At 56.2% G+C, this 60948-nt stretch overlaps 1 protein-coding gene and 2 long non-coding RNA genes across 10 annotated transcripts; 2 read left to right on the top strand and 1 right to left on the bottom strand.

Moving 5' to 3' along the window:
* Positions 1-5272: 5272 nt before the first annotated feature.
* FOXP4 (forkhead box P4) lies at positions 5273-55964 on the bottom strand. 6 transcript variants are annotated; one of them, XM_061398133.1, is made up of 17 exons: positions 55862-55964; positions 38443-38677; positions 26261-26356; positions 19618-19740; positions 18997-19083; positions 17289-17436; positions 16943-17156; positions 16595-16699; positions 15759-15846; positions 14591-14674; positions 14287-14494; positions 14120-14196; positions 13275-13376; positions 9554-9675; positions 8096-8162; positions 7563-7732; positions 5273-7144 (listed from the first exon to the last, which is right to left on the bottom strand). In XM_061398133.1, exons 2-17 carry the CDS (start codon positions 38659-38661, stop codon positions 6997-6999), a joined length of 2058 nt encoding a protein of 685 aa, XP_061254117.1. In that variant the 5' UTR covers positions 38662-38677; positions 55862-55964; the 3' UTR covers positions 5273-6996. The 6 variants fall into 6 exon arrangements, with proteins under 6 accessions (XP_061254117.1, XP_061254119.1, XP_061254122.1 ...); XM_061398135.1 differs by having other exon boundaries at positions 16943-17153; XM_061398138.1 differs by having other exon boundaries at positions 14287-14458; positions 16943-17153.
* On the top strand, positions 17401-27828 carry LOC133236247 (uncharacterized). Of its 2 annotated transcripts, XR_009732810.1 has the most exons (5): positions 17401-18013; positions 21129-21266; positions 22277-22357; positions 24230-24284; positions 27574-27828. It is a non-coding gene; the product is annotated as an uncharacterized LOC133236247 (long non-coding RNA). The 2 variants fall into 2 exon arrangements; XR_009732809.1 differs by lacking the exon at positions 17401-18013 and having other exon boundaries at positions 20330-21266.
* Positions 34652-38448, top strand: LOC133236245 (uncharacterized). Of its 2 annotated transcripts, XR_009732808.1 has the most exons (4): positions 34652-35049; positions 35225-35350; positions 35725-36108; positions 37275-38448. It is a non-coding gene; the product is annotated as an uncharacterized LOC133236245 (long non-coding RNA). The 2 variants fall into 2 exon arrangements; XR_009732807.1 differs by having other exon boundaries at positions 35725-38448.
* Positions 55965-60948: the final 4984 nt, after the last annotated feature.

Genomic DNA, 60948 nt, shown 5'->3' with positions numbered 1-60948 from the left:
AGTCTGACACGACTGAGCGACTTCACTTTCACTAAGCTCACTTGCGGCTGTAGTCCACGGGGTCACAGAGAGCTGGACACGACTTGGTGACTGAACGATGATCACAATAAAGCTCACCTGAAGAATCAGACTGTCCCCTCTGATGCAAACTCAGTGACATGGGTCACAACTCTGAATCTCATCGGCAGTACCAGCAGCATTGCTGCTGATGGGGCATCAGCCAGTATGGGCCCCGTGTGCAGGCTTCGTGAGTTCTCCCCTCGATCTGAGGAGTCAGGGACTCTTTTTTCTCTTTAAATATTTGGAGACAGGGATGTGGATCATTTTTTAAGTTTTCATTGAATTTGTTACAATATTGCTTCTGTTTTTGTTTTTTTTGGCCATGAGGCACGTGGGATTTTAGCTCCCTGATAGGGATCGAACCCATACCCCTGGATTAGAAGGTGAAGTCTTAACCACTGGACCACCAGGAAGTCCCAGAGTCAGGAATTCTTATCATCACTTTATAGATAAGGAGACTGCTCCGAAAGTCACTTGCCTGAGGCCCAGCCTGTGCCAGAGGATGTAAATATCGTTCAGCAGTGACAGTGGTGGGCCAGGCTTCTGTCAGCCCACTGTCTTCCTCACACCTGCCACTCCACACAGACCTTTGTTTTCTGCCACATGAACCTCCCTGAAGCTCCATCTAGGCCCCTCTACAAGTCGAGAAAGTTTTTTTTCTCTCACTGCTCCCTGTCAGTTTTCCCTTCCCAGCTGTGGCCTCTCTTCCAGGAAGTCCTTCAAGAGCACAGGGGGCCCCTGAGCCCCATGGTAATTGGCAGCCAAGATTACATTTCATTAACAGCTAGTATGTGCTGTGGACCTAATGTGCACCTAATATGCATGACACATTTTTATATGTGTATCATTAATCTTTTCAACAAGCCAGTGATGATCACCCTATCCCAATTTACAGATGAGGAAACCAAAGCCCAGAGAGGTCAAGAAGTTTTCCCAAGACCACAGAGCTAGCAAGTAGCAGAGGCAGGATCTGGACCCCTGCAGGGCCTGAGTTTTCTCCCCTGCAGTCCTTGGCACTGATTGCCGTCAGTTTCCCAGCCAGAGAATCAGCTGAGAGCTGAGTCCGGGGCTTCTCTGCTGTCCACCCACCCATTACCACGCTTGGCTACTCTTGACCCCAGGTAGCGGCCGAAGGAGACAGTCTGAGTTCCAATCTGAGAGCAGGAGGGGCCCTGACCCTTAGCAGGGGTGAAAGGGTTCTACACAGGACCAGGAACTCCAGCATGCCCACCCCACCCCGTACCACTCCTGTTAATTCAACCCGTCTTTCAAAGGTCGCCAATGCCCCCTTCCCAGCCCCTCTTGGGTAGGACAGAGGGCCTTTCAGCCTTGGCTGCCACCATGACCACTTTCTTGGGAGGGGTTGTTTTTCTAAACTTCTGAACCTGAGGTGGAGACAGACTGCAGGTGTGCGGGCGACCCAGGCCTGTGTGATGGGATGTCACAGTCACTGCCGTGTGGTTTGTGTCCTTGCCCAGGGTGGCCACAGGATAATTGCAGGTTTTCAGCATGGAAGGGACCTCTTGGTGTAAATGTAGCTGATTAGCATCACGTGTGTGCCCATGTGTCTGTGCACGTGCTCAGGTGTGAGCCTGTGTGTGTGTGCAGTCCTTGTGAATCCTCTCCACCCCTCTCCCCTGCCCAGCGGCCTCTCTGCCCTCACTGCTCAGACTCTATTTCAGCAGAAGCTGCCCCCCGCCACTACCTCCTTCTCCCTGTGTGATTATTTTTAAGGGGCATTTCAGCCTTCTTTCTCAGGCTCCTTCTGTCCCTCAGTGACATTTCAAGCGTCAACTTACCTGATTCTGCCTAGAGCACTCTGAAGCCAGGGCCTGATTCCTAGCTCTAAAGTACTCTGCACTTCAGTTTCCCCTTTTGGAGTCTCCAAGGAGAAGTGGGGAGGAAGCCACAGTGAACAGTGTCACAAGAAAGCTGAGACTAAGCCACCAACCTGCTCTCTTCTCTTCCCCTAGATTCAACCAGATTCCTCATTCTTTTAATGCTTCACCTGTTAGTCTCTGATCCCGAGTCTCAGTTTCCTCATCTGTGAGATGGGGATAATAATAGTATCTAACTCAGAGTTAGGTGGCATCACTCACTCAATGGACAAGTTTGAGCAACCTCTGGAGATAGTGGAGGATAGGGAAGCCTGGAATGCTGCAGTCCATGGGGTCTCAAAGAATCAGACACAATTTAGCGACTGAACAACAAACAGCAGAGCTGCGTAGACAAAATATAAGGCTTCTATAATAGGATGTGGTATGTGGTAAGAGCTCATTAAATGTTAGTAATTACTGTTACCATTAAAAATCTTTACTGAGCCCTTTACCGTGCCCAGTGTACTAGGCTCCAGAGGCGTCTTCTCTCCAGATCACTCTCATCTCTCTTACTTCTTCCGTTTTTGTTCAAGGTGCTTCATAGGTCAAAGTTGGATGGGTCTGCGGCTGCTAAGTCGCTTCAGTCGTGTCCGACTCTGTGCGACCCCATAGACAGCAGCCCACCAGGCTCCGCCATCCCTGGGATTCTCCAGGCAAGAACACTGGAGTGGGTTGCCATTTCCTTCTCCAATACATGAAAGTGAAAAGTGAAAGTGAAGTTGCTCAGTAAGTGTCCGACTCTTCGTGACCCCATGGACTGCCGCCCACCAGGCTCCTCCCGTCCATGGGATTTTCCAGGCAAGAGTACTGGAGTGGGTTGCCATGGATGGCTCTAGAAGCCCCCAAACAGCAGGAGGAACACTTTTCTGCCCTGGGCTAGAGACCGCTCTCTGGGACATGGGGTCACAGGGCTGTAGTTCTCACAGGAGGTTGAGCACTCCCTCCCACATTCCACCTCCAGTCCTTCCCTGGAGGGCAAGTTTGCCCAAAGAGGAGCAGCAGCTCAGCTTTGTCTAAAGCGCCCTCTGCTGGCCGCTGGCAAAGGCCTTGGTCGAGGGTGGCGAGTAGGGGGAAAGGAGCCTCCTGAGTGTGAGGGGAAGGGAATGTCTGCCCAGTGCAGAGTCCACAGAGTCACCAGTGTGTGTGCTCAGTCGTGTCCGATTCTGCGACCACATAGACTGCCGCCCACCAGGCTCCTCTGTGCATGGAACTGTCCAGGCAAGAATACTGGAGCAGGTTGCCATTTCCCACTCCAAGGGATCTTCCCAACCCAGGACCAAACCGGTGTCTCCTGCATTGGCAGGCGGATTCTTTACCCCTGGGCTGCCTGGGAGGCCACTGTGTTGCCTTCTCACCCTCAAAATGTCTGGCTTGGAGTATCCCCCCCGCCTCTTTTTTTTTTTTTTTGGTTGCCAGCCTGAGAACAGCTTCTAACACAGTAAATGCAGAAATATTCAGACCTGGACAAACAGCCAGCCAGAGCTAACAACCTGCTCCCGGTAACAGTAGGGAGAGAGGCTAGACAGCATGCAGAACTTCCTGACAGCAAAACAAGACTGGGGGTGAGGTGGGGGAGGGGATTCTTATTTAAGAGGTAATGAAATCCCGTGGACAGACGAACCAGCCTGGTGGGCTACGGTCCATGCGGTGGCAAAAAGTTGGACACAACAGCATCTGAACACCAAATGATGGGGGGAGGGGGCTACATGGGATATGTCAGAACAGTAAGGACATTAATGATTGAGTCTAACTCAGAAGACGGAGGTCCACAGCAGCCTCCTGTTTCTTGCATTTTAAGACCTTCCTCTCTGCCAATACCTGGGATAGGTCTCACCCCACGTCCAAATGTACCAATCAGACATTTGCCATATCCCTGGGGGAAGGAATAAAAAAGACTAGTTTGAAGGAGGAGAAACTGAAGTTGGACCACTGGAAGGGCTGTCCTGACACTGAGGCTAGGTGTCTTGTTCCTTTAGAGTCTCCCATGTGGGAAGAGTGCTCCTAGGGCCAACCAGGGAACAAACCTCCTGTGGGTGGAGTTGGGAGCTGGCAGCTAACACCTCTGGATTCTCTAGAAGGCTGGTGGGTTCCACGGGAAAGCAGGGGGAAAGGGAAGCGGCCAGAGTGAAATTGAGGGTAACATTTCTACACAGATTACTTGCCGCTAGTCCTACTGTGCAGAACCCTGGCGGCCTCCATGGAGGGTGATGGGGGCAGATTGCAATTTGAGCAGTGCTACTTCATAGTGCCCGGTGGGCAAGTGGGCAGAGCTCCCCTGGCCTGGCCCCTCCTGAGATGCCCTCTCTAGGCAGGGACAGGGGATTCACCCAGGGCTCTGCAGCAGGGTCCGGAGGATTAGGGCAGGGGAAGGAGGCAAGGTAGATGGGGCTGGACAGAAAGTGGAGGAGGACACAGATAATGGTTGAAAGGAGTAGGAAAGGCCTGAGACAGGAAGTCAGTGGAGACTCAACCTCCAGATCCTGCCGGCTCTTTCCCCCGCTACTTCCCTCAAGCTTGGCTTTTGGAAAGTTCCAGCATTTTGATGCTTTGTGGGGTTACTAATGCCAGGTCTGCTTTCTCAACACCTTCCGTCCTCTCTCCACACTTTCCCCAAGCGCACACACTCCTTCCCGGGCTCTGCTGTGAAGTGCCCATGGTGCTGGAAGGGAGCTGGGGTTGAGGTGGGGAGGGCTCCCCTACTGCAGATGGGTAGTGGGTGGGGAGTCAGGATTTGGTGTGGGCCAGTGTTGTGGTACCCCCTACCCTGCTCTGCCCTTAACAGTCTGAACCTCTTCCTTCCCTTCCCCAGCTGTCCGGGGTCCTTTTCCATGGGCTGCAATAACCCCTTTTTTTGACCCGAGTCTACACTTACAAGCGCCTACACGGCACAGTGGTGGACAAACATCTCAATGCCACTCCCTCCCCTACACACACCTATCCAGGTAGCCTCCACCCATGGGTGATGGGCCCAGAGGGCTTCCCAGGCAAGTGCTTCTGCAGCAAGAACCCTCTGGATCCCAGGAGGAAATCTACTGCCCAGTGAAAACGTCCAGGCAGGAAAACTTGGATTTCAAACCCATGAAGGAACCAGGCCCAGTAGTTGTGACTTTGGGAGAAAACATAATGATGGAGACCTGGTTTCAGAGAAAATTCCCCAGATGAAAAGGGAGCCAGGTGGAGCGGAGAGGAGCTGGAACAAAGCTGTCAACGATCATGGAGGCGGAGACGCTGGTGCTGGGGCTCGGTCCACTTCCGCACTTGCAGCAAGCGCCCCTCCAGGAGCCCCCGCTGCCCAGAGCGTCCTCCCCTCCCTTGCTGACACACGCAGGGCCCGGTGAAGAGAGGACGTTTAATATTTCTGTGCTGGTCAAACAGAACACAGGTGGGGAGTACACAGGGGAGGGGGCAGAGGGCCCCCTGCCTCTTGGGAAGGGTGGCTTGTGAAGGGGTGTATGTGGGGGTTTCTTGGGAAATAGTCCACGGAGTCTTCTCAGCAAAGGGGCCTGGCCTGGGGTGTTGTGTAAGCATCAAACACACCCAGTCCTTGGCCTTAAGTTGGGGTCCCCCATAGGGGGTCTGTGGAGAGAGTCTCACTTTTTTTTCCAGCTCCTTCGCTGGAATCCACACTCCCAGTGTGATGCGGAACTTGGTCCTGGAGAGGGGGGTCAGGAGAGCCCCCAGGAAGCAGCCCAGGGTTGGGAGGAGGGCTCCCCGTGCCCATGGCCCAAGGGGATGAGAACCCTGCAGGGGGAGCTGAGGGCGGAAGTCTCCTCCCCTCTGCTGGACTGGAGCAGAGGGGAGGTGCGCAGGGCCGCCAGCTTCTACTGAGTCCCAGGGTCCTCGGGGCAGGGGTGGAGAGAGGGGGTCTTGGCCACCAACAGACACTGTAAACTTTGGTTTAAAACAATAACTTAAATCGGGGAGGGCTTCCAGCCTGGGGCTGGGGTGGGCATGAGGAGCAGGGGATGTGGGAGGCGACAAAGGAAAAAGCCAACAAAAAGTTTTGGTTTTTGCTTCCGGCGTAAGAAAGGTCTTTGGTCATCCGTGTAACTGAGGGGTGCAGGGTGGGGGGTGGGTGAGGGAAGACTGCAATGGGGGACCTGAAGGCTGGGGTGGGAGTGACCGGTTGGGTCACAGCAGCCACCATATTCATCCCGCCCGCCTGCCCACCCGCTTTCAGCCTGGCCTTTTCCCGGGACAGAGGCAGATGCTTTCCTGCAGCCCCGGCAACACCTAGGCCTGACTCCAGCCTCAAAGGTAGCTCGGCTCCACCTCCATGAGTCCACCGGGCACAGGCCTCTTCCTGTGCTTCCTGGCGTGAGGGGCAGCAGCCAGCCAACAGGGATGGAGGCCTGCTTCAGCCTGGAGCCGGGCGCCCTGCTTCCACGGACCCGCCCCCAATCCGGGTTCCCTCCCTCCACCCCAGAACTTGTCCACCCCGCCCCCCCGACTAGCTGTGGCTTCTGAACAGGCAGAGCTGAGGGGGCTGGTTTCTCCTGGGGCTGCTCTGAGATTTAGCTGCTCTGACCCAGGCCAGGGCAGGGGAAGGAGTCGGGATGGAGTAGTTAGTTCTTCACAGTACGGACAAGATGGTGGAAGGGAGCACAGATGGAGGAGGTGAGGGCCTCTGGCCAGACCACACAGCCAGAGCCAGGGGTGCAGTGCCCTGGGTTTGAGAGGGTGGCTTAGCCCCGCCTGCGGGTCTCCAAGGCGCTGAGCAGCCCTGTAGGGGCGAGCTGGTGGGGGAGGAGGGCCCTGATGCTGCTGGTGGTTGGGGGCAAGGGGCGTGAAATTCAGATGTTGGGGGGGGGTCTGAGGAGGGGTCTGGGCCCTCCGTGTCCTCTGCCGGTCCCAGACCAGGGATTCTGTGTCCCCTCGGGGTGCGGGGCGGACCGTCCCTGCCCCCGAGTGTCGTAGGTCAGTCAGGTCACCTTGGGAGTTGCTGGCCCAGCCCCCCCATCTGAGTCCCGGAAGTGCCTTGAGGTTGGGCGGGGCGGGGCGTGGGGGTAAGTGGGGCCTGTTCCCGAAGGCGGGGTCTCACCCCTGCCCCTGGAGGCCCTTAGGACAGTTCTTCTCCCGGCAGCTCCTCCTCCAGGTCCCTGTCTTCTGGAGGCCCCGCGGTGCTGGGGTTGGGGGGCCCCATGGGGGGCCCGGGCCGTCTGTCCTCCTCGGCCTCAGCCGGCTCCTCTTTCACCTGTACCTGGTGGCTGTGATGGGAGGGGTGATGTGGACACCCGGGGGGCCTTCCCCTGCCCGCTCCCACCCCAAATGCATCCAGAATCTGGGTGTCTCCCCCGGACCTCCTCATTTCTGAGCGACTGAGGGCTGACATCAGTCTGGTCTCCCCCAGGGCTCTCTTCAAAGGAAAGGAGGTGTCGGGATGGACAGAGACGGTCCTTGGTTGAGAAGGAGAGAGGAAGGGAGATGAGAAAGGATGGAGGAGGGAAGGAAATAAAAAAGAGGAGGGGGGTGGGGAGTCATGAGGAGAGCGTGGGGCCACCGGTCCTGGGAAGAGCTGGACCAGAGGCGACAAGATGGGGATCCCAGCTGCAGAGGAACAAGATCACACCTTCCCAAGGTTTGGGGGGGCACTGGGGTGGGCTGGGGTCCGCGCCGCAGCCTCACCTGTACTGGGGTGGGGAGAGGCGAGGCGGGCTGCTGCTGCCGTTGCTAGGCAGCGGCTCCACGGGGGCACCCGCGTCGTCGTGGCCGAGGGGCAGGAGGCTGCTGGCGGAGCCAGGGTTCAGCATGCCGGGGCTGTTGAGGAGGGGAAAACTGCTCTCGGCCAGGGCAGCCTGGAGGGTACAGAAGTGGAGGCCCGTCAGTGGGCTCCACCTGGTCAGGTGATGTCCCTTCCCCAGCCGTTGGGAGATCTGCGCCCTGGCAGATCTCCGGTGCTCCTACCTCTGACCCTGACCTGCCTCTCAGCTTTGCGGAGAACCCAGGCTTGACGTATTACCCTCCAGGGAGACAGAGGACCCCCCCCGCAACACAGGGACAAGCCAGGGCAGGAGACTCCATTGCCTATCTATGCCAACCTCCCTGCCCTGTGCCCCATGTCTCTGCCAGAGAGGATGGGGGAGGCTCTCTTCTGAGGCCAGCGAGCTGGAGGAAAGGTGACGGGGCTGGAGGGCACTGGTTGGGGACCAGTCCACTACCTGGTAGCTGGCGTTAAGTGTTCCGTAACTGAGGCCCGAGATCATGTTCTTCACCAAGGTAGGGCTCCTGGAGGAGAGAGAAGGCATGTCTGCTTCATTCATTGGCTTACTCCTCACTCAGGCCTTGACCCTAACTGAGGGCCTGCTCTGTGCCAGGGGAGGTCCCGTTCACTATCCTAGAGGTCATAGTCGGCCGTGCCCATCTTGTTCAGCCCTCCTGCTGACCTGAAGCAGCAGGAACCAAGAGCCGCCTTCACAGGAGAGCTGCCCGGGCTCCTAGGGACCCTGGAACACGCCCAGAGCCTCCGAGCTGATGAGTGGGACAGAGATTCTTCCCTGTCTTTCTCCATGCCAGGCAGCCCAGTAGCTTTTCTCCTCAGTTTAGATTTCCTGCTGTCCGACAAGATCTGAGTGATAGCCTCCACAGACCCCTTTCTGTAAAATCCACTTTCCTGCCATCCTGAATTTGGGGACATCTAGTATGCTGTGTGCTCAGCCTGTCCCCACATGCTCTACACCACAGGCTTTTCTATACAAAAAAGTGCTCCAAGAGTTGGGTCAGGAAAAGCAATGGCTTAAGGCCATCCTTCCACAGTGACTACCCCCAGTTTAGAGTGTCTCAGAGAGGTTAAGAAACTGGCCCAGTGTCACAGAGCTGGGGAGAAATAGAGGTATAATTAGAGCCTAGGTCTTCTGATTCCAGGGTGAAAATGGGACATAAAGATTTCAAGTGTTGGGACTGGCACGTGAGGGCACTCAGAAGGGGTGTGGTTCATTTTTGAATCCCAACCCTGCCCCAGCCCCCACTTCCGCCTGAAGGTAAAGAGGCTCTTGTCTGGGAGAAGAAATCTTTGAGGGGTACAGGCACCCACAGATATATATATCTAACTTGCTTCACACCTCTCTCTGCCTCCCCATAGGCCTCTGGCCCAAGAAGCACAGGCAGGCCCACGTGAGATGTCTGGGGTGGAAGGTGGCGGTGCTGGAAGGGAAGCTGAAAGAGGAAGCTCTGACCCTCTCCCAGGCTCCTCAGTCTCCACTCAGAGCGCTACGTGGGAGAGATCAGAGACCCAGCTCTGCCAGGGATCTGCTGGGCGACTGCCTTCCAGCCCCTTGCTCTCTCTGGGCCTCCTCTCCCTGTAAAAAATGAAGAAGTGGGGCCCAGGGATCTCACAGGTTTGGCTCATCTTGTGACAAGAGTGGCTCTGGGGATGGCAGCCCCTTTGTCAATGGCCACGCTGGTTGCCACCTGCCCACACCCTGATCCCCGGTTCCTCTCAGCTCCTCCCTTGCTCAGAAGCAGAAGACTGAAATGTCCTCTCCCTGAATCACCTGTCACTTCCAGACTCCGGGCTCTCCTGGGCCCCTGTGGCCTCATTTCTCCCCGCCCTCCCCCACGGCAGGAAGGCTCTGGTGCGTGGAGGCGCCCTGGGGAGGTATGGGGGGTGGCCCACGCACCCCGTCATCTTTGGCGGTCTTCGTTTCTGGTACTCCCGCTCGTCCACAGTCCACACGGCACCCTTGACGTTCTCCACGCGCACGAAGCACTTGTGCAGGCTGAGGTTGTGTCGCACTGCATTCTGGGGGTACAGGGACAGGAAGCAGATGCTCAGAGGGGGCCCCTCCTCCATGCGGGGGAGCACAGGCAGGAGGGTTCTCAGGTCGCACCTTCCCCGGCCCAGTGACAAGCGGCAGCGGGTGGGCAGGAGGAGACGACGCAGCCGGAGCGGAGGGAAGGCCCCTTTCCGCCCTTGGAGCTGGGGGTCCCCGGTACCCCTCGCTGCCGCCGGCCCACTGTATCGTCTGTTCCCCACCACATTTTAGAAAACTCTGTCTACCAGGTGACTGACACCTCGTTAGCAATAACCCATTTTCCCACCATCATCAAGCAGATGCATGCAGTCGTTGGGGCTTCTGAAGAACACAAGAGCCCATTCAGGCCCTGGCCCCTCAGTGAGCCTGGGACATCGTAGCTCAGGCACACACACAGTCTCCATTAAGCCTCAAAAGTCTTAGGAATAACTCAGGAAGCCTTGCTGCAACTTCCTCTATCCCCCTGGAGCATGGGAGCCTTGACTCTGGGCTGTGGCTTAGACTGTTATTGTTTAGCCACTCAGTTGTGTGACCCCATGGACTGTTGCCTGCCAGGCTCCTCAGGTTCATGGGATTTTCCAGTTAAGAATACTGGAGTGGGTTGCCATTTCCTTCTCCAGGGGATCTTCCCCACCCAGAGATCGAACATGCATTCTCCTGCATTGGCAGGTGGATCCTTTACCACTGGGGCACCAGAGAAGCCCTCTGGCTCAGAACACATAGCTTATTGAGAGCACGAGGTATACAGTAGGGGCCTACTGCATGCTTGTTAACATAAAGAAGCTGGGAGAAAGGAGCCTCTGAGTTTAGTGGCTGTACAGCAGGAAAAGAAGGGAAAAGAAAAGTCACCTTGGCAGTCCCACATCCTCCCAGCAGGATAACTTCAGGAATTGAGGTCATCTGGTTTGTAGGACACTTGGGTGGGGGCAGGGTGCTTGGCCCAAATCGCCCCCTGGGAGCCTGGTCTAGGGCCCTAATCCATCCGCCAGCACCCGCCACGCCCCTCACTCCTGTCCCCCGCTCTCCTCTTTCAGCCTCACACCCCCAGCCGTCCCTCCCCCTGTTACCTGCCCCCAGCCTCCCCACCTCATCTCCATACTTGTCTCCTCTTTACATTTCTAAACGGGAAGAAAGCAGGCTGGGCGGGCAGCCCGTGCCCCTGGAGATCCCCTCTCCCTCTCTCCCTTCCAACTCTTGCCACTTGCAACTGGCCCGATTTCATTACCAATTTTAATTTGCCTCTAATTAAATCCTGTGTATTTTTCCAACTCGCTTGCTAATCCACGAGGGAGGCGGGCGGCTGGAGTGGAATCTCTTGGAGCGATAATTACAAAGGGCCTAATCACGCCGGGGCTCCTGCCTTGGAATAAATTTGCCCGCATTACGGGGCTCCGATCCTCCGCTTTGCAAATGAGAATGACCCCAATTTCCGAGGATGGCCTCACCGGGGCTTTTTTCCCTCATTTCGAAGCCTGATTCGTGATGAGAGACTAATTCGTTACGCTGAAACATTAACGGCAATTTAAGGGGTCTGGCGGGGGCTGCGTAAACAAAAGGACTGGCCCACAACATGGGCCCTGGGAGGGGACGGACACAGGGGGAGGGCCGGCAAGGACCGTCAGCTTGGCAGATGGCTGCTCTGTCCCCGGATGAACGGCAGCTGGCCTGGCCCACACCGGCTCCCGACCCTTCTGCCCTGGTCTGAGGCGGACAGCATCCCAGGCTGGGGGGCCCGAGAAAGGAAAGGAGGAGGGAGGAGAGGAAGCTGAAATAGTTGAGAAGAGGAGGGACCTCAAGGAGCAGACGAACCGGTGGAAAGGAAACAGATGAGTCGGGTGTGTATGCAGGGTGCATTTCCCAAGTGACATGAGTGGCAGCTTGGCGGCAAAAATCCTGAAAGTCAGAGTGGACCACAAGCTGAGATGGTTTCTGTTGTGCCACAGGGAGGGCACAGGTGCTGCCCTACACGTGGCAGAAGCACCAGCAGAGCACAGCTCAATGGGACTCACTCACTGAGTGGGCTTCTTGCTGGGACCTAAACGAGGCAAGGGGAGGTAGGGGTGAAGACCTCCACGGAGGGAGACACACTGCTGAGACGACAAAGGCTGGGCCACCAGTCAAAGGTGGTTGGTATGAAGGCCCAGGGGGTTGAGCTATGGGAGGGGTGGCTTCCTGATGGTCATCGAGGGGTTTAAGGAGTCACCTAAACCAGCTCCTCCTGACCTCAAGAGGGATTGTAGAGGTGATATAGTTAAGAGAGGACAGGAAAGGAGGATAGGTGGGTGAGAGGCACTTGGCCCCCAAGAAGGAGGCTGTCTGTAGCAGTGAGGCTCCACACTGATTCCCCTAAAGGTAGCGGATTAATATAGTAAAGCAAATGTTACATAACAACTGTAATGATCCCGACATTTGTATAGGACTCTGTCCTTTATGAAACCTGGTATCCAAACCGGCTTGCAGGTTGGAGACTGAACCAGGTGGCCCCCAGAAGGCCCTGCTGGCTCAGAGAGAGGGCAGGACTGTGGTTGGCAGGAAATGACATCACTCACAGCCAATCAGAGCAGCTGTCCCAGCCTCGCTGCATCTTTGGCAAGCATTGGGAATTGGGCATAGAGATACAGAAGGTCACGAAGCAGTCTCTCCTGCTGAACTTAGCACTCTCAAGGAAGAGAAGGCTGGGCTCTGTACAGACCCTACCTGTCCTGATCACTGGTGGGGAGGGGGGTCCCTGTGACACTTGTGGAAACCTGGTGGGCCAGGGGAGGTAGGCTGCTTAACTGTAGCTTCTGCTCTGGCCAGCAGAGGGACTCAAGAGCCAGGGATCTGATTCAGGTCCTGCGACACTGGGCCCTGGTATCCATCCTTTCCCACAGGGCACGGACAGTTCCTTCTTTCCCCTCAGCCGCTCCCACCCTGCTGCACAGAATGTAATACTTTCACCCGTCAGACAGACAGACAGACAGACGCACACCCCCTCATGCTGGCTCTAGAAAAATAAACAGCTTAGTGTCCCAGCTCACATTTCTGCACCCCATTTTTCTAGGGTCCCTCCCTTGCCTCTTTCTGGTCCCCCAGGAAAACTCTACAGCTGAAGGTGTTAAAATGACTAACTGAATGAAGACAATTATCTTCCTGCCACTGATGGCGGAGCTGGGGAGAGTATGAGTGTCTGTGTTTGTGCCCCACAGTACAGCCCAGGATTTCGGTCTACACACACGTCCAGGCCTGCAATCACCCATCCCCCCAACCCCCATACCCATTCTAGGCTTCAGAGTGTGCACTTTGGCAAGGAATCTGGACCTTCAAGGTCTCCTGTGAATGGGACCCAGGCCTCCCTACCAGGTTCGGGCACTACTGACTCCTGGAGGCCCTACTTCAGGGGGCTGGGGTCTTTGGGGCCAAGCGGGGGCCCTCTAGAGAAGTGGAGGTGGGGGTGGAGGGGCCCAGGGCCCAGCCTGGGGCCTGCTGAGTCTTTTGTATAGAACTGCCTCTCCAAGGGGCCTGTTAGCCAGCTTTGGTTTCAAAGGGATGTGGCAATGTGCAAGGTTGCCCAGGGCCCTGGTGAGGAGGAAGGGGCATGCCTTACCTTCCAGGTGGCTGTGTTCCTGCGGAAATAGGCGAACATCCTGGTGAACCAGTTATAGATCTCATTCAAGGTCAGCTGCCTGTCGGGGGTTTCCAGGATGGCCTGTGGACAAGGAAGAAGTACAGGGACCCTCAGTCTGGGCCTCCAAGGGTCACAGGCCTGTGTGCTCTCCCTAGCTCTCCTCTAGGGCCCTTAACTCGTCTGAGGGCAGAAGATACCCACAGAGGAAGCGCATGGACAAGCCTGGGGGTGCTCTCTGGTCCCCTGAGAGGGGCAGGCTGGTTGCAGTCCAACCAGAGGCTAAAGGGGACACAAGTCTCAAGGGCCATGCACTTGTTGGAGGAGCGTGTGAATTTCTGCTGGAGAGAACATGGCTCAAACAGCCCCTGCCCTCAACTGGGAAGGAAAGCAGCATTCTTGAGAGAAAGTAGAGCAGGCCATTTGGAATTTATCCTGGTTTTGGCAAAGGGCACCCCAAGCATGAGATGGAGTGTGTGTATGAGAAAGACAGAAAAGGAGACAGATGAGTGACCGTAAGTCTACTAAAAAGTAGTCTCACGGGAGTAACCTGTATGTGGAAAAGAGAGAATGGATGACACAGTGGGTATGAGCAGCAAAAAACAGCGAGTGTGCTCTCAGAGACAGGTCCACCTGACCAGCATGCTGGATCAGCCGAGGTCCCATGGGAGAGGCCACTGGTTGAGAAAATCGCGGGTGCGAGCGGGACGGGACTCCCGTGATGCTCTCTGCTCCCAGGATCCCCTGGGGGCCGGGACCCTGAGGGAGGTGCGCAGCCAGTGTGCTGCCCTCCACCCACTCCCTGTGCCTCCCCACGGCTGGCTCACCTGGCGGATCAGGGAGGCGTAAGTGAAGGGCGGCCGGACGTCAGCGTTCTTGTAGAACTCATGGTTCTGGGCCAGCTCTGGGGGGAGACAGGCAGGGCATGAGGAGGTAACCGGAAGCGGGGGCTCCGGCTGTGGCGGAAGACGCGCCTCCCCACGGCAGCCCTTACCTGAGGAGATGGGAGAGCAGAACTTGTCGCTGCTCCTCCGCCGGGCGGGGCCCCCGCTGTGCAGGGACGCGGAGCCCAGGCCGGGGGGCCTCAGCGGGGTGACGGGGGCGGCGGCCGAGGTGGGGGGGTGCGCGAGGCCGTCTGGGAACGAGTCAGCTGCGGAGACGGTCACCTTGGAGAATGAGGAGGAGCCGGGGACTGGGTTCAGCTGTGAGCAACGGGGCAGGGTGCTGAGCCGGGGGCCCCCAGTGAGGGGCCGGGGGCGTGCGGTTCTGAGAGCCGCAGGGAGGGGAGAGTCACTCACTGGCTGGCTGAAGGGCTTGGGTTCCGAGGGCCGCATGTGCAGATGGGTCATCATGGCCTGCAGCCGCTCGCTCTCCTTGGCGAGCTGTGGAGAGGCCGGCGGTGAGCGGGGACCTGTGCTAGGGGCAGCCGGGCCCTCTTCCCCTTCCACATCCCAAACCCCCATCTCCAGCACCTCTCATCCCTGCCCCCTGGTGTCTCCCTCCATCTCCTGCTCCGTGAAACCCTCCCCACTTATCCTGACTCTGTGTCCCCGGCCTGGAGCCCAGCACAGCCACTGCCCGTCAGTGCCCACTTCTCCCCAACAGCACACGCCTTTTCTCCCCGTCAAGGGCAGAGGCCGTGGCTGAAGTTCAGCGGCACTTGTGTGTGAGTGCCCTCACACACTGAATGGGGATACAGGAATGGACGGATGATTCATTCACCCCTATTCATAAATTCAACGGATCTTTCACAACCACCCTCTCACGCCAAGGTGCTCTGCTGGGTACTGGAAGGCAGTGGGTAAACATTGGTTGGCTGCTTCAGGGACTGTCCCGAGTAGCCTCCAAAGTATTCCAGGCTGTAGAGCGTGGACTCTGGAGCCAGACTGCTCTGGTTCTAATCCCAGCTCTGCTACCCACTGGCTGAGTGACCAGAGGCTGCACCTCTGTGTGCCTCTGTTTATGTCTGTAAAGTGGGCATAGCATCTTCCCAGGTGGCGCACTGGTAAAGAATCTGCCTGCCAACGCAGCAAACGCAAAGGGACACAGGTTTGATCCGAGTTGGGAAGATGCCCTGGAGTAGGAAATGGCTACCCACTCCACTATTCTTGCCTGGAAAATTCCATGGGCCAGGACTCTGGTGGCCTACAGTCCATGGGGTTGCAGAGAGTTGGTCACGACTGCGCACACACAAAGCGGGCATAATAATGGTACCCACCATATAAGGTTATTCAGAGGATTCCTTGAGTCACCTAGATGTTTAGCATAGCACAAACAGGTGCTGAATATGTTAGCTATTTATTTTTGTTGTTTTTATTAGTATGCATCTCTTTGGGACCTCCCAGCAGAGTGGCCCCCAACCCTGGCTCCCGCCTCAGAATCCAGCTGTGTTCACAGACCTTGAGAGCCTAAGATGACCCTTGCAGGAGCCCCCCCGCGCCCTGCCCCCACAGCCTGGGGCCACACCTGGATCTCCAGCTGCTGCACCACCTGCATCTGCACACGGCACTGGGCCGTGCTCCGGTCGTCCAGAGCGTGTTCTGTGTTGAGGTGTCTTCCGGTGGGGAGGAGGGGGCGGACAAGAGAAAGTTGGCCCTGGTCGCCCTGCTGTCACCACCCTCCCCTCCCCTCCTCTAATCCCGCCCACAGCCTGGAGAGCAGACAGACCATGACATACAAAGAAGGGAGCCAGACAAAAAAAAAAAAAAAACAGGGCCACGGAGGAAGCCGCCTTCTCGTCAGCCTCCTTTGATGTCTTTGCTAAAATCCCAGCTACAGAGAGATCTAATTGCAAATGAACTAATTAAGTAAACCTCTGACGAAGCGTGAAAACAATTTGTTTGACCCTGATGCTGCAAGGGTCTGGGAGACAGCGGAGTTAATCAGTCAGTGACAGAGCCTGGCACGGCTGTGGCAGCTGGCCGCCTGCTGCCAGCCGCCTGTCCGCCAGGCCCGGAGGCCGTCTCTAGGCCGTCACTCTTGGGGCTGGGCCTGGGGGAAGCTGGGGAGGGCGGTGGGAGAAGGTCTCTTCCTCCTCACACCCGCACCCTACTGGCCTTCAGCTGCCTGGCGACTGGGGACTGGGAACAGGGGACAGGGAGGGGAGGCTGCTGGACCAGGAACACAGACTGTGGCGGGGGGGGGGGGGGGGGGGGGGGGGGGTAGGAGCGATGAGGGAGTTGATGGTGCAGAGAAGAACGAGCCCCCCCACCCCCACCCCCGCCCCGGGGTGAGGACACAGGACACTTGGGCAAGTTGGGTGGCAGGCTAGGGGGACAAAGGAGAGGGGTGGTGACACCTACTTGATAAACTGGCCCAGGTCTTCACACAGGGTCTCACAGCCTGGCCACTTGCACTCTCCGTGTCCGTACAGGGGGTGGGAGCCAGGCGTCTCCTCGTGGGAGGAACTGCAAGAACAGGAGGGAGAGAGGGATCAGGGACCCTGAACACCCCAGCAGCCTGGGGTCCTGCGCAGTCCCAGCTCCCTTACGGATGAGGTTTCAGTCCCTAATACAGGTTCCCCACAGGCTGAGCACAGTTTTGTGTGCCCCGGGAGAAGTAAACCCCCAGCCCCCACTATGGCAGCCCTCAGGGTCAAGGCCAGCCCCCAGGCAGGTGTGCAGTGCCTCCTCCCGGCCCGAGCCCCATACCTGTCTCTCCGAGGTGTGAGCACAGTGGGCTGTCCGTTGGGCAGGGTGTGGTGGGAGAGGGGGGGTGAGACTTTGGGGGGGGCGGCGAACGAGGTAGCGGTGGTGGCCGTGCCGGTGAGGTCCAGCCCCTCCTGCTTGACGCTGTCCTCGGCGGGCTGCCCGGGGGCACCCTCGCCCTTCCACAGCTGGGGCAGGTCCGTGGGGCACACAGCTGCTGCGAGGCAGAGAGGGGAGGCTGGTGGGGCCCCAGGAACACAGGCGGCCCCCTGCTGCAGCTGGCTCCTGGGAGCCCTTGGGGGCAAGAGAGGGCGGTGGGGTTGGGGCTGGGTGGGGGCTGGGCACTCACCTTGCGGGAGGGTCTGCAGGGGCCCCGAGGCTTGGCTGGGCTGCAGGCTGACCAGCCCCTGTCTCTGTAGGTTGAGCAGGTGCTGCTGCTGCAACTGTTGCATCTGCAGGAGCTGCTGCTGAAAGGCCAGCTGCTTGTTCCCCAGGGCCTGGTGGGGGGCCCGCGGGGGCGGGCAGAGAGGGGTCCCCTCAGCCTCGGGTGTGCCATCTGGCCCCCATCCCGCAGCCACCCCCTCCCAGGGCCTGTCGGCCCCTGGAGCTGTCGTGGTGGCGTCCGCCGCTGCAGCCTCCCTGCTCCCGGCCCAGCTTCCATAGGGCTGCATGCCGCCTCGCGGTAAACACGCCTGCACGCACGCACGCAGGCGCGCAAACACACACACACAGCCAGACCCAGACACGCAGCACGACGCCCTCCCTGCTCCCGCCTCCCTCCTTCTGCGGCTTCAGCTCCCGCACCACAGCTGTGCTCGCCTTGGGGGGGGCAGGGGGCTCTCATCACAATGATGGATGAGCCTGTCAGACTCGGGGGGCCACTCCTGCTTGGCGGGCACCCTTCCCACATGCCCGGGGTGCCCCCCTTCTGCTCTGAGGAGGGGGCCTTCTCCCCTCCAGCTCCTCTCCTCTCTTGCTTCTTAGATACAGAGAATCCAGGAGTCTGATGGGACTTTAACAGATCAGCATTGACAGGTCACCAGACAGGGGAACAGACACATCGCTACTGCCCAGGTGCCCGGCGCCCGCCCGCACTTGCTCGTTCTGCTCTTGCTGGCTCTCTCTTCCCTGCCCCTGGCCCCTGATCTCCCTACCAGCGCCCCTGCCCCCCGATTCAGTACTTCACGCAAGCATTGGCGAGTCAGTCTGTCAGTAAGTCTTTTCTAAAGCCCCAGGAACCAAGCAAGTCCTGCGTGCTTAGGAGGCAGGGATGGCTGGGCCCACCACCCTGGAGGTGGGAGGATGAGGGCGGGTGGCTTCTCAGTAAACCCACTCTAGAGACAATGCAGAGAATGTAACAAATACAACACCTCCAACGGGGAGGCTGAGGCTGGGAGGGAATGACTGGACGACAGCAAGGCAGCTTCTGGGAAGAGGCAACTCAGAACATGGCTGTATGTGGGTGGCAGAAGCGGGGCATGGGGCAGGGGCAGGGGGTGGGGGGTGGTACAGGGCCTGGTGTGGAAGCTTAGGAGGCACTGTGGCACAGAGAGGGAGAGTGATGGGGGCTGCGGGGTACCCTGGAGAGGCAGCACAGGATGCTACAGGACGTGACAGGAGTTGGAATAGAGCTAAAGGGACTGAAAGATTCTCAGGACCAGGCCTGGAGGGCTGAGGTGCTGGGTCACTGAGATGAGGAGGCGGGAAGAGGGCAGGACCACTAGGCAGCCTGTCCTGAATGAGGACACTCACACATCAACACGTGTGTGCTCAGATACCCCAGGGCTCGGTGCTTCTGCTCTCCTCATCCCACAACACGAGGCAAGGAGATGCGGACTGAATGGGGTTGAGGGGAGATAGAGGAATGTGCCTCCACCCCCCGCCCCCCCACCCATAACCCCCTCCCCAGCCTCTCCTGATTTTTCTACTGTTCCCACAAAGCAATTCTCTCCCAACCACTCTGGGATGCCCAGCCTCCAGCCAGGACGGAATTGAAGTGGCGGGTGAAGGGCAGGCGTCCTTTGAAGGGCATGTCCCGCCCTGCCCAAGCCCCTCACCTCTTTGGGTTGCTGCTTCCCGGCCTGCTGTTGGGTGAGGAGTTGGAGGTGGAGCTGTTCTTGCTGCTTCTTGTAATATTCCTGCAGCTGGGGGTGGATAGCAGGGCGGGAGGGGGTTAGCACTGGCCGGACTGCTGACCCCAAGGCAGCACCAGCCCTCTCAGGACTGGGCTGCTGAGAGACAGATGGCTCAGCAGGGAGGGCTGCCCTGCCCTCCCCGGTCTGCAGTCTGCGTGGAGAGAGGTTCTTCCCTGAATAGAGCCAGGACCAAGAGCGGCAAGGGGAGGTTCCCCCACACTCCGCGCCCTCCCTCTCCCTTAGTAGGTCAGGAAAAGGTGGGGGATGGTCTCTGTCCCTCCCTTGGGGTTTGGAGATACAGGTGGGGCCAGCAGGCTGTGAGGGTGTAGGGTGTGGGGGGTCTGCTGTGGGAGAGGCCTGACCTCTGACCTCTCCCCAGCTGTCCTGGAGGAAGGCAGGTCAGTCTGGCCTGAGCAGTCTCTCTGGTTTCCGCCACTGCTGTGGCTCTTGGTGATGTTGCTAGTAAACAGGGTGGGAGTAGGGAGGCTGGAACACCCCGTCCTCCCCTCCCTGCCCTTCCCTCAGCCCCGGGGGCAGACTCACCTGCTGGATCATGAGCGCTTGCTGCTGCTGGAGCAAGGCCTGCAGCTGGGGGGGAGACAGGATCTGCTGCATCTGCTGGGGGGTGAGCATCTGGGGCGACATCATGGCCACCGACACGGGCACCTGCAGGATGGGCTGGGTCAGACGGCTCACCTCCACCCCTGCCCCACGGAGGCCCCCACCCAGGGCCCCACCCCCAGCAGGGCAGAGTGGGTGCGGAGTGAGCAGCCTTGGGTTCACATTCTGGCTCTGCCACCTGCTAGCCGTGTCTCCGGACAAGTGACTTACCTCCTTCATTCTTGGTTTTTTTCTTAGAAAACAAACATTTTTTGGCCATAGAACCTATGGGATCTTAGTTTCCCCAACCAAGGATAGAATCCCGTGCCCGCTGCAGTGGAACTGCAGAGTCTTAATCACTGAACCACCAGCGAAGTCCCTGTTCTTGGTTTTGTTGTCTCTGAAATAGCGACAGTCTCAGAAGTAGCGACAGTGCCTGCCTCTTAAGGTCATCACAGGGGTTAAGGACCTAATACTTAGAACAGAGCCTGCAGATGCGCTGTGCTTAGTTGCTCAGTTGTGTCCAACTCTTTGCAACCTCCGGGACTGTAGCCCGCCAGGCTCCTCTGTCCATGGGGATTCTCCAGGCAAGAATACTGGAGTGGGTTGCCATGCCCCTCCTCCAGGGGATCTTTCCAACCCAGGGATTGAACCCAGGTCTCCCGCATTGCAAGTGAATTCTTTACCATCTGAGCCACCACCAGGGAAGCTCTTATATGCAGTTCTTGGTGTGGGAAGATTAGAACCTAGTGACACTGGTCAGTAGAATCGATGCTTTGCAGGATTTCCACCCTCCACCACCAAGTGATGGGGAGGGGCGGCATGTAGCCACTGCCAACTGCTACTCAGTGTGTTCTGATAACAGGACCCACAAGGTGGGCCTGGCTAGGAGGGCAGCCTGCAGCCACAGGAAGGTATCAAAATGCCCACATGGTGCTAGGATCTGGACTTTGGCCCAGCTCACATCCATGTCATGTACTCCAGCCCATCTGCCTACACGGCACATGCAACGGCCTGGAGCTGATGCCCAGGGAGCACGGTAGTGCCATCCTGGGTGAGTGGATGGAAATCCAGAGGTCCAAGTGGGGTGGAAATACCAGGCAGGAGCACAGGGAGGCAGACCACTGCTCCTTCTGGGCACTGAACTTGCCATGTGACCTCCTGGCAAGTCACTGGCCGTCCCCAGAATCTCCCGTAAAACAGGGATCGGACTGCGAGAGATGCCTCCATCCTGCTGGAACATGCATGGTTCTCAAAACAGGGCAGCTTTCTGTCCCCCGCCCTGGGTGAGGCCTCTCTAAGAGGCCCAGAGAATCCAGCTCCAGGCAGAAGGTTCAGGGAAAAGCAGTACCATTATTCTTTCCCCCAGTTCCCGCCTCCCCTGAAATCCCCAAGCTGGGCATTCATAGCCAGGGTAGTCCAAGTGGCAACACTGTCTTGTTGCCCTGCTTTAGCAGGAGAGGTGTCCTGACCAGCCCATCGGCCACCCCTCATCAGTCTTCAAGGCCTACGTGGTCAAGACTCTGATCTCCTGCCTTACTCTCCAGCCCCAGAACAGCCCCAGCAGAGCTGGCACACCACAGGCACTCGATGTAAGTTTATGCTTCCCCGAGCTGAGGTACCTTCCCTTGCAGATCAACTTTGGGGCGGGGAGGGAGAGGAGCCAGTGGCCTAGTCCAGGAGGAGCGTCCTGCAGAGACTTGTCCTGGTTAGGACAAGACAGGTTATGTCCCCAGAGGGCTCCTGGGCCCTTTCACCTTTCCCCAGCTTCATGGGTATGGCAGAAGAGGAGGAGGAGGTTCCACTCAGGATCCCTGGCAGGGGCTGGGCTCAGCCTGAAGCCACCAGTGAGGTTATCCCCAGGCAGAAGGGGGACATGCAGGGGACTGAGGGACACCAGCAAGTCTCACCGCCCCCACCCCATAGGCAGTGGCCAAGCCGCAGCCCTGGACTCCCCTCCTCTACCCCAGCCATCTCCATGCAAACATCCCTGGAAGGGGCACCTTGCTTTTTAGCCATGGTCACACCGGGTGAATGAGGGTTAGGGTTGGAATTCATGCCCAGGTCTGTGCGCTCCATAGTTCCCACTGTGCCCAGGTCCTGCACTGCCTGCCTCACCTGAGCAGCTCTTGAGAAGGGCTGGGAGAGTGAGCGGAAATGGAACCATCCAGAGAGCTGAAGGGGTCAAAGAGGTTGGAGATTCCAAAGCCCAACCTCCCTCTTTATAGCTGTCACTGGGGAAGACGGGGAAAAGTCAGGCTGCAGGGCTGTTCTCGTCCCCACCTCGGAGGGGCCTGCGGTAGGGGGCAGACCACGGCACAGGCCCAGCCCACCTTGCAGAGCCAGCCTGTATCCTTTGCTGGGCCCCCCAACAAGGTAGTGATGAGCTCAGTCGTGGATTCCTGAGTCAGGTGACCCAGGTTCTCGTCCCTGACACTGACTGTCCTTTGAAGTCCCTTAAGCTTCCCTTTCTGCATCCGCTAACTGGGGTCGGGCAGGCCTGCTTCCCTGCTTCACAGGACTACTCAAGAGGAAGTTGTTGGCAACTGATAATGTACCAGGCTAAGCCCTGTATGTGCATCAACTCCCTGAATTTTCACAGCCACCCTGGGAAGAGGGCACCATCACGGTCATCATTTTATAGATGAGAAAACCGAGGCCTAGAGGGACAATGGGGAAAGGGGTAAGTGGAAGTTATTTGTGTGTCATGAAACTCTACACAAACGTAAAGACAATTACTTTTGAAAACCCTCTGGATATTCCATTTTCCCTCTGTGCCCCGACTCCTCCACGAGTGCACCCCAGTACTTGGGCCCCAGGGGCATTACACGGTAAGGGTCACTTGAGACCAGAGTTCTGGCCCTCCCATGCTCGTGGCTGTGGGGACTGACCTAGAGCAGATGGCCAGGGCTCCGGCCAGGAACACTGAGCCCAGACACCCGGGAGGTCTTTCCAGGCACCAGGGCTGTGAGTCACTGCAAGTGGCCTGCAGGAAAGGATGCGGCATTTCCTTCCTTGGGGCTTTCCTACTTGGAGGCAGGGGAATGGAAGAGATGACCTTGGAAGTCCTCCCCAGCCTCTGCTGTTCCTGCCAACTGGCCGAGCAGCTGGCTGGAGAGGTGGCTGCAGCAATCTGGACGGATTACCTTGTGTGTACTCGTCTCTAAGGTAGCTCAGCAGGGTCAAGAAAGGTCAGTGAGGTGGCTGCTGCCTGCCGATCTCCTAGACCGCCTGAACCCATCCCTTCCCTTCCCGCCCTTGGGGGTTCTGAGAACTGAACTGGAGCTCCCCTGGTGTCCCCAGTGACCCCCCTCTCCAGGCTGGGATGTGTCAGGATGGGCACCGTCAGCGAGTCAGCTCGGCGAGGCCCGTGAGTCACCATCTGGAGGGCGGCCAGGGCAGCTAAATGCTTACAAAAGCCCTGGCAGTGTGAGCCCCGGGCAAAATGCCGCCAGCTGCCTCCAGCCCCACCCTCAGCGACCCTGCTTAGGCTCGGGGCCCTCCAACCACCATGCATACGGGATGCTGGGCTGGGAGGAGCAGAGATGGCACCTGACACAGAAGAGGCCCATTTGGAGGCTGAAATGGATACAATTTGGTGCCAGAATCAAGGACCCAAACTCAACCTCTTTTAAATGGGTGAGTGGGGAGACTAGGCCAAGGTTGTAAATAACCCTTGAGAATAACCAGAGAGTAGTCCTCAGTCGTGGCTGGAGCTGCAGCAAGAAAGGTCGTGGTGAGACACCAAGAACTTCAAGGAATGGCAAGGGGGCTGAGAAGATGAGACAGTGGCTGGCTTAGCTAAGGGGCTGCCCCAACCACCCTTCTGAAGAAAACTCCTAGCTACCTGTACTGCCTTCTGTGAGTGACTCTCCCTGCCTGGGACCCAGGCCCAAACCAGGCAATCTCCAGGCTGGAGCTGGAGACCTAATCTGGCATTAGAAACTCTTGTGAAGCTGGCTCTGAGAGAGAGGGGAGGTGAACACAGCTAGGGGGTGAGCGGGCAGGCGATCCTGCCTTGAGTTGAGGACTACTGGGAAAGCGGCTGCCACTGAGCTGCCTGACTCACCTCATTCAAACTCCAGATTGACATAATGCACTCTCCCGGGTCCTCCTACCAGCCATGAGATCACAGAAAAGCTGTTTCCAGGCCCTGGACCTCACTTGGGGTCAGAAGCCCCACTTCCTTGAAAACTGAACCGAGCATGGGGAGGGGAGGCAAGGAGGGTGTCCAGGGTTGGAGGAGGAGGGTCACTGGCTGGGACCCCAGGCTCCTGGAGAAGTTCAGACATGGCCCTAAGAACCCCCATCTCCCGGAGCCCAGAGAACCATCAGGCCAGGCCTCTGTACTGGGGACTGTGGTTCACTACTGTGCTAAGCACGGGACAACATCACAATGTAGGCAGGAAAGAGTGTGTTCTGGAGCTAGTTGTTTGGGTTCAAATCCTGGCTTGGCCTCTTGTTAGCTGTGTGTCTTTGATCATGTTTCTTAACCTCTCTGGGCCTGAGTGGCTTCATCTGCAAAACGGAGCTAATAACAGCATCTATCTCCTAGGATGGTGAAGATAAAATGGGATGATATCTGTAAACCACCTAGTGACTGCCCCATGGTAAGCACCGTGCAAATGTTGTCAGTTTAGGAGGTACTGTTTGTTGAGTGACCTGTCATTGTTGGTGGTGGGGGTGGTTTCCTAAGGAGGATTCCACAGAGTCCCTTCTTTTCTCAAGTATTTCAGACCCTACCCCTCATACCCAGCCACAAAATCCTTCTTGATGCCTGACCTCGGTCCTTCCAACTACCATCCAGCTCCTTCCTCTCACTGGGTCAACAGACCCTCTCTGGATTGGGGAACATTGCAACCGTTCCCCAGCTGACTCCTCCCTGATTTTAGAAGGTGGTGCTGGCTGGACCAGGGGCTTCCCAGGTGGCACAGCGGGAAAGACTCCACTTGCAAATGCAGGAGCCACAGGAAACCTGGGTTCAGATCTCTAAGTTGGGAAGATCCCCTGGAGGAGGAAATGGCAACCCACTCCAGTGTTCTTGCTTGAAAAATCCCTTGGACAGAGGAGCTTGGCGGGCTACAGTCCATGGGGTAGCAAAGAGTCGGACATGACTGAGCATGCAAGCTATTCTAAAAACAGTAGGCTGGGCCTAGGGTAGAAAACTCAGAACAGACTCAGCACAGTAGCCTGAGGGCCACTTCAGACCCAGGGAGTATATGGGGGTGGGGTGGGGGTGGAGAGTGAAAGTGTTAGTCACTTAGTTGTGTCCAACTCTTTGCAATCCCATGGATTAGAGCCCATGAGGCTTCTCTGTCCAGGGGATTCTCCAGGCAAGAATACTGGTGTGGGTAGCCACTCCCTTCTCCAGGGGATCTTCTTGATCCAGGGGTTGAACCCAGGTCTCTTGCATTGCAGGCAGATGGGGGTGGGGGGGTGAGGGGGGTGGAGGTGGGGAGGGTGAGTTCCCTAGTTTAAACAGACCCAGTCCTGACACTACAGGAGACATGAGAACTTTATACCTCATTCCCATTAGCTCTCTGAATTCTGTCCTCCCCTCCCCCGCCCAGGCCACTACCCCTCTGTGCCAGGCTCCTCCCCCTGAAAGATGTCTCATTGGATTGGAGGCTTTTAGAAGAGGGCCACTGTCTGGCACCTTTAACTTCTTGACCACACTTACATAAAACACAGATCTGCGTTCAGAGCCCCAGGACAAAACCCAGGCCTGGGTCCTTGTCCAGGCACCCAGTTCCCCATCCCTGCCCTGCCCTCTTGTCCCCACTTCCTTCCCTCAGCACCCCACCCCCCAAGGCTCCAGCTTTGCTCACCCTTCCTCCCTTAGATAAACTTCCTTTCAAAGCCCCGCTTAATCCTCTCCCCAATTCAGAGTGCCCCCCCTCTCCCTGCAGAGAGGGGTGGGGAGAGCGAGGAAGCTTGGTGGCTGGGCCAGGCAATGGGGAGGGGGGTGGGCTACCCACGGAGCTGTGACCCACCCCGACTCAGACTGCAATTCTCCCAAGTTCTTTGTGACACAAAAGGTAAACAGAAGGCCTGGCTTACCCCCGCCCCCCACCCCATCTCCCCTCCCCCAGCCGGCCAGATGGGCCGGCACACCGGGGGGAAGGGAGAGGGGGAAAAAAGGGCAGATTGTGCAAAGGAAAACAAAAGAGACAGAGAGACATCAAGAGACAGGAAACGTGGGGAGACAGAGGGTTGGTGGGTGAGAGAAGAGGTGGGGGAGGACTGGGCGCGGTGGCCTCATCGAGTGAGAGCTGGGGAGTGGAGGGGAGAGGGACGGACTGAGTGACCCAGAAGCGCTGGGAAGAGACCAGAGGCGGTGGGCAGAGAGGTGCAGACGAGGAGGGCTGAGTCAGACTCAGACTCTGAGCGACTCGGCTTGGGGGGAAGGCCTGGCGGTCAGGTGCAGATGGGAGGGCAGCGTTTCTCCACCCACCCGGCAGTGACTGTGGCTCCCGCTGGGAAGCTGCCCGCTCTCTGGCACTGGGGATGGGCCAGAGCGCTTCTCTGGCGGGTCCTCCCCTCCCTTGGTGCCCGGTCTACCCCGACCAGCCAGTGTCCTCCTCACCTGCACAGCGGAGGCCGACTGTTTGCTGTCGTTGTTCCCTGGGGAGCTGAGGCCCGAGGCCTGCTGCAGCAGGAACTGCCGGGCCACCTGGAGAGCCTGCAAGACAGGGGCGCATCAGTGCTCCAGCGGCTCTAAGGGACTTTTGGAGAGAATGAAGGGGAGGAGATCAGGTTCACGTGGAAGGTGGTGGGAATGAGTGAGTGGGTCACGGGGTCCACCTGGGCTTGTGGATAAAGCTAGGAGTCATTGAGAGAAGCTACCAGGCTTTGGGGATCAGAGCCTGGACTCCAGGGACTCACTCTGGAACTGTTGGGACTCAATGGGGCAGTGGTAAAGAATCCGCCTGCCAATGCAGGAAACATGGGTACAATCCCTGGATTGTGAAGATCCTCTGGAGTAGCAAATGGTAACCCACTCCAGTATTTTCCAGTATTGCCTGGAAAATTCCATGGACAGAAGGGCCTGGAAGGCAGCCCATGTGGTCCCAAAGAGTTGGACATGACCGAGCACATAACACACATGTCAATGGGGGAGCAAACAGAAGGGTGGGCAGTCAAACAATGATCCAGGAGAAAATATTAACATTAACAACAGAGATGATTTGTTGAGCATCTACTATGTACGTGTCAGGTACTTAACAGGGACGATCTCATTTGATCCTCTCCTGGGAAGGTGTGAGGTAGGGATTATCAGACCCATTTTGCAGATAAGAAAACTGAGTCTCCAGGAAGTTAAGTAATATGCCTAAGATCACATAACTCAGAAGCATCAGAGCTAGGATTTGAGGCCAAGAAGCCTGGCTCCCAAGCCATCTGTCTTACTGGGTGATAGGTAGTCAGTCTGAGGGCTCATGGGAATATCATCCACTTGAAGTCAGAGCACACAGTTCGGTGGATGAAGGTCTGAGCATTGCATGGCTTTACGAGTCCAGGGGGGTCTAGGCCCAGGACATCATGGCACTTGGGGAATTGAACTAAATCCTGAAGGGAGTGTGAACTATCAGTGAGGCCAAGATGGACCTGAGGTGGTAGGATCATGGGAATGGGAAGTGCATGGAGTTTGCAGGAGGAGCATCTCTGGCCAGTCAGTGGGTAGGGGAGGTGGGCAGATGGGCAGTGAGTGGGAAGTTGGGTAGGAGAGGTCTGGCAGGAAGGGAGGGCCCAGGAAGTTCTCTGTAAGGTCTGCCAAGCCCTCCATCCCTGCCCCTCACCCACACCCCCTCCCACTCCAGGTCAGTAGATGGTGCAGAGGCAGGGGGGTACAGGGCTAGTTTTGAATCCACATTCCAGAAGCAAAAATCTGTCTGTCCCCAGGTTCCTCGAAGACCTCCTCAGGGCCCGGAGTGGTTGTGTCCAGGTCATGGACAGCAGGCTCTGGCATCAGGCACACCTGAGTGTGAAGTCCAGCTGTGCCACCGCCCCCCACCACCCCCGTGGTGTGATTGTGGGCAAGTTATCCCCTCTCCGTGCATCTAGACCTCCTGCTCTGCAAACCTGGGCCACCACCCAGCTCCGAAACACGCAGGGGATGGGGGTGTTAAAGGACCAGTGCTTGGCACACAGCTGGCATTCTCAGGATCCGCTCCTTTCCCGTCCGAATCTCTCCGCCTCCCTTTGTCAGCTCCTCCAGCCTCTCCCCAGCACACCTATTAAATGAACCCACCTGTGGCCCCCTCGCACATGCACATTGCAAGCTGAGCACCACCAAGGTGGCTCTGGAAGAGGGGGCATGGATGCATGCATACTTCCCCCGGCCCCCACTGAAAACACTCAGGGAGCCCACTGTGTACCAAGCGTAAAGGCACACCCCCTTCGCAGCCTTTTCATTGAACAGCTGAGCCTCCCAGAGGCTTAAATCTAGTTCACCTTAGGACAGTATCTAAACACACCATGGTGTTCCCTATGGGAATGTGTCCCTGGGAAGAACTGGGGTCCAGATTAGCGTGGCCCTCACCAGCGCTTCAGATCCTAGACCTCCCCCATGCCCTTCTTTCTGCAGACCTCAGCCTGGAGAACTAGCCCAGGGGTGCTTCTCTTTAAGACACACATCAGAAAGTAGAAATCTGACCTGAGTCAAGGGCTCCGAGAGGCTGTGGGAGGAGGTGTGGGGTAGAGAGAGGAAGGAAGGTGGCCGAGTTGTCATCAGGAAGGGGCTCTGCTTCTATGTGCCTCATTTTTAGGGACCCCCCCCAGGTCTAGTGACACAAGCTAGACAGATGTTCTACGTCCTCCAAAGGTAGAGATGGGGTAGAAAGGTCAGGGGTCAGGAGCTGGCAGCCCACGCGACCCAGAAGGGGCGCTGGTCAGGGTGGTCAGATGCACCCCAGATCTCTAGTAGGAACAGAGGAGCCACATGGGAAGGATTTCCAGGGGAAGTTGAGCCGGGGCGCGCTGAGCAGTCTCCTGGTGGGGGGAGTGGCCTGGGGGGCTGAATTCACTCCCCACTCTCCTACTCTGTGGGCCCCTGGAGCATGAAATTACAAGACTTACAGGGAAAAAATGACAGGGCCTTACAATCTCATTCCTGTGAGAACTCCCTGAGGCAAGCTCTCGTCACCGCACCGTCCCCCACCTCCACTTCCCCAATTCCTACCACTCTGAGCTTTTCTCCTGTTAGACCAGGTGACAGCGGACCAGGTGAAATTCTAGGCCTGGCCAGCGTGTCACCTCCTCTGACCTCCCAGCCTTCCCCACACACTCCTTCCAGTTTCCGGTGTGCCCGGGACTGTGCTAGGTGCTGGGGAAACAGAACATGGCCCTGTCCCAGGGCTGTGATGAGACGTCGGAGGCTGAAGCGGCGATGGGCGCCAGAGCCCAGAGGTGGTGGCAGTGCTGACTGGAGTCTGGAAGGGCAGGCTCACCAGGACTGCACCAGGACGGTGAAGGGAGAAGGGAGAAAGCATAGCGACCCCCACCCCACAGACAACAGAAATGGACAGTGAGTCTGGGGACCTTGAAACCACTTCCAGGGACAGAAAATCAAGTTGTGTTGGGGGTAAGTAGGCACAGAGGCTGGAGAGCCTACGGGCTGTTCCTCCAGGCACTTCATACGTTCATCCTTTACTCATTCATTCACTTTCATGGCCACTTGCCTCGTTACTGGCTTGGAGAAGATTGAGGGGTGACAGAGAAGATGGGGGAGGCCACAGTGGGCAGCACATGCTCATTTCATGGACTTTGTTTACAGCCCAGCCCCAACACCCGACCCAATGAGGGACCTGGTTCCACCTACAGCTGCCCAGGGGTGGGTGATGGGTGGACAGGGGTTTGGGGCCCAAGCTCCCCTCCACAGATGTCCTGGTCATTTATGCTTAGCGCACTGTGATGCTGCTTCATCCTCACCCCCATCCAGACCCCCAGCCAGGGGTGGTGCTCCAGGAGGAAGGGCGGGCCAGGAGAGGCCCTTTGGCCCAGGAAGTCCTCCCCCAGGGTGGTCACCCATGGGATCAGGTAGGTCTGAGACTTTCTAAAGCCCCATCCGACTCGCAGTCACCACCCTGGCACTACAGGCGTTAAGTCTACCCCGCCTGCCTCAGCTAGGGCCTGATACATCACTGCAGACTGCCCACCTCTGAGACATGTGGGAAATGACACCTCCCACCCAACCTTGACAGATGCAGCCCCTCTTTCTCCGCTGATGACAACCAGGTCCTGGCCTCCTTGAAAACAGAGACATTGTTAAATGGATCAGTGGGTTCCTGCCCCGGCCACCAGCACCTGGCAGACACCCTTGTGAAATGTACTTGAGTCTAGGCTGAACAGGGAAGGCAGGCCCAGGCTGACACAGAGCTCCGGAGCCAGCATGTGAATAGGGCCTGGCAGTTTTCAAAGCACTTCTACATTTAGGTGAAGCTTCCCAACCTCGAGCTAGACAGGGCAGGTGTCACTGGCTTCATTTGACAGACAAGGAAATTGAGGCCCAAGGTCCCATAGCTAGGAAGTGGAGTTCAGACACCGCCGACTGCCCAGCCCCCCTCTACCCCATGAAGGGATCATCGTGATCTCATGCACAGTCTGGTGAGGCCTACAAATGTGCCTTCCCTGAAGTCTCGGGAGCTTGCAGCTGTCTAGACGTGAAGGGGAGGTACAGCTGGATGAAATGGGGGAAAGACCAAAAAGAGAATCTCCCCGGGAGGAAAGTGGGCTCAGTTCCCCCTCCCTGCAGGCCAGAGATACCCAGATACAGCTTTTGGTGGAAAGAGGCAATTAGGGTCCCATCAGGGTTGGAAATTCCCTGGAGGTCCAATGATTAAGACTCTATGTTTCCACTGCAGGGGGGCAAGGGTTTGATTCCGGGACTGGGAACTAAGATCTCACAAGCCACGTGGTACAGCCGGAAAAAAAAAAATCCCACCAGGGAGAAGGCATGGAGGGCTCAGGAAGCAACAGGAAATTGGGAACCAGTTGGCCTTTTCAAGCTTATTTTCCCTCTCCCTCCACCGCTCAGACTGAAAACTGAATGCCCAGCTCTGTGGTTTGGGAAGTGGGGTCTAGTTTTCCTCTCAAGGAGGCAGCACTGGTCCTTTCAGTTCCTGAACTGAACAGGTCCCTGGTCAAAGGGATCTGGACCTAAATCCTGGCTCCCCCATCTACTGAATGACCTTGGCTAAATCCTGCTCTGAGCCTCAGTTTCTTCCTCTGTAAAATGGGAATAACCCTGTAGTCAGCTGAGGTTTGTTGTGAAGAATACACGAGACAGTGTACATGGAGTACTCAGCAGTGTGGCACCCAGCAGGTCCTGGATGGACGTTAACTCCTGTGATGGTGATTCATCTTTCACCTTCCCAGGCAGCTCCTGATCATTTGCCCACTGCCACCAGAAGGACTTGTGAGCCAACCCCTCTTCCATCTACACCCACCCCCACTCCCCCTCAAGCCTAAGAACTCAGTCTCGCTAATGAAGCCGAACTCTCCTCCCCCCACTGCCCATTCAGAAGTCATTAGCAGGATCTCCACAATTAGGAACAAATGGTTTATAACGGATGGCACCCAGGGAGGGCTGCGCGGATGGAGGGGAAAGAAGCTAGTGCTTGGAAGGCAACAGGGAGCTGCTAGGAAAAGAAAAACAAGTCCTGGGGCAGAAGGGTCTCTCCTCTACGGGATGAGACCACACCCTCATTTCTGTCTGGGAGAATTCAGGGAAGGACCAGTGACCTCTGTGCGGAGGTCAGGTGCAGGGATGTTTACCAGTTCTTTCTCCAAGCTAAAGGATTCCAGGTCTGTGTTGGGGTCGCAGCCTTGCTGTGTGCGTGTGCATGTGTGTGTGAGGACGTGGTGCTCAGGAAGACAAGCTTGAAGGACTGAACTTTGAGAACAGAGCAGCAGAATCGCACAGATCACAGACCTGGTGAGCCGGAGGGTTAAAGGGTTATCTAGTCTGGTGTTTTCCAAATTGCTGGCCTGGCCATGATCTAATGGGGGGTCATAGAGTATCAATTGAGAAGGTCAAAAAAAAAGGAAAAAATACACACACACATGAAAATATCAGAGTTAATACATAAGCATAAGCATTGTTTCATGAAACTGTGCTGCTGCTCCAAACAAAAGGTATTTCTTACGACAGATTCCAGCAAAAATATCTGCCAAACACTGATGTAGTTCACTTTATCGATAAGGAAATGGAAATTCAGAGACGGGCAGTGAAGTGCCCAGAGTCATACAGCAGCTGAAGCAGAACCTGAATCCCCTGGGCCTGACGTGGGCTCTGAACAGGGAAGAGCGGCCAGGAGGTGGGCAGGCAGGATGGAGGACCCCCAGGAATTAAAACTCTGGTTTAATTCCAATGGTGGCGAAGGGCAGCCAAAATAAACAAAACTGAAACTTTTGTTTGCATCTAGCTAATTTTGGCAAAATTGGGATCTCAACTGTCTGGATAGTTTCAACTGAGAGCTGGCTAGATTTAGAGGAAGGGGCCCTAGAAGGGTGTTTAGGGGGCCAGCCCACCCCAAACCTGAAAAGCCCTCCCAGGAAGGTCTATCACCTGATCACCTGTCCCCCTGGAATACAACTTTTGATTCCTTTATCCATGATTCAGGGAGTATTTATGAAGTCCCGCAGGGCACTCACACTGTCCTAGACACTGGGGACACGGTGTGTTTGCTTTAACCGGGCTCACATCCTAATCGAATGAGACAGATGCTACAACACAGTGAAGCGAGCTGTGAGATGGTGGCCATGTCGTGCAGGACGGCGGGATGGTTACTTAGGTTGTACGGCCAGGGAGGATCCCTCCTAGGACACACTGAGGATGAGGGTGCTACTCTTTCAGGGGAGGTATATACGACTGGAAGGAGCTGGTGCAAGAGTCCAGAAGCAGGCGTAAGGCTGGAGCGTTATGAACCAAAAAGGCCAGTGTGGCCAAGCTTCTGAGGAAGTCTCAGGAATGAGCAGCAGCCAGATCACAGGGATGCTGGGTTTTTTATTGCATTCTATATTCGAGGAAAAATTGCTGGAGAATTTTATGAAAGAACGGATATAATCTCTGAGAGCAGATATCTAACCCACTGCTAGTAAACAGTAGGTACCTAATAAGTACTTGTTGACTGGTACAGGAAACCTCTGTCTACTCCTTGAAATACAAGTCCTCTGGGACCAGAGTGTGGAGGGAAAGAGGACAGGGAGAAGGTTCAGAGGTCAGGGGTCCCAGCCACCAAGGGTGCTGACCTGGGGGGATCCAGGCTCTCCACCAGCCAGGCTTTGTCCTCCAGCAAAGAGACATAAAAATGAAATTACGCAGAGAAGGAGGGGCATGGAGGATGGGGGAGAGGAGACCATAAAACCCCCGAAGTGATTCTACACCTTTTTCCCTTGGAAAAAAAAAAAAAGCTTTTTGGGGAAGGCTGTAAATTTTTTTTACACCAACCTCGTAAAAATGACATCGGCACATTCTCAAATTAGAACCATTAAAATGAAAACCAGCAACGCACAGATACAGGCAGGCCCACGTGGGTGGGAGACACACAGCCCAGTTTCAGGACCCCATCCCCAACAAGTGTGTTGAGAATGCGACCCCTCCAAGGAAGACGATTAACAAAAGAACCCACCAGGGCCCAGAAGGGCAAGGCCCTCCCTAGAAGCCGGCCCTCCCCTCCATTCTTGCCCCAGCGGCATGGGTGCAGCCTCTCGGGGCCAAAACCAGCTCCCCAGGAAGGTCCAGCAGTGGGATCTGGAAGAAACTGAAGCACTGTGGGCTGAGGGTGGCGGGGTGGCGGCGCTTCCCCTCCCAGACATGTCCCAGTGACTGGAGTTCTCTGGAAGCGGGTCTGCTCCCAGGTCTGGGTTCAGGGCTGCCGTGAACCCAGCCACTGCCCTCACGCTAGCCACCCCGCAGGGGCTCTAAGAGTGGGGTTTGGAGTGGGGGCTGTGCGGGGCATATGGTTCCCTCCCCACCGACTCCCACTGGGGCTCCCGCAGGAGAACACCTAGCTGACCCACTGAGAGGGGGTCCTGGGATGTGCCCACCTGGCTTCAGTCCTTCACCCTTAGAAGAGGAAACACTCACCTTCTTCCCCCTCAATTCTCCCCACTGTCCCCAAACTTGTTATCAGTAAGGACAAGAACTCTGGTGTAAAAGGGAGATGAAAGAGGCCGGGGGGTGGGAAGAGGGGGTCTCAGAATTCCACAGCAGAAGGGAAGCCTGGGGGTACAGTGGGCAGGCTCCTTCCTTGTCCCGAGGAAGCAGGGGCCTGGGGACACCCCTCCTCTACCTTTCTCTCCCCTCTTAGGGAAACTTCCTTTCCTGTTGGACTAGGAGGCAGACACGCAAAACAGGGGGGCCTTTGGCTTAGTCACCCAGGAGGGGTATGAGAAGGGGAATTTGGCCCTCTCAGGACCCTGCCCGTCACCTTACTACCTGACCCCACCTCCCACTTGCCCCCTGTTCCCAGGCAGGAGGGACACAGGGAGTTTCTAACACTCCCTGCAGCTGTCGGCAAGTCTGGGACCTCCCCCGCGTGAACTTTCTAAGTCTCCCCTCTGAGGAGTGTGGGCCCTGACTCTCCCTTCAGGGCCCCCAGCACCTCCTGGGAAAGGACTCATTCTACAGAAAGAGAAAGGGAGTCTGGAGGGTGTGGGACCGGAGATGAAAGAATGGGATCTGGGGCGGGAGCGAAGACTTGAAGAAATGGGCCCCAGACCTGCAGACGAAAGGCAACTGCTGTCAGCACGTGTGAGGTGTCTGTGCTAATGCACCTCCGAAGACTCCCCCTTTTCCACCCCATCCCCCCAGGAGCTGGGGCCACGAGAGCCAGATGGGGGAGGGAAAGGAAAATCTCTTCCATTCTTCCTTCCCCCAACTCCCTGACACTGCCCACCCCCCGTCTCTATGGAGGGGGCTGAGGTAAAAGCCCATTAATGTGCAGAGCCCCCCAACCATTCTGAATCTCCTCACAGGATGTGAACAGGGTGGGATTTGGCCCCGGTTGCCACAGCAACTGCAGTGGGAGTTCCCAGACGCTAGGCAACCCTCCTGTGACCCTTGCTGACCTGTCACCCCCGCAACCAGAGGACAATAGGAGTGGCGGCTCTGGAGGCCCCGGACGCCTTTCAGCCCAGCCGCTCTGCCCGCTGCCCGCCCCCCCCCCCCCCGCCGCCTGCCTGGCCCAGTCCTCCTGGCCCCAAGTCCAGCGAGCATCCAGCCTGGCCCCCGAAACCTCCCCAGGCCCTCCACCTCACTTCCCTAGAGCTGCCACACACTTCTCCCAGCCCTGGTTGTGCCCCCATTGGAGAGCCCAAAGGATATTTGTGGAGACCCCAGGGAAAGCCCTACACACCAAGAACGTGTTCATACAGGTGAAGTCAGATTAGGAGAAAATGCAAGGGTAACCTTCAAAGAAAAAATGCCATCCTAGAGGGGAAATATGGGCCAAAGGAGACTTTGGCTTGGTGAAGGAAGGCAGGGGTTGATGGGCAGCTGGCACACCTGTTGGGTTCAAGGCATCTCTAACAGGATCACTAACCCCAGCAGGCCAGCAGGGTGCTGGGTGCAAAACGAGCTTCCATGCATGTTTGCTGAGTGAATGTGCGCTCCAAGGTTCACCGTCCTCCCCCTGCCTTCTTCTCAGGGGAGATTCACCAGGAGACTGGAGACCAGGTGAAAGCCCCAAGGACAGAGTGGAGGCAGTGGGGCTCTGTCACTCACCGAAAAGGGGCTGGGAGGAGGGAGCAGGAAGCTGGGGCCTTGGCTGCTGGACCGAGGCAGGGCAGCCAGACCAGACGGGGACCCTCTCTCCAGTCAGACAGGGCCGGGCAGCCCAGCCCTGCCCCCCCACCCCCACCCCCTGGCCGCCTCTGTTTAAACAAGCTCTCGGCCTGCTGTTGCATGGAAACCGGCGCCGGCTCTTGTTCCAGAGTGACGTGGCTGCCCTCTTCAGCACTGTTTGTTTCGGCCTAAAGTCCTGTCACCAGCCTGACTTCTGACTCGCCCTGTTTATCTCTCTCTCCTTTGTCAACTCATTACTCCCAAAGGCCAAGACTGCATTTCCAGGGCTTGTTTATCCAGAGCAGAGGGGCAGGGACCAACCGACAGATGGACAGACGGACAGAGGAAGAGGAGCCACAGGGGCACAAGGAGGACGGACCAGGGCGCCACCCGCAGACCCACTCACGGCCTCTGGAGTGGCCACTTAGAGCCGGCGGCCAGCGCTGCTTTTTGTTGGTTTGTTTTAAGAGTGCTTTTAGCCTGAGAGTGGAGAGCTCTCATTCAGTCACCAACAGTGGTTTATTTAGCACCTAGTAGGCGCCAGGCCTTGCTGCCTTGGGGACTGCGAAGTGTGGTAGGAGCTGAGCCCTGCACGAGGAAACACCAGGAGCCGGGAGAACCGAGATCTACCATCCCTGGCACCTGGACAGGTCAGTGCTGCCTCTGGCTGCCCCCTTATTCGTGATGTGGGAATAACAACAACACAAACTTCCCACAAACACCACCACAAAGGTAAGGGGATTAAAGTCCCAAAGCATCAAACAGAGGCACAGAGTTTTTGTTTGTCCTCCAAGGACTTCCTGATTGGGGTTGAGAGGGAGCAGGCACTTGCTGGGCCCAGCCCTCTTCCTCCATTCACTCTCCCAACAAAGAGTCAGAGACATGTGTTGGGGGGGAGGGGGTAACCAAAAATCGTTACCCTGAAGCTCCCCTCGCCAAAGCTTCACTCATATATTGGAGGCAGAAGGATGGCCCACAGAGTGTTTCCTTTTAAATGACAATTTTGTAATTTTAATTTTGCAGGGTTCTTTTCATAGTTTGGAGCCAAGAAAACCTTTTTTAAGTCTCAAATATTTTCCTTGGACCTAGGCACTACGCCCGTAGTGAGCGCAAATGGATAAACCAGCCCTCCCTCCGCCTGCCTCCAAATCTCCACCCCAGTTTATTTGTGAAACAGATATAGGATTTTCCAGGACTTTGGGATATTCACCAAAACAAACAGGGATAACTGGAACGTGGAATATAGATGGTAAAACACAGCCTGAGTGCAACGCAGAACACAGAAACCTGATCAGTACAGACAGTCCCGTCTCTCCCCACCCCACACCTCTCCCCGCTTATCCTGCTCACTGGTGCTCAGTCTTCTCTTTAAATAATTTTTTAAAAGAAACTTTCCCCCTAGCCTTCCCTCCACTTTCACAAATTTTCATAGCTCTGTCTGCCTAGAGGTGCGAGAGAAGTTTTCACCCATACAGAATGGGTGGCCTTGGAGATCTCCGTCCTGGTGTGTTTTGTTATTGTTTTGATAAAGGGTAGGGTTCTGCCCTTTGACCTTCTGTCCCCCATAGATGGTACAGACTCTGTGGGTCTCTTCCCCAGGGAACCTGCTTAGGCAAGCTTGGGAGATGCCAGCGAACTCCCAAGGACCATCTCCCTGGAGAAAGGAGACAGGCCTTTTCTGCTCAAGTTGCCACTGTTTGCAAGAGGAAGGGATTTTTAAAGTCCTCAATTCTGTTCACACCCGTATGGATCAGTCACTGGGGGGAAGGATTTCACACCCAAATTGCATCTGATCCTAACAGTCCCTGTACTTCAGGTGCCAAGAGGCCAAGGCTCAGGGAAGCCCAGGACTGGCCCAGATGGACTGCCGGGAAGGAGAGCTGGAGACAGAACCTGGGTTTGTTCATTTCCTGCGTCAGTCCTGGCTAACCAGCTCGGGAGTCGGCCTTCGGACAGTGCTGCTTCCAATCTGATCTCTGGCTTCAAGTATGGTGGGAAAGGGCCCCTTAGGGGCTATGAAGTGGGAGAAGGAGCCTCAGGGCAAACCTGGGGGAGAGCAAGAGATGACGGGGCACACACCTGTGCACACAGGGCAGGGAGGGGCACAGGCAGGGAGGCAGGACCACCCCCCGGGGTAATGCCACCAGCAGTGATTTGAGAAGCAATGTCAAATAAGAGAAGGAGCATCCCAAGGCCAGGGCTGGCTGGGCCGGTTCTCCTGAACTTGTCAAGCATGATTTTCCCTTTTTCCCAGGTGGGGCTGGGAACTGGGGCCCCTGCTCTGTCATAACCCAACCAGGCTCCCCACCCTAAGGCCTCCTGATCCTCAGAGAGGCTGGTCTTGGACTCCTGAACTCTTCAGTTTAGGGTGGGAATGATGAAGGGGGAAGAGGGAGGAGGATACAGACAGAAGTTTCCAGTCGGGCACTAGACCTGGAGGCCTGCCTCTGCCTGCTGCTCGTGAACTCCTCCCGGGTACGCTGACCCCTGGTGCCTGTGAGTTGACTCACAGCTTGGATCAGGGGCCGGAGGCAGAGGTGCAGGTGGGGAATGCATTACAATACAAACAAAGTAAAGCTACCAATGAGTGCAGAGCCCCCTAGGCCAAAGAGGAGACACCAAGAGCAGGGTCTCCCTCCCCCAACCCTGTTAACTTAGTCAGAGTGCAGGAGAGCCCAGGTGCCCGCCTGCCCAAGATGCAACCCCCTCGAGCCTGCTGCCCAGCCATCTGTCTGCCCTTGTGGGCATTTCTGAGCCTAAGCCCAGAGATCTCAGGGCCCCCAGCCACACCACCCTTTCTGGAAGGGCTGCTCTCCCCTGGCCTTAGTGATCACTAGGGCCGGGGGCGGGCGCGCTGGTGGTCCCTGCTGGTTGGATCTTCTCAAGAATGTTAAGGTCAGGCAGCTAGACAGGGAGCGGAGGTCCCCGGGGAGCCGGGATCCGGCATCCCTCCCAGGTGGCTGGGGAGGTGTGCCGGCTCCTACCTGTTGCTGCTGGAAGTGCAGGAGCTCCGCGGGGCTCATCTCGCCGTTGCTGTCTGCGCCCACTGCCGAGTCCCTGCCCGCACCGCCTGCGGCAGGGCCCGCAGCCCCGCCGCTGCTACTGCCGCCGCCGCCGCCATCGGCCTGCCCGGAGAGGCTGCCCACGCCGTTCTGACCAGACGGAGCTGACCTGATTGTCTCCGAGGCGGATTCCACCATCATGTCGCTCTAGCGGGACCTGGAGAAGGAGGAGAGACGTGGGGGAGGGGCTGAGGCGCGAAGGCCGGACGGCGGGCCTGCAAGGGATGCCCCCAACACCCCGTCCCCAAACAACACAGCTCCACCGAATCGTGGGGCGGCTTCTCCCTCTCAACTTCCTGGAGGCCGACCCTGGGACCCCTGCTGGGGCGCAGACCCTCCTAATGTCACCCTCCCCCCAGGCCCAGGTGAGGGCAGCTCCAGCCTGTAGCTGAGGCGCCCCCATTGCCCCATATTTCCTCGAGGGGGCGACGCCCCACCCCTAAACCAGTTCAGGCCTCTCCCTCCAGGCTAGCTTGTAAGGCAGAGCCAGGATGGGCAGGGGTCTGCAAGGACTTTAAAGCAGGTGAGGTATTCACTGGGAGCCACCATATTGCCTCCCCTCAACACCTGTGATGGCCGTTGTGTTTATTTCCCCCCAGACCCGGAGCTCCCCAAGGGCAGGGCCTCCTTTCCCGGCTGCAGCACAGGCAGCTGCCGTCTGCCCAGCTTCCACTACTGGATGCCAGTCCCTCAGCTGGGCCTGGTGCTGCCCCCGGGACGCGGGGCAGCCGGTGGTCCAGCCTCCCTGACCGTCCATTCTAAGGCCCTCAGCCCAGCGCCTTGCCCAAAGCTGATTCTCGGTGTTTACTGTCTCTACAGGCACCCGGACCCCTTCTCACAAGAATCGTGGGAGACCGTTCCTTTCGTCCTGATTTTACAGATGGGAAACCGAGGGTCCAGAGCATCAGAAGATTTACCCAAGGCCGAGCCAAGGCCTGAATCCTGTGTCTTCTTCCCCCATGTCCCCAAACTGCCTCTCAAGCAGTGGCAAAAACATGCTCAGAAGGACAAGAGGGTATGACTGGGATGGTCAAGGCCAGCAAGGAGGGGGCCTGCGGTTCCTTCGGTATCTCATGGAGGGTGCACTAGCTCAGATACCTGTTACACAGACCGAAGCAGATGGGGGGCTTCAGTGGGCAGAGCTGTTCTCAAAGGCTGGGGTCTCCAGCTATTGCCAAAGCCACAGTCCCTGGAGAGGAACATTGATTTCAGCCAACAAGACACAGTTGGTACCCACTACTGATCTCTGACAGGAGTCTTAACCTCCCTAAATCTCAGTTTCTTTGTCTGTAGAAGGAATTTCTCCCAGCCTCAGAGTCCCATGAGGAGTAAATAAACCAGCACACACAAATCGCCTGCAGAATTAAGGTCCAACAAATGATTGGTCCCTTCTTCACCTGCCCTCTATTTGTAAGGGTGAAGGCCCTGGGCTCGGAGAGGTCAAAGACTTGGCCCAGATCACACAGTGATCAAGGGGTGGAAGCCAGTCGGTGATCTTTCCTCCCCTTCTTGATTCCCTTTTGGCCTTTGCAGACCCCACAGACACATGGAGTCCCTGACCCAATACCTGGGTGCGGGTGGGCCTTAATAGACCAACGGCTGGAAGAGACTGACTGCCCTAGTTTCTTCTCCAAAGAGGCAGCCCCCAAATTCTCTTTCACTCTGGAAGAATTCTTTCCCGTCACCCTACTGAGCCCCTTGCTGTTTCTGCCCCACTGTCTCAGAATGGGAAGGACAGTGAGGGTATGGGGGATCTGGGGGGCTAGAGCACTGCTGAGGGCCCCTGGGGAGGCCACCAGTCCACGTGTGGCACATCACACCTGCTCTTGTGCGGCCCCCTGGGTGACCCTGCGCTGCTGGAGTGTCCCTTTTTCTCTGCGTGTTCCCAAGGGCTTTTTACAACCCACCCCCCCCAACCCAGCTGCGGCTCCCAATCCTGGGTTCCGAGAGGAGTTGGGCCGGGGGCAAGGGCAAGGTTGGGGGTGACGGTTTGGAAGAGATTGAGCACTCCGTCTCAGGCCTTAATGGCCGTGTCAGCCCGGGGGCCAGTGGCTGCCAAATGATGGATGGCATGGACACCATCCTCCACCCACCAGAGCACAGGGCTCCAGCCCCCTCCCCACAACCACCCACTTCAATTCCCCCCAGCAGCCTACAGAGCACCTTCCTGCACTCAGGCCTGGGCACCCCCGCTGCTACCCAAGGGGGAGGGGGAGACAGCAGGGCCGCTCTGCTCTCCCTCGGCCTGACCCTGGCCCTCATTCCAAGTCTAGCTGCCCTGAGATCTGAGAACTCCTGGGCCCCTGGGGACAAAGACCAGAGCCTCAGGGGTATGTGTGTGTGTGCACAGGAGAAAGGAGAGAGAATCCAGCAGTTTCTTCCTTGGGGTAAGAGAGAGTGCCCCCCTTCCCACACTCACACACACCATAAAGTTGATCAGACAGCAAGTTTGGAGAAAAGGAGAAAAAAGGAAGGAGGATGCAAACAGAAGTGTCCTTTTCTTTTCTTTTTTATTGAGGGGGGGGATATAGAGCGACACCCAGTGAACAACATAATTGCTGCAATGTGGCGTATAATAATAGCTATTCAAGCGCCGATCATTCATATTAAACAGGGTGAAGCAAGCCTCTCATTTGCATGCTTGAGATTATATGCATTTGAAAAGTCATTTCCGCAGGGTGTATGAATGGCATTAATTCCCACGTGGCACTCTGCTCTGCCCCCTCCCCCAGGCTCCTGCCCGCCCACCATCAGGAACCCAAATCTGCAGGTGGGTGCTCCCAGGAATCTCCACACCCTCACCTCTGCCCTGAGACACCTGCCCTCCCGAGGGGAAGCACATGGGCAGAGGGCAGCCTCATGCCTGTCTCTCTGCTGGATGATGTAACAGCACTGGGGTGTTCCTGCACTGTGGGTGAGCAGGTTCTGTGTGCCTGGGGCCCAGCCAGGTAGGGGTGGGGTGGCTGGGGTGGGGTGCTGGAGGCAGGCCTTGATATCAATGCCTGGTTCCCATAAGGATAGGGGAGAAAGCCAGTGTCCATGGGAACCTGGACTCTGGCGGGAGGAGACAGGGGCCTGAGTGTCAGGGCGCCTGAGCTCAGTCACAAGCAGCTGTGAATCCTTTCCCTTCCTCCTCTGCGCCTCCGTTTCCCTGTCTCTGTGGGGCGAGGTGGTCCTGAAGGTCTCTTCAGACTTGGAAGCTCCAGGAATAAAACTCCCCAGTGTGTGGATAAGAAACCACCAAGTTCTAGTGGCAGCTGAGAGACACGGAGGGTCCACTTGAATCAAAGCTGTCCCTTTCCCAAAGGGAAATGCAGGCCTCAAAATTCCCAGTGGAAACTTGGGCTGCCTGCTGTGGTACTGAGGGGGCCCCTCCAAGAGCCCCCTCCTCCGTTCACTCCCACCCCTCTGCCTCTTTCCACACACTCCCTCCTCTGCCAAGCCAGCTCCAGCCCTGGGCACCCCTGTCCTCAGCAAAGAGCTGCTGACTGACCACCTGCAGGAGCCAAGAGGCGCTCTGGGAAGGAGACCATCTGGTTTCAACGGCCAGCTGGGTGACCTTGGGCCAGTCACTGGTTGCTTTTTTTTCCTTCAAATGGACATGTAAGGAGAGGGAACAAGATCTTTCTAGGATTCCCTAAAATTGATTCGGTCATTGCCCACCCAGCCTTCCCTGAACCCTGCCCTGCCGAAAGCTGGGGGCAGCGCAGAGTCATCCCCTGTGCTCCAGGATTTCTCCCTGGGGTGCTGGTCCTACCATTGGGCAGGTCCTGGTTTCTGGTCTCTCAGGGCTCCCCTGGGGCGCCAGGGCACCTGAGAGCCTCTGGCCAGTTAAGGAAGGAAGGAAGGAAGCAGGGTCTAAGCCGCAACCGCCTCTTCCGCTCTGGGGGCATCTGCGGGGCCGCTGGGGGCTCTCCCACCTCCCCTGAGGCTCCTGGCCCTTCGAAGGACGCGGGCTCGCAGCACGGACCGGCTTGGAACGCGCCGGGCCTGCCTCTGTCCCCTCCCTGGCCGGAAGTGACGAGTTCCACCCACCTTGGGGCCAAAGGGAGGACCCAAAGGTTAGGGTGCTTTCTGGGGGGGAGGGGAAAAGGAACAGGGAGCCCCACACGCGGAGAAACCTTTTGTGCCTTTTCCGCGGGCCCATATGGTGTACGGAGTATTAATTACCGTAGCTTTTTAATTAACAATCGCTTAATCTGAGCGATTGCCATGACACCCTATGCCTCGCCGCGAACCCGCGCCGCCCGCCCTGCCAACTCATCAATTAATTTTTATTGACGTTTTCTTCCCCAAACAGGCACAATACCAGGGTTTTCCAATTAACACCTCCGCGATCTCTAATTAGTGCAATTAACAGACTGATGGATGCCCGGAGTTTACCCGCAAGGGAGGGAGGGAGCGAGGGAAGGGGCGGGGCAGCCCCCAGCGCGCTCTCGCTAGGGGCTAGGGGCTGCGCATCCGGCAGGGCGCACACGCGCACACGTGCATTCGCGAAGCCGGAGAAGGGGCGCACCCCCAGCTCTCAGGGGGAGCCCGGCTGGTGGGGGCGTGACCACAGGTAACCTGTACCCAGAGCAGTGGTGGTGATTTGAGTTGAAATAGCAGACACCGGGGTCCAGCCCTTGGGAAACCTAGAATCTTGTTAGGAGGGCAGTTGAAAGCCTGAGACTAGACTAGACTAGAAGCTGGCTTCTAGCCCTACCTCTGTCACCAGTTTGCAGTTTAACTTGGGGCAAGTTCTTCCCTTTTCTTCTCCGTAGGATGATGGGGGAAATTGGACTAGATGTAGCTATCTGTTTACAATGTATATAACGCTATCAACTTCCAAGAAAGACTGGGAAGCCGACTGCAATAAAAGACAGACAAAGCTACTTAAAATATAATACCATGGGGTAGTACAAGGGAGAATAAATGGGCCAAGACCTTAAGCCAGAGGATCTCAAACTTCGGTGCATCAGAATCGCCTTGGGGGGCTTGTTAAAATACAGATTACTGGGCCCCCAGCCTGGAGCTTCTGATTTTAGGCCTGGAATGCCCTGAGAATTCATTTCTTAAAAGTTCCTAGGTGATGCTGATTCGGCCTGTCCAAGGCAACAGCAGGGCTCCAGCAACAAGCACTGGCTTCAGTTATGAGCTTCCTGGTGGCCAAAACAAGGTGATCTACCTCCAAGACCGTTTGTTCATTCAACGTGGCCAGTTAAGCCAAGCACTGAGTGAGGCCCTATCTACAGGATACTAAAACTCGGTCCTGGCCCCCAACTGGCTTACAAAATTCAAACAAGCCAGCGTAGGTGTCCTGGGTGTTTTGAGGGCAACTGGTAATAATGGAGGTACAACTTCACCTCCCTTTTTTCCTGGGTAAATTTGGCATTTGTCTTTTTGAAAGTTTAGCCAGTAGTGTGAAGTTTTGGCCACAAAGTCATTCTTCTCTTTCTGATGCTGCCCAGGAGAATATTTCACCAGCAACGACCCTTCATCCATTCATTGGTTCAACAAATATTTAAGCACCTACCCACGTGCCAGCCTGTGTTTGTGCAGACCTGAGTAGGCCTTGCACTCCGGGAGCTATGTCCCCACAAGGTGAGGCAGACGATAAATAAGGACACATGTAGATAAGCTCAAATAAAACAAATTCTATAAATATGAGTACAAGGAACAAATAAAAGACTCAATTTATATGGAGGAGCAAAGAAGGCTTCTTTTTAAGAACTGGCATCTATACTTAGAAATGAAGAATAAGCAGGTATCGGTCAGGCAAAGTGTACACTGAATGTAGGGGGAACAGCAATCTGCAAAAGGCCTGACTTCACAAGAGCAGTCACTGGTTTCTGAAGACTTCCTTCAGAGCAAAGAGTCTTTGAAATGGATGCAATTCTGGATTATATAAAAAGACATGGGACATCCCTGGCAGTCCAGTGGTTCAGACTTCACCTTCCAAAACAGGGAGAGCAGGTTCAATCCTTGGTTGGGGAACTAAGATCCCACATGCCTCATGGCCAAAAAATCAGAACATAAAACAGAAACAATGTTCTAATAAATTCAATAAAAGACTTTATAAATAGTCCACATGGCGGTGGGGGGACTTTCAAAGATAGGTTCTCATAAGGTGCAATTTAGAGGAAAAAAAAGCCACACATAAGCAGGTACCATATGGAACAGAGCATGGGGCTGCCTTTTATTTCCTCCCTTCTCTTTTTCCTCCTCCTCCTCTAGCTGTCCTGCTATCAGATCCCACTTGTGTCAAGGGATGTAAAGCAGAGGGCTCTTCACAACGAGCGCTGGCATTTCAAGCACCTGAAGGATACTTCCCAATCTGTCATCCCAAGGCCTGGGGATCCCCTTGCCCATCCAGCTCAGGCCCCGAAGGCCCACTGGCTTCGGGCCACCAGATGAGAGGAGGGCTCCTGCAGGAGCCCTGGGGGCCTCGGCCTTTCCTCCCAGCCCCTCATTGGACCTCCTACCTGCTGACCCTGCTCTGGTCTCTTATTAGCTCTGTAATTAGAACATGAGCAGTGAGGTCACCATCTGAGCCTTGGTTTCTTTATTTGTCATGTGAAGCTAATACAGTAACCCTTCCTCACAGGGCTGCTGCGGTATCGCTGCCTGAAGGTATGCAGAGAAGGCTACTTACTACCGTTGTGGGGACCCAGCAAGACCAGATGCCATCCCCTCATCCCGGCCCTGACGCTGGGGCCCCACCCATTCCAGGCTCGTCCATTTTCACTCTCTTCAGCACTTGAGGAAAGTGAGATAGAACCCAAGGGTTAGAATGTCTCTGTAGCTCCCAATAGGCTCCCCAAAGCAAGGTAGGGTGATGCGAGCCCCATGACTGCTTGGCACTCTGATCAGCCTGGGCAGTGTCTCTCCTCAGGCTGAGGGGGCCATCAGAGCTCCAGAAAAAAAGCTCAGTCCCTCTCCAGGGCCCTCCCTGGACTGTGGGACGCTCTTGTGTGGGTCAGAGTCTGGTGCCCTGGGCTCCCTGCTAAGATTCTCGCTTCAGCCTAAGAATCTCCCTGAATGGCACACTGGGAACTATCTGGTGTCCAAGTTCAGGGATCATTCGAGGCCTCTTCTTAGCACAAAACCTCCAAGCCCAAGGAGCTAGTGCACATGCCAGGCTAAGGACGTGCCTCTTAGAAGTCTGTAGCCGCCTCTGATTTGGAAGGTGAGCCGCCATCCCGGGGTTCTCTGTTCTAGGTTCTCCTCCAAGTTTCAAATAACTTTATCTTCTAATCATAAAAGTAGGACATCTTGGCAGAAGCATGTGAAGAGGAAATAAATGAATAGTACCTGTAAGTCTACCAGCTGGAGAGCTAGACTTTGGGGCCCCACCCCTTTCAGTCTCGTCCATTTTCTCGTTGGGCATATAAACTTCTTCTTTTTTTTTTTTTGCATATAAACTTCTAAAACGTGAGCTTGGGTTCATAATCTGTACATGGTTTGAATTTTTGTTTTCCCACTCACCACTTACTATCATAACCATTTCCACATGACATCAAATATTTTAATCAGCACTTTTTAGTTGTCACAGAGTTGTGTGAATGACGCTGGCCACAGAGGGTAGTGGCATTTGGGCACACAGAAGTGAATAAAACACAGCCCTTGCTGGGCGGGAGGGCGGTTATAGCTTGGTGGAGAGAGACAGACACAGGCAAACACAAGCATTAAAAAATATCCATATATATGCTCTGTGTGCTAAGTAGCTTCAGTCATGTCCAACTCTTTGCAACCCTATGGACTGTAGCCCACCAGGCTCTACTGTCCATGGGATTCTCCAGGCAAAGAATACTGCAGTGGATTGCCATGCCTTCCTCCAATGAATCTTCCTGACCCAGGGATTGAACTCCTGTCTCTTATATCTCCTGTATTGGCAGGCGGGTTCTTTACCACTGGTGCCACCTGGGAAGCCCCCACCTGGGCTCTACCCCGGATCAATTTAATTGGATTCTCTGGGAAGTCAGATCTAGGCATGGAGAATTTTAACAGCGTTCTAAATTTCCGGTACAGCCAGGGTTGAAAACTGACTACACAACACACAACTTTACCAGTGTTACGTTCAGGAGATACTGGAGAAGGGGGCTGGCTATGGATGCCTCGAGGGAGTAAGATGCTCCGGGAAGGTTTCCTGTAGGAGGTGACTTCTGAGCTGAGTCTTCAGTAAGTGAAGCCTGGGCACACAATTTGTGAATATATTTTAGTAACAACTATTCCACTCACAGAGGCCTTGAAAGTTCTTTCCCATGTCCTGTCACACACAGGCACTCACTGTGACGTTTGAAGGAACCACACTTTGAGGAAGTTTAGTGATGTTTCAAGGTTTCTCGGCTGCTAGGAGGTTGAGCCAAACTGAAACCCTACAGCTCCCAAACCAGAGCTCTTCCCTGGAATTCCATCTCAAGGTGGCAAAGCCTGGAGGGCGGTCACTGGAATTTCCCAGGAATCCGAACCTTGCCTCGCCACCATCACCATGCCCTTGCCCCAGCACACTTTTCACTGGCTCCCGCCCCAAAATGCTTCCACCAAGCCCTAGCAAGGTGGCCTCCCTCAACACTTCTTTCGAGTACCGTGACCAAAAGAAAGAATTAACAATGAGAAAAAGAAAAAAAGAGAACCAAAGAGCCCACTCCATCTCGTTAAGAAAGTAAACATAAGAGCCATCTAAGTGTCTAATTAAGCTTCTAATTAGTCCCTGCTTGTTACTAATGCAAATTAGATTACTCCGCTTAACTACAGCATGTCCACAACACCCTTGTTAATTGCGGCCTTTTGAAATTAAATTACTCCCTAATTAGCATATCAAAGCCATTGATTCGGAGCTGGGAAAGATGAGGGCAAGAGGAGCCGAATGCCAAGTTTGGTTAATCAGAGATGGCTAATTAAATAGTGCCGTCTTTCGTGGGGGGCCTGCTGGTTAAGGGGTGGGGTACTCACCCAGGGCCTGAGAGGCCATCTGGAGCCTGGTTCTGGTAGTGCCCTTGGCACCAGGGGGCTCCCGTGGGCACAGGAAGGGCTCCTGCCAGCCTGGGACAGACCAGTGGTCTGGCCTTCTCTGGGCCCTGGGCCCTCTCTTTGTCTCCCCTGATGATATCTAGCAGTGGCATTTACAGAAATCTTGGGTATCAACTCAGAGGCATCCAAAAAACACATCCATATTCAAATGTGCAAGATACAGGATCCTTCCACATCTTTCTCCCTGTTCCAGGATGACTTCCGGAAAGGTTACTGCAGCCCAGAGCTTCTCTAGTCCCCACCTGTGGTTCCATTCTTGGAAGAAAGTATCCTCTCCCCCACCAAAAAGTACATTAAGTTTCTGTTGGGGATGGCAGGTAAGAGGGTGATGACTTTCATAGAGGGGTTCACCTGGGAACGGATGGGCTAACTTCAGCTTAGAACAGACCCCTCAAGATGTAAGACCCTAAAATTCCCTCCGTGGTAGAAAGAAGGGGGGGAAATTCATCTACCACCATCAGTTCTTAAGCAGCTGTGCAAGAATTAGATGTGGGTCAGGGTGTCCTTAAAGGTCTTTTCTGAGCTTGTACAGACCTTGCAAAGCCTCTCGGACACCCGTCCTGCCTAGCTCTTCCTAGAATACTTAAGTGAAAGTGAAGTCGCTCAGTCGTGTCCGACTCTTTGCGACCCCACGGACTGAGCCTATCAGGTTCCTCCGTCCAAGGGATTTTCCAGGCAAGAATACTGGAGTGGGTTGCCATTTCAGCAAAATCTCCATGACAAAGTTGCTCCCCAAGGGGGCCAAGTGGGACTCGGAGGGTACTCAACCCCAGTCTATCTTTACCCCACAGAAATACAGGCTCCATGTTTGATAGTGTTTGGGTTTTTCAAAAGAAGCCAAGCAGAGATATTTATGTGAAATTTACCACTGTAATAAACCTTGTGAGAGCCAACAAAGGGGTGAAGTTAGCCCAGCTGTGATCTCAGTCCTACGGCCAGCATTCTAGAGGGGCAAGTTCCAGTCAACTGTGTGACCCTGGACAAGTTAATCACCTCTCTGGGCCAGGGGACCTCACTTGTTAAGCAAGAACAAGGAGAGGAGGTATGTGAAATGGCAAATCATAGTCCCTCAGTCAGGGTCCGGTGACCACCTCGTTCCACTCTGTACCTGCCATAATCCCTTCCCAGACTTAGGATGTCTTCTAGAACCTTCCTCCTCCATCTTCCGTGCAGAAGGCAGAGTCTGACCTTCTAGGTCTCTTTGGCAGGAGGCACACACCTGTGCCCTATGCTGTACATTTAACAGATCAGCCCTGGTGGGGGCAACAGATCTTAAATGCCTCATCTAAAAAGGACAGAACTTTCACAAGAATAAACTCCTGGTGACTGACAGTCCCTAGCCTGGTCGATCAATGTCTCCTCTGCCAACTAGGATGTTTATCTGTGTGTATATGATTCTGTCCCCAGATCTTCCTAGCCTGATCCTCCTCTTCGAGTTTCTCACCAGCAGACCTCGAAGCACACAGAATCAAGGTCATGGCCAAATTTCTAAAGGGTTTGGTTTTGCTGATGAATGCAGGGATCAAACCGGGCCCAGGGGAGAGGAAGACTGCCCCCTCCCCCACCAGCTCAGAAGGGTGAATCTCAGGTAGTGTCCAGTCCATGGGTAACCATCCAAGCCAAACTGGGCTAAAGGCCCATATCAGTGGTTTTATTTTAGAAAATAAATTTCAAAGCAGGAAAATAGAAACGGGGAAGGGGTGAGGCTGTCCCGGTGTGAGGGGGAGGGCAGAGCGGCAGCACACAAGGGCCAAGCTGCAGCCCTCCTCGCTGAGCTCTCTCTCCCAAGGAGATTCAATTAATTGATAACAAGAGGCATCAAATTAATTTCTGGAGGATGTGAGATTCTGATGAAGGGAAATCTTCGTAGATGGGGATCGGGAGGGAGGGGGCACGCAGTGGCCCCTCTAATCAGGCTCCGCTGCCTAATTGGGGGGGAGGAGACTTTTCTGGGCCGCAGGGTCGCTGCCCCGCGCTCCACAGCGCCCCTGTCGGGCAGGACCCGCGGAGGCGGTGGAACAAAGGGGACCAGTCTCCTCTCTCACCCAGCTCCCAATCCCTTCATTCCACAGCTGCAAGAAAGTGGAGAGCAGGGAAAGGGGAGTGTGGGTGCTCCCTCCCCAGCAGTACAGTCAGGAAAACCGGGGCTCAGAGAGGGAGCATCATGGTCCATGGTCAAGGTTGCAGAGGGAATGAACAAGCGGGTAGTGGCGCTTACCCGAGCCGCTCACCAGGGAGTCTCAGACCCACGCAACCCAGACCGGCCCCAAGCTCAAGGAGGTCAGCACAAGGCGTGGGAGACCCTCCCTGTAGCTGAAAGACCTGAGGCCACCCGGCCCCTCTTCCAGAGTTCCCTGGACCTCTCAAAAGCCCCCAGCATCTTTTCGGAGAGGGCCGAAGACACTCGGCGCGCACGTCCCAGCGCTCAGGTCTCAGAGATCAAGGAGCTGCCGGCACCTCGCACTGATGCGCTTGCGGAGGCTCCGGGAAACACTGGCCGGGCGAACAATCCTGAACGACTGCGCTCAGCCGGGGCGCGAGAACCTGGAGCTCGGCCTCTCCTGGGAACCCTGGAGGCTTCCGAAGGGAAAGATTCCCCCAAGTGGACAGACTACGCTCCCTCAACATCCGACCTTCGCAAGCGCCTGCGACTCTGACCCGGCCCGGAGACGACCCGAACTGGAGATGCGGAAGCCTGGAGAAGCACTGCGCCCAAGCACAAGCGGCAGCCGCCCCTCCCTCGGTCTCCTGTAAATCCCGAGTCCCCATCCCTCCCCCAAATGCTCCCCAGCAGCGTGCCCTTTTCTTTCAAGGCGCATACACTCTGCCCAAAGAACCCCCTGAAGGAGAGAGGGGAGGAAGTATATGCTACCCTCTTTTGGACCAACTTCCTTCGGCCTGGGTCTCCTGGAAGCCTGGGCTCCAGAGCTGGGAAACCGAATCTAACGGAGTCTGCCCGCTGGCCGCCGGAATGAAGAAACAGAAGCCCCTTCACCAGCCCACTAGGCCGGTTTCCCTCCACACAGCTCAGCCCTCCTGCAGGCTCAGCCGCTAGGACGAGGCATCTTGTCCAGGCTGGGGAGTATGGAAACCAGAGCCTGCCCCCCACCACCAGCACCTGTGGGAAAGATCCTCACTGGGGGACTTGCTCCATTTCTGATTTTCCAAGTTGCAAGAGAGCCACCTCTGCTAAAACCTCTTTGCGGAGAGACTCTGGCAGCTCAGCGGTGGAAGGCCACCGCACACAGTGATGGCTCCACAAGGTTTGTGGAATCCCGGTCTCCAATCCCCAACCCACCCTTCCCTCCAGTCACCATCATCTGTCTCTCCTTCGCTGCCCAAGGAAATTTGGGTAACTTCCACCCACTGACCCTGCCTATCTTGAACAAATGCAGGGGGGTCACTAGTCTAGACACCCTACTCTGTAACCGTCTGAGAAAAACCCACCGTCTCATCCCCACTCCTTCCCATCTGCACTTGTGGCCCAGGTAGGTATGGTCAGAAACTCCCAGTGGGAGAGAAAAAACCCTTTCCCCACACCCTGCACCACCAATGACCCCACCCAGCTTCTGGTCCCAGCTTGGGAGGCTCCAGTTGGGCAGAGGATGGGGCCTGGGGAGGTAGGCAGGGCTTCTGGGCCCAGGCGAACAGGCTGCAGGGGACAAGGATCAAAGGAAGGAAGACCACCAGCCTGGCCGAGGCCAGAATGGCTCACTCCTTGAGGCACTAGCAGCTTTGACTCTCTAGTCCAGCACACTGTGGCCTTGTCCAAATGGGTATCTTTTGTGCTGGGAGCTCTTGGTTTCTAGGTCAGGCAGGCATGCTCTGAGTCCAGGCTCCTCCCAGGACCCACCTGAATGCTACTTCACAAGCCAACTGTATCTGCAAGCCTGGGTATGGGGGGTGTTGGAATAGAGGGTTCCTGTGCCCCCCAACAGGGCAGCACTGGCCGTGGGTGAAGGTATGCATTTCCATGGAGAATCCAGGAAGGCAACACTGAAAAAGACAGTGACTTCACCCTCAAGGGAAGGAGCTTTTTGCTTCTCTACGGTGATCCATCCAGAGGTGGGTCCCAGATTGATTTGAGACTGCCAGCCAAATCTATCTTCCATAAGACTGTGTGAGCCAGGGTTCCAAACCATAGGAGTCTCCCTTTTTTAGAGAAAGATGGTACCATTTTTCCTCCTCTGTGTTCTAGGGTATTATCCCTCCCACTTTTGTGTCCATGAGCACCTTAGGATGCTGGGGGGAGGTGGACCTTCCAGGGTCTTGTGCAGCTGAGAGATCCCAAGTCCTGAGCCCAGATCCTCCCTTAAAAGGAAGACAGGAAGGGGAAATCCAGCCTTCTCGCTGGAGGACTGAGGGGCACCCAGGCCTGAGCCCATGAAAGAGGGAGGGGAAGTGGCAGGCCCTCCCATCCTCTCCTTTCTCCCTTCCCCATAGCAGAGGCTCAAGCCCTACCAGTTACACTGGTGGGAGTTCTAGGAGCCCCACCACTAACTAACTATGTGACCTCAGACAAGCTGTTTCTTCTCTCTAGGCTTTATTTTCCTAACCCTTAAAATGGAGATTAATTTCGAGTCCAGCACGTGGCCTGGCAGTGCTGAGAATCTAATAAAAGCTACCCCTTGGTCAGTACTACGGTGTGCCAGGCACCGTTCTAGGTACTTTACACTTGCTCTTCCATCCCACTGGCAAACATGCTCTCAACTGCTATCACTGACCTACTTTATGTTTAAGAAAACTGCGGTTCGAAGAGCTTAATTAAGTTCTCCAGAGTCTCATCACCACTGGCAGGTTCCAAAGCCTTTTCCCCTGTGACCCATGTTCTGCCCTGGGAAGGCCCGAGTTCCTTGCCCTGAGTTCCAGAGTCCTGGCACCAAGTCATAGGAAGCCACTGCAGCCACTGGAGCCTCAGCATCCAGTCAAAAACAGTGCCCGTCCTGCCCTGGTCTGGGAAGCTGGGAGCTTTTGAAGGAAACTGTGCCAGAGCTCCTTGGATGGAAGAAAGTATTACTTTGCACTGCTGATGTTGCTAAGTCACTTGAGTCGTGTGCGACTTTGTTCGACCCCACAGATGGCAGCCCACCAGGCTCCTGTCTCTGGGATTCTCCAGGCAAGAATACACAGTTTGGGGTATTAGAAAAGCAAAGGCACTGTACCCGCTTGAGCTGGGCTGGAGGGGTTTGCATTTCAGCTGGAGAGACGGGAAAGCCACCAGGGCAGTGGGGCAGCAAAGGATTAGAGGTAGACAAGAAGGGTGCAGCCATGCCAGGCGTGGCAGATCAGGGAAGCCTTCTCAGGGAGATGACCCTTCCCCTCCTTGCACCTCATACTTCTCTTCTGACAAAGACACCCTTGCACCACCCTCCTCTCTCTAATGTCTCATCTGCCTTTCCTACCCTGACAATGTGCAGACCCCAGCCCTCACAGCGTGGGCACTCCAATGCCCAGTCTGGGAGCTGCCCAGACAGTGTAGGGGCTCAGCAAACTCTTGGGGGATTAATGGATTAAAGGACCCTCCCACCACTCCCCCAACTTTCCAGCCCCTAAGGAAGAGGTGTGTTTGGAGTAGGGGCCCAGCAGGATATGCACATTCCTGGCAAGAAGGGACCTACCTGCCAGCAGCCAGAAAGGAAGTTTCTGGTCAAAGGCAGAGGAAAGGGGGTGGGGTAGGGGTGTCCAGGTGTGAGAAGGGACAGAGATAGGTCCTTTTGCAAGTTGGGCCACACTAGCCCCCCACCCCACCCCCACACTCCCCCACACTGGTGTCATGACTTTCTCTCCCCAAGGCTCAGGGGTTCACCAGCTCCCTAAGTCCTGCAAAACCTGCCCAGGACCGGGAGAGGGAGAGGAAAACCCCACCCAGCAATCTAGCCCTTAGTGCCAGAAGAAAAGGTTCCCATGGTCTCCCCCAGCGTAGAGCCAAGGTTAGGATTGGGGAGGGGTAAGGTAGTGAGGGGGGACCCAGGAGAGATTCAGATCTTACAGGAGTCCCAAGTTGGGGGGCGGGGAGCACAGCCACTGCCACCTGATGCCACTGTGCCCCACTGATGACAGTGGGAGTGACACCAGATGGGGAGCTCAGGAGACAGTCATGCTTCTGAGAGGCTCAGATCTAAGGGTGCCGGAGCGGGCAGACTGTCCAGGTGCCCACAGCACAGTCCCAGGGGCCTCCCTCCTACCTGCCAGGTGACAAAGAGCCCAGAACCCAGGCAAAACAAAGTTTCTCAAGTTAAAACAAAAACAAAACAAGCCTGCAGATTTCCCTTCCCCTGCAGCAGTTTTCTGCCAGGTTGGGCAGGGTTGGCTGAGGCAGGGGCTGTCTGAGGGGGGTGGCTCTCCTTAAAGCAGCTGGGGCCTGGCAAGCTTATTGGGCCTTTGCCCCTTCCTCTCACCCCTGCCCCACCCACTGGCTTACTAGGAAGCTCATCAGCTTGAAATGCCCAGTGCCAGTAGCGTTCAGTCCCAGGTTCCCACAAAAAGTGAATTTCTGGGTTCAAATCCTTGGTGTCGAGGTCTCTATTACCCGCTGTGTTCTACAATGGCACTGGTCAGACTCTCCCTCGGCTACAGACTGTATACATGATCCCACAGCTCCTTCCTTCTGGGTGGGAGAAGAGGGCACCCAGGCGAGCCTCCAGCTCCAACCCTAGGTGCCTCTCAAACTGTGCTCCTCAACCCCTCAATCCTAGACCCAACACAGTTGGCTTTGGGACAGTCCAGGCACGTGCTTTAACGCCGGATGAAGATGCTCAAATTCAAGTGAAAACCCGCATTGGCCAAAATGTTCCTAGGCTTTTCTCAGCAACCACTGGGATGACAGCTTCAGACTCGGGTTTTCTCCTGGGGCACCTCACCTCCAACCCCTGCTCCGGTCTCTGAGGTCAAACAGCAGGGAGACCCGGCCCAAGGATGCAAGACACGCGGGAGATCTCCAGACGGCTTAAACCCAGGCACCGAGGGAGCGAGGATATCAGCGGGGCGGGAGTTGGCAAGAGAAGCCGGCGATGCACACGGCTGAGCCGGGGGTTCTATATGGGCTCAGGGTCTCGGCGTTCCCATATCCTCTTCTCCTAACCAAGAGAGTCCGGGTGGGACGCCCAAGTGTTCACGAGGTCGCCCCAATTGGAGAGAAGGAATCCGCAGCCGTTAGGGCCTCTGACTCAGAATCCGCCTCCCGCGAAAGCACACGGTCCTTTGCCGGGGAGGCCAGGACCCCTGGCAGCTCAAGGCGCCCCGCTTTCTAGCGCCTCGGGTTCTAGCCAGGCTCAGCTCAAGTTAGTTAGGCGTTCGTTGATGGGGAGCGCAAGGCTGGAGCGCTGCCGGGGTGACCGCCGCTCGGGGAGAAGTGTTTGCGGGGGGCCTGTCTGGGAAGATGCCACAGTTCTGGGTCTGAGGAGGGGGGTCCTACTTGGTTATCCCGGGACACTCTTCCCAGGCGACCTCCGAACCCTGCTGCCGCCTTCTCTCTTCCCCTGTATGGTGAGGCGGGGCTCTCTCCAAATGGGGCGAATAAAGATACCCACAGGGTCAGCCCCCCACCCTCCAGCACCGGCGCACAAAATCACAGGAGGCCGTTTCTAGACGCTCTCAAGTCCCCAAGAAGTTTTCCTCTCGTATGACCCAGCCGACCCAGGGATGAAGGAAAGGAGACCACTGGCCCCGGAACCTCCGAGATGCGACCCCAGCAAACCGAGTCCCCTCCTCATCCAAAGCGCGGCGAGTTGGGCTGCGGTCTCCCCCGTCCCTATTTGTCTGCCTCCGGCGCGTCTTGGGGAGTTCTAGACAGACTGGGGTTGGGGGACCCCACTTCACTACTTCCCTCCCCGGCTCAGCAAAGTCTAGGCCGGGAGGTACTCTTTGTCTTACTCGGGGAGTGGAGGGGGGTGGTGCGGTGGTCGCTCCCCCAGACACCCCATTTCCCGCGGGTAGGCCGGGAGGGGGCCGGTCCTAGATTCTTGAGGGGATGGCGGGCCTTAATAGCCTCTCCAGCCCCCCATCCCCACCCCGGCCGACCTCCGCTGCCCACCCCCCGCCGCCGCGCCGTAGACCCCACCTGTTCCCCAGGCAGCTCCCAGCCGCGGGGGCCTGAGCCAGGGGCTGGGTGTCGCGGCCCCGCGGGGTCAGGGCGCCGCAGCCGGCCCCGGCTGGAACAAAGTGCGCCGGCCTGGGCCCGGCTCCTCCCGGCGCCCGGCGCGTCTCCGGCGGGCAGTTTGCAAACACAAAGTGAGCCAGTGAGCGGGCGAGAGAGTGCGCGAGCGAGGGAGTTGGGCTGGTCGCCGGCCCAGCCCCCACCCGCGTCCCCGGGCTCGGCCGGCCACCTTACCTGTCCGGCCCGGCCGCTCCGTGCGGGCTCCGGCCCGTCAGCCCGCGCGGGGCATGGGGCTCGCTCGGGTCGCCGCCCGGGCCCGCCGCCGCCGCCGCCTGCTGGGGCTGCCCCTCCGCGCCGCCCGGCGCCGCGCAGCTCCCGGGCGCCCTCCCTCCGCGCCGCGCCGGCCGGCCGCCCGCCGCGCGCCCTAGCCTCGCCGGGGCATCGCACTTTGGGGGCGGCTCGGCTTGCTTCGGCTCTGCTCCTCCTTCTCGGTCCTCCCGCGACGCTTGTCCGCTCGCTTCGCCGCCGGGGCTCCGGGACCCCGGCGTCCCCGCCCCCGGCCCAGCCCTGGTTCCGGCCCGGGCTCCTCCCCGCCGCGCCGCCGCCGCCGCCTGCGCCGCGCCCTCTTCGCGGGCTGGGCGGGGGGTGGGGGGCGCTCCGTCCCGGCCGCCGGCCGCACGCTCCGGTCCGTAGGGGCGGCCGGCTCCCGACTCCGAGGGGCTGCGACTGAGCCCGGGCAGCGAGTGGCTGCGAGCGGGCGGCACGCGGGCGGGGCGGGAGGGGGCGGGGGAGGCGGGGAAGGAGGGAGCGCGCCGAGAGCCAGGGAGGAGGGAGCCGGCGCGCGGCGGAGGGAGGGCAGACCAACTTCTAGCGCTACCATAATTCGCCTAAAGCAGGTGCAGCAACTTTCACCCGGCCCCGCAGCCGGCGGCGAGCGAAAGGAGACCACGTGGACCAAACTTTAGAGGAAGAAAAAGTGGGGAAGACATAGGGCTGCGAATCTGTAAAAAGGCGGTGGGGGTGGGGGGAATGGAGGGACCCCAGGGATTCACTCTGGCTTTGCGAATCCCAAGGCGCGCTTCGCAAACCCCAGCCTTTCTCTGGAGTCTGGAGGGACGGCCAAGCCCTTGCTCCCACACGGTTCATTGGTTCCCGGCGGGCTGTGCCCGGCGCAGGGAGTGGCCGGGGGCGGGGGGGGAGCCAGGGTCTGGAGCGGGTGTCCTTCCTCCCCTCCCTTCTGCGCCCCGCTGCGTAGGGCTGGGGGGCGTGTGCTTCTGAAGCTGGGTAGGGTGGTGGTGGCGGGGAGACAGGGTGGTGGTGGCGGGGAGACTCCTCTGGGCTTTGTGAAACGGTCACCCCGGGCGCGCGCCGCCTCCCTCTCCGGAAGGGGAATTTCCCATAAAGTGCTCTACGAACCAGTGAAAAAGGGGCCCAAAGCCGGATCCGCGCGGGCAGAGCGGAGTGCAAAGTAAAAGCAATTATCCGGACAAATTAGATTGTAAACAAAACTCAACGTCTTTTGCCTGAGGGCGGGGAAGTGCGCGAGGAGGAACCGAGGGATTGTGGCTGGAGCCAAGGTGTGTCTTTGGGTTGGGAGGGGGAAGTCCGGATGAGGAAAGGCCCAGATCCAAGGAGGAGGGCTGTGCTGGTAGCAGGCGCCCCACGCGCAGAGACTCGTGGAAATCTGAATAAATTCTCTCTCCGCCTTCTAACCCCAAAACATCTCCGATCTGGCTCTGTGTGTTGCAGTGACGAGAGGTGAGGAACACCTCAGAGCTTGTCACGAACTGGCCGTGACCAAGGGAGGGCCCGGCTGTGAGAGGAGGCTAGGAAGGCTGTGGCCCTAGAAGGCTCTTCTCGCCCAAATCCCTCGAGGCAGGTGGAGACGGGCAGACACGGGATGCTCCGATGGATTGGGAGCTTCTGGTGCCTCGGGGATGCCGGGGCTGTGGCCTGGGGAGAGAGGATTTCTTGGAAGAGAAGCCTTTCCAAGGGGACTTGGAAGAAAAAGAGATTTCCTCTTGGGTTCTCCTCGCTTTACTCCGTCCCTTTTCTGCGGGTGCAGATGACCAGGTGGAGCTGTCCTGTGTGTGCTGCCTGTGCAGGTCCAGCTCCTATGTATCTGCTCTGCATGGGGCAGGTGTGACAGGCATATTCAGGTTCTGTTGGAGCTTTTCAGATAGCTAGCTGGGAAATCGCTGGGAGGAGGACCCTGAGCGCCTTGTATGTGGATACCACAGGTCCTTTCCAGCGTAGCAATAACAGAAGCATTAAGAATAAAATAACCACAGCTAACATTTGAGTTGTACCACATGCCAGGCATAGGACTCATTTCATCTTTGCCATAACCCTATAAGTAGATAGTCCTGTGACCTCCATTTTACAAAAAAGTTAAGTTCACCTGTCCACGCTTACCTGGCTGGTAAGGGATGAAGCAGGATTCCAACCAGAACTACTTCAGTGAGGCCTTTGAAACAGCACTGCCTGCCTGTGGGTTACCTGAGTAGTACAGTGTAGGAGGAAGGAAGTCTTTGGTGGTGTGATTCTATTTATTTTCTGTGGAGGGTCAGCTCTGGTGGGAGTCAGAGCATGTGGACCGGCCTGAGCCTGACCTGGAGTTGACAGGTCCTATGTAAGCCCAGCTGGATGATGATCATGCCCCTCGGGCCTCCTTCCCTCCTCCCTCCTTCTCCTGCAGAGATTTCAGGTGGGGTGAAACTAAGGACTTTCAATACAGAAGAAGGAATGAGGTAACATCCAGTGGGTTTCTCCAGCTGTTTTCTGTCTGGCTCTCTGGCCCACTGCGTCCTTTCCCATCACCTTCTTGCAGCAGCCCTCCACACCTCATACGTGGATTCAGTTGGCTAAAGGGATTTCCCTAAGAAATGGTTTTCAGTTTACCATTATCTTCAGGTCAGTTCAGTTCCCAGCATCCACCCCCCGCCCCCCCCCCTGCCCCGTGAGTCACAGTGGGGGGCCCAAGGGAGGAAAAATATCCTGTGTGGTCCTCACCTAAAGGGCAATTTAATTAGGAAACAAGGTCTTACTGAAGACATATACAAAACACACACCCCCAAATTAAAACAGCCGGCCCAAAGCCTTTCTTTCTGGATGCAGGGGCTCCAGAAAAAGTTTCCAAAGAGTAGCCCTTGGCTCCTAAGCAGAAGCAACTGTTATTAGGTAGGAGGCTCCTCTTTCCGTCTATCTTTGTTTCTTCAAAGGGTCCCAGGGTCAGGGCCTATGATGTGACAAGAACAAGGGCCCATGGCCTGGCCCTACTAGGGAGGCCATGATTAAGAGCACAGAGGCTGGAGTGAGGCAGCCTAGGGTTGAACTTCAGCATCTGTCACTTACCAGCTGTGTGATCCGGGCAAGTTACAGGATAGAGCCACAGTTTCCTCATCCATGACCTTTGGAGAATGCCTCCTGGGGTTTGGAGGGTAGCATGAAAAAGCCTGGGCAAAGCATCTAGCTCTGTGCCTATTCATCACATATTTTCCATAAACACTCACTTTCTGTTTTGTGAGCCCCAGTTTCCTCACCTAAAAACGAGAATACTGACTTCACAAAATCGTAGATCATATGTACGTCTGCAGTTGATACTTGTAAGTGCCTGCTGTGTGCCAGGCACTTGATTCACATGCTGTTCAGCTGCATCACCCCGGGCAAAGTGGCTCTTCTCATTTTACAGTGAGGCACTCAAGTGTAGGGGCTCCCAGGTGGCAAAGAGGTAAAAAAACACCCTGCCAATGCAGGAGCTGCAAGAGACACAGGTTCGATCCCTGGGTTGGGAAGATCCCCTGGAGGAGGAAATGGCAATCACTCCAGTATTCCTGCTAGGAAAATCCCATGGACAGAAGAGCCTGGTGGGCTACAGTCCACAGGGTCGCAAAGAGTCGGACACGACTGAACACACACGTTACACTACTACTACTCAAGCTCAGAGAAGTCAGGCAACTTACCCCAGGTCACAGACCTAGAAGGTGGTGCAGCGAGGATTCACTCTCAGGTCTTCATGCCCTGAAGAGGTGCCCTTTCCCAGGGTCAGCTACCTCCCTGTTCTGGGGATGAAGTGGGTTCAGTCATGTCCAGCTCTTTGTGACCCCATGGACTGCAGCATGCTAGGCCTCCCTGTCCATCGCCAACTCCCAGAGTTTACTCAAACTCATGTCCGTTGAGTTGGTGATGCCATCCAACCATCTCATCCTCTGTCATCCTCTTTTCCTCCTGCCTTCAATCTTTCCAAGCATCAGGGTCTTTTCCAATGAGTCAGTTCTTTGCATCAGGTGGCCGAAGTGTTGGAGTTTCAGCTTCAGTATCAGTCCTTCCAATGAATATTCAGGACTGATTTCCTTTAGGATGGACTGGTTTGATCTCCTTGTAGTCCAAGGGACTCTCTCAAGAGTCTTCTCCAATACCACAGTTCAAAAGCATCAATTCTTTGGTGCTCAGCTTTCTTTATAGTCCAGCTCTCACATCCATACATGACTACTGGAAAAACCATAGCTTTGACTAGATGGACCTTTGTTGGCAAAGTAATGTCTCTGCTTTTTAATATGCTGTCTAGGTTGGTCATAACTTTTCTTCCAAGGAACAAGCGTCTTTTAATTTCATGGCTGCAGTCACCATCTGCAGTGATTTTGGAGCCCCCAAAGATAAAGTCTGTCACTGTTTCCGCTGTTTCCCCATCTATTTGCCATGAAGTGATGGAACCAAATGAAGTGGGTCAGTGGGTATGTTCTTAGTACCAGGCCCGACATTGGGGGTGGGGGTGCCCTCTATTCCCACAGTCCCCACACATCTAGACTCAGATATTTTATGTTTCCATTCATCTGATTGCTTGAATCTTACTTCTTTTCCCCCTTCAAAACCTTTTTTTTTTTTTTTTAAGGGAATTCCCTGGTAGTCCAGTGGTTAAGACTAGACACTTTCACTGCTGTGGGCCTGGGGTTTAATCCCTGGTTGGGGAACAAAGATCCACACAGCATAAGAACAATAACAACCCAAACTGGTTTTTAGTTAATTAAGGAATAAAACATTACCAACATAATGTAGTGGCTCAACAGCTGAGTACACACGTATAGAAATGCATAATGCGTTCAGCAAAAGACAGACACTAAAATGGTTGAGCGGGAGAAGAGTGCCATTCACGATAGCCATTAGCGGTGGAATGGGTGAATAAGTGCTGATATTCTCATGCATGGGCTAGCACTTGGTAATGAGAATGAACAAGCAATAGGCACACCCAGCAATGAGGGGATGTCTCACAAACAATGTTGAGCACAAGAATCAGTCACGCCTTTGGCTGGAACTCCGATCTT

This window comes from Bos javanicus, chromosome 23 (assembly GCF_032452875.1).
Source record: "Bos javanicus breed banteng chromosome 23, ARS-OSU_banteng_1.0, whole genome shotgun sequence".
Classification (NCBI taxonomy): Eukaryota; Metazoa; Chordata; class Mammalia; order Artiodactyla; family Bovidae; genus Bos; species Bos javanicus.
Note: the sequence above shows the minus strand (reverse complement) of the source record. Positions and strands in the feature narration are given on the sequence as shown.

What these genes read in the sequence shown, in the direction of transcription:
- FOXP4 (XM_061398133.1), bottom strand. Translation starts at nt 38,661, where the DNA reads ATGATGGTGGAATCCGCCTCGGAGACAATCAGGTCAGCTCCGTCTGGT. An exon ending in AAGCGCTCATGATCCAGCAG is followed by an intron (nt 19,084 to 19,617) that starts GTGAGTCTGCCC and finishes ATCCACCCCCAG; the next exon opens with CTGCAGGAATATTACAAGAA. An exon ending in ACGCCTCCCTGATCCGCCAG is followed by an intron (nt 13,377 to 14,119) that starts GTGAGCCAGCCG and finishes CCTTGTCCACAG; the next exon opens with GCCATCCTGGAAACCCCCGA.